The sequence below is a fragment of the Phocoena sinus genome, chromosome X (genome assembly GCF_008692025.1).
Source record: "Phocoena sinus isolate mPhoSin1 chromosome X, mPhoSin1.pri, whole genome shotgun sequence".
Classification (NCBI taxonomy): Eukaryota; Metazoa; Chordata; class Mammalia; order Artiodactyla; family Phocoenidae; genus Phocoena; species Phocoena sinus.
The window spans coordinates 50351387-50423475 of NC_045784.1; the positions used below are offsets into that span (position 1 = coordinate 50351387).

General features: G+C 40.4%; 2 protein-coding genes across 4 annotated transcripts; both read right to left on the reverse strand.

Annotated features, from left to right (window-relative positions):
- Positions 1-38565: 38565 nt before the first annotated feature.
- LOC116747593 (spindlin-2) lies at positions 38566-40493 on the reverse strand. Of its 3 annotated transcripts, none has more exons than XM_032619983.1 (2): positions 40109-40493; positions 38566-39514 (listed from the first exon to the last, which is right to left on the reverse strand). In XM_032619983.1, the coding sequence occupies exon 2, from the start codon at positions 39510-39512 to the stop codon at positions 38736-38738; it is 777 nt and encodes a 258-aa protein (XP_032475874.1). In that variant the 5' UTR covers positions 39513-39514; positions 40109-40493; the 3' UTR covers positions 38566-38735. The 3 variants fall into 3 exon arrangements, with proteins under 3 accessions (XP_032475874.1, XP_032475875.1, XP_032475873.1); XM_032619984.1 differs by having other exon boundaries at positions 40116-40435; XM_032619982.1 differs by having other exon boundaries at positions 40121-40422.
- A 9825-nt stretch (positions 40494-50318) lies between these two features.
- LOC116747658 (spindlin-2) lies at positions 50319-51183 on the reverse strand. The gene has a single exon (XM_032620117.1). It carries the CDS (start codon positions 51181-51183, stop codon positions 50407-50409), a length of 777 nt encoding a protein of 258 aa, XP_032476008.1. The 3' UTR covers positions 50319-50406.
- Between the last annotated feature and the right edge of the window lie 20906 nt (positions 51184-72089).

Below are 72089 nucleotides of genomic sequence, written 5' to 3' on the forward strand. Positions count from 1 at the left end.
GAGAATTTTAAATTTCATGTATTGTGTTGTTCATCATTGTTTGTTTGCTCTTTAGTTCTTCTAGGTCTTTGTTAAACGTTTCTTGTAGTTTCTCCATTCTATTTCCTAGATTTTGGATCATCTTTGCTCTCATTACTCTGAATTGTTTTTCAGGTAGACTGCTTATTTCTTTTGGTTTTTGTTTGTTTGTTTTTTGCTATCATGGGTTTTTACCTTGCTCCTTCATCTGCTGCATATTCCTCTATCCTCTCATTTTATTAACTTATTGTGTTTTGGAGTTCTGCTTTTTACAGGCTGCAGGTTTTAGTTCTCATTATTTTTGGTGTCTTCCCTCAGTTGATGAAGTTGATTCAGTGGTTTTTGTAGGCTTCCTGGTGGAAGGGACTGTTGCCTGTGTTCTGAAGTGTAGGGCTGTATCATGTCATTCTGATGGGTAGGGCCACTTTCAGTGGTGTATTTTGGGGTGTCTGTGAAGTTAGTATGATGTTAGGCAGCCTCTCTGCTTATGGTTGTGGCTGTATTCCTGTCTTGCTAGTTGGTTATCATGAGGCATCCAGCACTGGAGCTTGCTCGCCATTGGGTGAAGTTGGGTCTTAGTGTTGAAATGGAGATCTGTGGGAAAGCTCTCACTGATTGATATTACATGTGGCCAGGAGGTCTCTGGTGATCCCATGTCCTGCACTCGTCTGTCCCACGTCAGGAGTTCAGGCCTGACACCCAGCTGAAGCACCAAGACCCTGCTAGCCTCACGACTCACAAGAAAAGGAAGAAAACAATGAAAAACAAACAAACGAACAGATAGAACCCAAAAGCAAATGATAAAAGCAAAACTAAACAGACAGAATCACACAAAGAAGCATACACACACAATCTTAAAAAGAAAACAAACAAGAAAACAAAAGAAAACAAAAAGACACCAAAAAAATCAGTCAAAACCCTAGGACAAATGGTAAAAGCAAACCTAAACAGACAATATTACACAAAGAATCATACAAATACACACTCACAAAAAGAGAAAAAAGGAAGGAAAAAAAATTTAAATATAAAAAATTATAATATAAAAAATAAGAAATAAAAAATAAATAAAGAAGAGAGCAATCATCCAATAAACAAAGCCACCAATGATAAGAAACACTAAAAACTAAACTCATATATAAACATAGAAACCAGAAACAAGTCAGGCAGAGAAAGCAATCCCTAAGTCTACAGTGTTTCCAAAGTCCATGCCTCAATTTTGGGAACCATTGTTGTCTATTCAGCTATTCCACAGATGCAGGGTTCATCAAGTTGTTTGTGGGGATTTAATCCTGTGCTCCAGAGGCCACATGGAGAAATTTCCCTTTCTCTTCCATGTTTGCTTGGCTTCTAGGTTTTAGCTTTAGTTTTGGCCCCTCCTCTGCATGTATGCCGCCCTCAGGCATCTCGTCCCCACCCAGACAGGAAGGGGTTAAATCTGCAGCTGATTAGGGACCTCTTGCTCACTCAGGCTAGGGAGAGGGAGGGGTATGGTAGTCATAATTGGAATTCGGGGCAAGACTGTGGTGGCAGAGGCTTGTGTGACATTGCAACACCCTGAGGTGCGCTGTGTGTTCTCTTAGGGAAGTTGTTCCTGGATAGCGGGACCCTGTCTGTGGCATGCTTCACAGGCTCCCAGGGGGATGTGGGTAGTGACCTGTGCTTGCACACAGGATTCATGGTGGCAGCAGCGACTGTGTTAGCCTTTTGTGCCCATCTCAGGCTTCCAAGCTGATAGCTGTGGCTCATGCCCATCTTTGGAGCTTGCTTAGGTGGTGTCTAGATATATGTGGGCAAATAGAGCAGAAATCCCCTTTCATCATGCACCCTAAAACAATGGTCTTTTGCCTCCTTGGGTGGCTCAGACATTTTCTCTGACTCCCGCCTGGCTAGCTGTGACACACTAGTCCACTTCAGGCAGTTTTCACAGAGCCAACACCAGTCATCTCCCTGGGATCTGACCTCCGAAGCCCGAGCATCAGCTCTCAGCTCACACCCACCCCAGTGGTTGAGCAGACAAGTGTCTCAGGTTGGTAAGTTTTGGTCTGCACCAATCCTCTGTGTGAAGTCTCTCTGCTTTTCCATCTGCACACCTGTTGCTTCACTCTTCTCCATGGCTCCGAAGCATCCCCCCCCAGCCAGCAACCATCCCCACCAGTGAAGTGGCTCCCTAGTGTGTGGAAGCTTTTCCTCCTTCACAGCTCCCTCCCAGAGGTGCAGGTCCCGTCGCTATTCTTTTCTTTTTCTATGGTCTTTTTTCTTTTGCCCTACCCAAGTACGTGGGGATTTTCTTGCCTTTTGGGAAGTCTGAGGTCTTCTGCCAGCATTAAGTAGGTGTTCTGTACGAGTTGTTCTACATGTAGATGTATTTTTGATGTATTTGTGGGGAGGAAGATTATCTCCACATCTTATTCCCCCACCATCTTGAAGGTCTCTCCACTATAATTTTTAAAGAACTTGGATACTGTTTTCAATACTGGCTGTACCAATTTACAATGCCATCAACAGTGCTGAAGGATTTCCTTTTCTCTACATTCTCATCAGCATTTGTCATCTCTTACATTTGATGAAAGCCACTATAACTGGTCTCATTGTGGTTCTGATTTACATTTCTCTAATGATTAATATGATATGTAGCACCTTTTCATGTAACTCTTAGTCATTTGTATATCTTCTTTTCAAAATTGTCTATTCCGGTCCTATGTCATTTTTTAAGTGAATTTTTTTTTGCTATTAATCTATGACTTATTTATATAATTTGGGTTTTAACCCCTTATCAGATATAAAAATAATTTTTCCTATTAAATATATTATCTTTTTATTTTGTTGAATGTTTCTTCGGCTGTGAAGAATCATTTTAGTTTGATGCAGTCTCACTTATTAATGTTTTAGTTTGTTCCTTATGTGTTAGATCCAAAAATATTTTGCCAAAACCTATGTCAAGGTGATTTTTAACCTATGTTTTCTTCTAGGAATTTTATGGTTTCCATTCATACATTTAAGTCTTTAATCCATTTTGAGTTAATTTTTTTGTGTGGTGTAAGGTAGGGATCTAGCTTATTATTTTACATGCAAATATACAGTTTTCCCGGAAACATTTATTGACAAGACTATCTTTTCTCCATTGAGTATTCTTTGCTACTTTGTTAAAGATAAGTTGACAATATATGCTTGAGTTTATTTCTGGGATCTCCATTTTGTTCAATTGGTCTATGTGTCTGTTTTTATGCCAGTATCAAATTTATTTGATTACCATAGATTTATAATACAGCATGTAATCAGGAAGTGTGATGTCTCCTACTTTGTTCTTTCTCAGGAGTGCTTTGGCTGTCCAGGGTCTTTTTGGCTCCATATAAATTTTAGGATTTATTTTTACTTCTGTAAAAAATGCCATTGGAATCTTGGGGGACCTTGGTAGGGATTTCATTGAATCTAAAGACAGCTATGAGTAGTATGGACATTTTAACAATATTAATTCTTAATCCATGAACATGGGATACCATTCCATTTTTTGTATATTCTTTGTTTCCTTCATCAGTGTCTTGTGGTTTTCAGTGCAGAGATTTTTCATAACATTGGTTAAATTTATTGCTAAATATTTTATTGTTTTTCATGCAATTATAATTACAGCAATTTTCTTTATTTTCAGATAATTTGTTGTTAATCTATAGAAATGCACTGATTTTTTTATGTTAATTTTGTATACTGCAACTTTAATAAAGTTATTGATTAGACCTTACAGTTTTTGGTGGAATCTTCAGGATTATATATATATATATATATATATATATATATATATATGTATATGTATTATGTCATCTGCAAGTTGAGAAAATTTTACTTATTACCTTCCAATTCTGATGTGTTCTATTTCTTTTTCTTGCCTGATTGCTGTATCTAGGACTTCCAATATTGTGTTGAATAGGAGTGGTAAGAGTGAGTATACTTGTCTCTTTCCTGATCTTGGAGGAGAAACTTTCAAACTGTCCCTACTGAGTACGATGTTAGCTGAGAGCTTGTCATTTGTGATCTTTATTATGTTATGTTCCTTTGATAACTAATTTGTTAAGAGGTTTTTTTTTTTTTTTTTTTTTTTTTTTTTTTTGCAGTACGCGGGCCTCTCACTGTTGTGGCCTCTCCCGCTGCAGAGCACAGCCTCCAGACGCACAGGCTCAGCGGCCATGGCTCACGAGCTCAGCCGCTCCGCGGCATGTGGGATCCTCCCGGACCGGGGCACGAACCCGCGTCCCCTGCATCGGCAGGCGGACTCCCAACCACTGCGCCACCAGGGAAGCCCAAGAGGTTTTTTTAATCATGAAAGAATGCTGAAGTTTGTCAAATTTTTCATCTCTTGACATGATCATAAGATTTTTTCTTTTATTCTATCATGGATACGTATCACATTTGGAGGACCCTCAACATGGTGGAGGAGTAAGACGTGGAGATCACCTTCCTCCCCACAAAAGCATCAAAAATACATCTACATGTGGAACAACTCATACAAAATGCCTAATGAATGCTGGCAGAAGACCTCAGACTTCCCAAAAGGCAAGAAACTCCCCACATAACTGGGTAGGGTAAGAAAAAACAGAGACAAAGGAATAGAGATGGGACCTGCATCTCTGGGAAGGACCTGGAAAGGAGGAAATGTTTCCACACATTAGGAAGCCCCTTCACTGGTGGAGACTGTGGGTGGGAGGGGGGAAACTTCGGAGTCACAGAGGAGAGTGCAGCAACAGGGGTGCAGAGGGCAAAATGGAGAGATTCCCGCATAGAAGATCTGTGCCAACCAGCACTCACCAGCCTGAGAGGCCTTTTCTGCTCACCCACTGGGGCAGGTGGGGGCTGGGAGCTGAGGAGTTCAGATCCCTGGGACAGGACTGGGGTTGACTGTGTGAACACAGACTGAAAGGGGCTAGAGCACCACAGCTAACAGGGAGAGATTCCAGGAATAAGTCTGCAACTGACTAGGAGTCAAGAGACCATGGTTTCATGGTGCACGAGGAGAGGAAATTCAGAACACCACCTAAACAAGCTTTAGAGTCGGGCGTGAGCCACGGCTATCAGCACAGACACCAGAGACGGGCATGAAACACTAAGGCTGCTGCTGCCACCAAGAATCCTGTGTGCAAGCACAGGTCACTATCCACACCTCCCCTCCCAGGAGGCTGTGCAGCGCACCACTTCCAGGGTCCCTTGATCCAGGGACAATATCACAGGGAGAACACCTGGCAAACCTCGAGCTGTTGTAACATCACGTTGGCCTCTGCCACCGCAGGCTCGCCCTACATTGCATACCCCTCCTTCTGCACAATCTGAGTGAACCAGAGCTCACAGTCAGCTGCTCCTTTAACCCCCTCCTCTCTGGGAGAAGAACAGATGCCAGACGGTGACCTAAATGCAGAGGTAGGGCCAGATCCAAAGTAGAACACCAGAAGCTGCATGAACAAAGAAGAGAAAGGGAAATTTCTTCATACAGCCTCAGGAACAGAAGATTAAGTCTCCACAATCAACTTGATGTACCCTGCATCTGTGAAATGCCTGAATAGACAATGAATCATCCCAAAACTGAGACAGTGAACTTTGGGAGCAACTATAAACTTGGGGTTTGTTCTATGTGAATGACTAGTTTCTGATTTTTACCCATATCTTAGTATAGTTTTTAGCACTTGTTATTCATGATGGATTTGTTTATTGGTTTGGTTGCTGTCTTCCTTATTTTATTACTTTTTAAATTTTAATATTTTTTTAAAATTTATTTTAATAACAGTTTAATTAATTTTATTATTTTATTTTACTTTATTTATTTTACTTTATTGTTTTTCTCCCTTTTCTTCTGAGCTGTGTAGCTGAGAGGGTCTCAGTGCTCTGGTCAGCTGTCAATTCTGAGTCTCTGAGGTGGGAAAGCGGAGTTCAGGACATTGAACCACCAGAGACTTACCAGTCCCAGGTAATACCAATCAGCAAGAGCTGTCCCAGAGATCTCCCACTCAACGGTATGACTCAGCTCCACTCAACGACCAGCAAGCTCCAGTGCTAGAAACCCATGCCAAACAATTAACAAGACAAGGACACAACCCCAATGATTAGCAGAGAGCCTCCCTAAAATGATAATAAGTTCACAGACACCCCAAAACACACCACCGGATGTAGTCGTGCCTACTAGAAAGACAAGATACAGCCTCATCCACCAGAACACAGGCACAAGTCCCCACCACCAAGAAGCATAAACAACCGACTGAAAAAAACTTACCCACTGGGGGCAGATACCAAAACAACGGGAATTATGAACCTGCAGCCTGTGAAAAGGAGAACACAAACACTGTAAGATAAGCAAAAGGAGAAGACAGAGAAATATGCAGCAGGTGAAGAAGCAAGTAAAAACCCACCACACCAAACAAATGAAAAGGAAATAGGCAGTCTACCTGAAAAAGAATTCAGAGTAATGAGAGTAAAGGTGATTCAAAGCCTTGGAAATAGAATGGAGAAAATAAAAGAAATGTTTAACAAAGAATTAGAAGAACTAAAGAGCAAACAAATAATGATGAACAACAAAATAAATGAAATTAAAAATTTTCCAGAAGGAATCAATAGCAGGATAACTGAGGCAGAAGAACGGATAAATGATCTGGAAGATAAAATAATGGAAATAATAACTGCAGAGCTGAATAAAGAAAAAAGAATGAAAAGAATTAAGGACAGCCTCAGAGACCTCTGGGAAAACATTAAACATAACATTAGAATTATAGGGGCCCCAGAAGAAGAAGAGAAAAAGAAAGGGACTGTGAAAATATTTGAAGAGATTATAGTTGAAAACTTGCCTTATAAGGGAAAGGAAATAGTCAATCAAGTCCTGGAAGCACAGAGGCCCATACAGGATAAATCCAAGGATAAACACTCCAAAATGCATATTAATCAAACTAAAAAAAATTAAATACAAAGAAAAAATATAAAAAGCAGCAAGGGAAAATCAACACATAACATGAAAGGGAACCTCCATAAGGTTAACAGCTGATCTTTCAGCCTAAAATTTGAAAGCCAGAAGGGAGTGTCAGGACATATTTGAAGTGATGAAAGGGAAATACCTACAACCAAGATTACTCTACCCAGCAAGGATCTCATTCAGATTTGATGGAGAAATTAAAACAGTACAGACAAGCAACAGCTAAGAGAATTCATCACCAACAAACGAGCTTTAAAAGAAATGATAAAGGAACTTCTCTAGATAGGAAAAAGGAGAGAAGGAAAATACCTACAGTAACAAACCCAAAACAAGAAAATGGTAATAGGAACATACATATCGATCATTACCTTAAATGTAAATGGATTAAATGATCGAACAAAAAGACATAGACTGGCTGAATGCATACAAAACCAAGACCCCTATATATGCTGTCTACAAGAGACCCACTTCATATGTAGGGACATATACAGACTGAACCTGAGGGGATAGCAAAAGATTTCATGTAAATGGAAATCAAAAGAAAGCTGCAGTAGCAATTCTCATATCACACAAAATAGGCTTTATTTTCTTTTAATTTTTTTTACTTCTTTATTGTAGAATAATTGCTTTACATTGGTGTGTTACTTTCTGCATTATAACAAAGTGAATCAGCTATACATATACGTATGTCCCAATATCTCTTCGCTCTTGCATCTCCCTCCCTCCAACCCTCCTTATCCCACCCTTCCAGGTGGTCACAAAACACCGAGCTTATCACACAGTGCTATGTGGCTGCTTCCCACTAGCTATTGGTTTTATATTTGGTAGTATATATATATGTCCATGCCACTATCTCACTTTGTCCCAGCTTACCCTTCCCCCTCCCCGTGTCCTTAAGTCCATTCTCTAGTACGTCTGCATCTTTATCCCATCCAGCCCCTAGGTTCTTCATGGCTTTTTTTTTCTTACATTCCACATATATCTGTTACCATACAGTGTTTGTTTTTCTCTTTCTGACTTGCTTCACTCTGTATGACAGACTCTAGGTCCATACACCTCACTACAAATAACTCAATTTCATTTCATTTTATGGCTGAGTAATATTCCATTGTATATATGTGCCACATATTCTTTATCCATTCATCTGTTGATGGACACTTAGGAGGCTTCCGTGTCCTGGTTATTGTAAATAGAGCTGCAATGAACATTGTGCTACATGACTCTTTTTGAATTTTGGTTTTCTCAGGATACATGTCCAGTAGTGGGATTGCTGGGTCATATGGTAGTTCAATTTGCAGTTTTTTAAGGAACCTCCATATAGTTCTCCATAGTGGCTGTATCAATTTACATTCCCACCAACAGTGCGAGAGGATTCCTTTTGCTCCATACCCTCTCCAGCATTTATTGTTTGTAGTTTTTTGATAATAGCCATTCTGACTGGTGTGAGATGATATCTCATTGTAGATCTGATTTGCATTTCTCTAATAATTAATGATGCTGAGCATTCTTTCATGTGTTTGTTGGCAAACTGTATAACTACTTTGTAAAAATGTCTGTTTAGGTCTTCTGCCCATTTTGGGATTGGGTTGTTTGATTTTTCGATATTGAGCTGCATGAGCCGCTTGTAAATTTTGGAGATTAATGCTTTGTCAGTTGCTACACTGGCAAATATTTTCTCCCATTCTGAGGGTTCTATTTTCGTGTTGTTTATGGTTTCATTTGTTGTACAACAGCTTTTAAGTTTCATTAGGCCCCATTTGTTTATTTTTGTTTTTATTTCCATTTCCTTATAAGGTGGGTCAAAAAGGATCTTGATGTGATTTATTTCATAGAGTGTACTGACTATGTTTTACCCTAACAGTTTTATAGTGTCTGACCTTACATTTACGTCTTTAATCCATTTTGAGTTGATTTTGTGTATGGTGTTAGGGAGTGTTCTAATATCATTCTTTTACATGTAGCTCTCCAGTATTCCAGGCACCACTTATTGAAGAGGCTGTCTTTTCTACATTGCATATTCTTGCATCTGTTATCAAATATAAGGTGACCATATATGTGTGGGATTATCTCTGGGCTTTCTCTCCTGTTCCACTGATCTATATTTCTGTTTTTGACCCAGTACCATACTGTCTTGATTACTGTAGCTTTGTAGTATAATCTGAAGTCAGGGAGTCTGATTCCTCCAGCTCTGTTTTTCGTTCTCAAGATTGCTTTGGCTATTCGGGGTCTTTTTTGTTCCCATACAAACTGTGAAATTTTTTGTTCTAGTTCTGTGAAAAATGCCAGTGGTAGTTTGAAAGGGATTGCATTGAATCTGTAGATGGCTTTGGGTAGTAGAGTCGTTTTCACAATATTGATTCTTCCAATCCAAGAGCAAGGTATATCTCTCCATCTATTTGTTTCATCTTTAATTTCTTTCATCAGTGTATTATAATTTTCTGCATACAGGTCTTTTGTCTCCTTAGGTAGGTTTATTCCTAGATATTTTTGTTGCAGTGGTAAATGGGAGTGTTTTCTTGATTTCACTTTCAGATTTTTCATCATTAGTGTCTAGGAATGCCAGAGATTTCTGTGTATTAATTTTGTATCCTGCTACTTCACCAAATTCATTGATTAGCTCTAGTAGTTTTCTGGTAGTGCCTTTAGGATTCTCTATGTATAGTATCATGTCATCTGCAAACAGTGACAGCTTTACTTCTTCTTTTCTGATTTGGATTCCTTTTATTTCTTTTTCTTCTCTGATTGCTGTGGCTAAAACTTCCAAAACAATGTTGAATAATAGTGGTGAGAGTGGGCAACCTTGTCTTGTTCCTGATCTTAGTGGAAATGCTTTCAGTTTTTCACTATTGAGGATGATGTTGGCTGTGGGTTTGTCATATATGGCCTTCATTATGTTGAGGTAAGTTCACTCTTTGCCTACCTTCTGGAGGGTACAATATAGACTTTAATATAAAGACTATTACGAGAGACAAAGAAGGACACTACATCATGATCATGGGATCAATCTAAGAAGAAGATATAAAAATTGTAAATTTTTTGCACCCAACATAGGAGCCCCTCAATACATAAGGCAAATGCTAACCACCATAAAAGGGGAAATTGAAAGTAACACAATCATAGTAGGGGGCTATAACACCCCACTTTCACCAATGGACAGATCATCAAAAATGAAAGTAAGTAAGGAAACACAGGTTTTAAAAGACAACTTGGAGCAGAGAGACAATTGGCATTTATCAGACATTCCATCCAAAAACAAGAGAATACATTTTCTCTCAAGTGCTCATGCAATATTCTCCAGGATAAATCATATCTTGGGTCACAAATCAGGCCTTGGTAAATTTAAGAAAATTTCAATCTTATCAAATATCTTTTCTGTCAATAATGCTATGAGACTAGGTATCAATTAGAGGGAAAATGACTATAATAAATACAAACACATGGAGGCTAAACAATATGCTACTAAATAACCAAATGATCACTGAAGAAATCAACAGCAAAATCACAAAATGCCTAGAATCAAATGACAATGAAATAACGATGACCCAAATCCTGTGAGATGCAGCAAAAGCAGTTCTAAGAGGGAAGTTTATAGCAATAGAATACTACCTGAAGATAGAGGAACCATCTCAAATAAACAACCCACACTTACATCTAAAGCAATTAGGGAAAAAAGAACAAAAAACCCCAAAGTTAGCATGAGGAAAGAAATCATAAATATCATATGATAAATAAATGGAAAAGAAAATTATAGCAAAGATCAATAAAACTAAAAGCTGGTTCTTTGAGAAGATAACTAAAACTGATAAACCTTTTGCCAGAGTCATCAAGAATAGAAGGGAAAAGACTCAAATCAACAAAATTACAAATGATAAAGGAGAAGTAACAACTGACACTGCAGAAATACAGTGCGTCATGAGAGATTTTTCAAGGAACTCTATGACAATGAAATTGAAAACCTGGAAGTAACAGACACATTCATAGAAAAGCACAACCTTCCAAGACGGAAACAGAAAGAAATAGAAAATATAAATAGACAAATCACAAGCACTGAAATTAAAAAGCTTCCAACAAACAAAAGCTCAGGACCAGATCACTTTACAGGTGAATTCTATCAAATATTTAGAGAACAGCTAACATGCATCCTTCTCAAACTCTTCCAAAATAATGCAGAGGGAGGAACACTCCCAAAGTTATTCTACGAGGCCACCATCACCCTGATACCAAAACCAGACAAAGATGTCATAAAAAAAGAAAATTACAGGCCAGTATCCCTGATCAACATAGATGCAAAAATCCTCAACACAATACTAGGAAACAGAATCCAATAGCACATTAAAAGTATCATACACCATGATCAAGTGGGGTTTATCCCAGGAATGCAAGGATTCTTCAATATATGCAAATCAATCAATGTGATACACTATATTAACAAAGTGAAGGATAAAAACCATATGGTCATCTCAATAGATGCAGAAAAAAACTGTTGACAGAGTTCAGCACCCATTTTGGATAAAACCCTCCAGAAACTAGGCATACAGGGAACTTACCTCAACAAAATAAAGGCCATATATGACAAACCCACAGCCAACATCACTCTCAATGGTGAAAAACTGAAACTATTTGCACGAAGATCAGGAAGAAGGGAAGGTTGCCCACTCTCATCACTATTACTCAACATAGTTTTGGAATTTTTTGCCACAGCAATCAGAGAATAAAAAGGAATAAGAGGAGTCCAAATCGTAAAAGAAGCATGAAACTGTTACTGTTTGCAGATGACATGATATTATACGTAGAGCAACCTAAGGATGCTAGCAGAAAACTAGTAGAGCTCATCAATGAATTTGGTAAAGTAGTAGGATACAAAATTAATGCACAGAAATCTCTTGTATTCTTTTACAGTAATTATGAAAAATGTGAAAGAGACAATAAGGGAACACTCTGATTTACCATTGCAACAAAAAGAATGAAATACCTAGGAATACACATACCTAAGGAGTCAAAAGACCTGTATGCAGAAAAAATAAGACACTGATGAAAGAAATTAAAGATGATACAAATAGATGGAGTGATGTACCATGTTTTAGGGGTGGATGAATCAATATTTTGAAAATAACTGTAGTACCCAAAGCAATCTACACGTTCAGTGGAGTCCCTATCAAACTACCAATGGCTATTTTCACAGAACTAGAACAAAAAATTTCACAATTTGTATGGAAAAACAAAAGACCCTGAATAGCCAAAGTAATCTATAGAAAGGAAAACGGAGTTGGAGAAATCAGGCTCCCTGACTTCAGAGTATGCCACAAAGCTACAAAAATCAAGACAGTATGGGGCTTCCCTGATGGTGCAGTGGTTGAGAGTCCGCCTGCTGATGCAGGGGACACAGGTTCATGCCCCAGTCCGGGAAGATCCCACATGCCACGGAGCGGCTAGGCCCGTGAGCCATGGCTGCTGAGCCTGTGTGTCCGGAGCCTGTGCTCCACAAGGTGAGAGGCCACAACAGCAGTGAGAGGCCCGCGTACTACAAAAAAAAAAAAAGACAATATGGTACTGGCACAGAAAAAGAAATATAGATCAATGGAACAGGATAGAAAACCCAGCGATAAACCCACGAACATATGGTCAACTCATCTCTGAGAAAGTAGGCAAGGATACATATTGGAGAAATAACACTATCTTGAATAAGCGTTGTTGGGAAAACTGAACAGCTACATTTAAAAGAATGAAATTAGAACACTTCCTTACGCCATACACAAAAATAAATGCAAAATGGGTTAAAGATCTAAATGCAAGGCCAGACACTATCAAAGTCTTAGATTAAAAAATAGAACACTCTATGACATAAATCACAGCAAGATCTTTTTTAACCCACTTACTAGAGAAATGAAAATAAAAACAAAAATAAACAAAACAAATGGCAGCTAGTGAAACTTAAAAGCTTTTGCACAGCAAAGGAAACCATAAACAAAAGGAAAAGACAACCCTCAGAATGGGAGAAAGTATTTGCAAACGAAGGGACTGATAAAGGATTAATCTCCAAAACATACAAACAGCTCATGCAGCTCAATATCAAAAAACAAAAACCCAATCAAAAAATGGGCAAGAGACCTAAACAGACATTTCTCCAAGAAGATATACATATTGCTAACAAACACAGGAAAGGATGCTCAACATCACTAATAATTAGAGAAATGGAAATCAAAACTACAGTGAGGTATTACCTAACACCAGTCAGAATGGCCATCATCAAAAATTCTACAAACAATAAATGCTGGAGAGGGTGTGGAGAAAATGGAACCCTCTTGCACTGTTAGTGGGAATGTAAATTGATACAGCCAGTATGGAGAATAGAATGGATGTTCCTCAAAAAACTAAAAATAGAAGTACCATATCACTCAGCATTGCCACTTCTGGCCATATGCCCTGAGAAAACCATAATTCAAATAAAGACATGTATCACAATGTACATTTCATCACTATTTACTGTACTTAGGACATGAAAGCAAACTAAGTGTTGGTCGACAGATGAGTGGATCAAGAAGATGTTGCACACATATACAAGGGAATATTAGTCAGCCATAAAAAGAAACAAAATTGAGTTATTTGCAGTGATTTGGATGTCCCTAGGGTCTGTCATATAGAGTGATTTAGTCAGAAAGAGAAAAATAAAACACCGTATGCTCACATATATATATGGAATCTTAAAAAGAAGATGGTTCTGAGGAATCTTTGGCCAGGACAGGAATAAAGACACAGACGTAGAGAATGGACTTGAGGACATGGGGTTGGGGAATTGTAAGCTGGGACGAAGTGAGAGAGTGGCATAGACATATATACGCTATAAAATGTAAAATAGATAGCAAGTGGGAAGAAGCTATGTAGAATAAGGAGATCATCTCGGTGCTTTGTGACCACCTAGGGAGGTGGCATAAGGCTGGTGGAGGCAGACACAAGAGGGAGGATATATGGGTATATATGTATACACATAGCTGATTCACTTTGTTATACAGCAGCAACTAACACAACAATGTAAAGCAATTATACTCCAATAAAGTTGTTAAAAAACGTCATTGCATCCTGAGAATAAATCCCAGTTGATCACGGTGAATAGTTCTTCTAATATAAAGCTAAATTCAATTTGCTCATAATTTATTTAAAGTTTTGCATCTATATTCTTCTGGTATATTGGCCTGTACTTTTCCTTTCTTGTAATATCCTTTTCTGCTTTGATATGAGGGTAATACTGGCCTCATGAAATGAATTTGTGAGTGTTCCCTCTTTTGGATTTTTTGGAAGATTTTGAGAAGTATTGGCAATATCATTAAACATTTGGTAAAATTCACTAGTTTAGTCATCTTGCCCTGAATTATTTTTCATTGGAAGAATTATTTTTCATTGGAAGAATTTTTTTAAAGATTTTATTGGAGTATAATTGCTTTACAATGGTGTGTTAGTTTCTGCTTTATAACAAAGTGAATCAGTTATACATATATGTTCTCATATCTCTTACATCTCCCTCCCTCCCACCCTCCCTATCCCACCCCTCTAGGTGGTCACAAACCACCGAGCTGATCTCCCTGTGCTATGTGGCTGCTTCTCACTAGCTATCTATTGTACATTTGGTAGTGTATATATGTCCATGCCACTCTCTCACTTTGTCACAGCTCACCCTTCCCCCTCCCCATATCCTCAATTCCATGCTCTAGTAGGTTTGTGTCTTTATTCCTGTCTTACCCCTAGGTACTTCATGACCTTTTTAAAAAATCAATATATATATGTGTGTTAGCATACGTTATTTGTTTTTCTCTTTCTGACTTACTTCACTCTGTATGACAGACTGTAGTTCCATCCACCTCACTACAAATGACTCAATTTCGTTTATTTTTATGGCTAATATTCCATTGTATATAAGTGCCACATATTCTTTATCCATTCATCTGTTTATGGACACTTAGGTTGCTTCCATGTCCTGGTTATTGTAAATAGTGCTGCAATGAATATTTTGGTACATGACTGTTTTTGAATTATGTTTTTCTCAGGGTATATGCCCAATAGTTGGATTGCTGGGTCATATGGTAGTTCAATTTGTAGTTATTTAAGGAACCTCCATACTGTTCGCCACAGTGGCTGTATCAATTTACATTCCCACCAGCAGTGCAAGAGTGTCCCCTTCTCTCCACACCCTCTCCAGCATTTATTGTTTTTGGTTTTTTGATGATGGCCATTCTGACTGGTGTGAGATGAAATCTCATTGTTGTTTTGATTTGCATTTCTCTAATGATTAATGATGTTAAGCATTCTTTCATGTGTTTGTTGGCAATCTGTATATCTTCTTTGGAGAAATGTCTGTTTAGGTCTTCTGCCCATTTTTGAATTGGGTTGTTTGATTTTTTGATATTGAGCTGCATGAGCTGCTTGTAAATTTTGGGGATTAATCCTTTGTCAGTTGCTTCATTGGCAAATATTTTCACCCATCCTGAGGGTTGTCTTTTGGTCTTGTTTGTGGTTTCCTTTGTTGTGCAAAAGCTTTTAAGTTTCATTAGGTCACATTTGTTTACTTTGTTTTTATTTCCATTTCTCTAGGAAGTGGGTCAAAAGGATCTTGCTGTGATTTATGTCATAGAGTGTTCTGCCTATTTTTTCCTCAAAGAGTTTGATAGTGTCTGGCCTTACATTTAGGTCTTTAAACCATTTTCAGTTTATCTTTGTCTATGGTGTTAGGGAGTTTTCTAATTTCATACTTTTATGTGTACTGTCCAGTTTTCCCAGCACCACTTATTGAAGAGGCTCTCTTTTCTCCACTGTATATTCTTGCCTCCTTATCAAAGATAAGGTGACCATATGTGCTTGGGTTTATCTCTGGGCTTTCTACCCTGTTCCATACTGTCTTGATTACTGTTGCTTTGTAGTATAGTCTGAAATCTGGGAGACTGACTCCTCCAGCTCCACTTTTTGTTCTCAAGATTGCTTTAGCTATTTGGGGTCTTTTGCATTTGCATACATATTGTGAAAATTTTTGTTCTGGTTCTGTGAGAAAGGCCAGTGGTAGTTTGATAGGTATTGCACTGAATCTATAGATTGCTTTGGGAAGTAGAATCATTTTCACAATGTTGATGGCTCCAATTCAAGAACATGGTATATCTCTCCATCTGTTTGTATCATCTTTAATTTCTTTCATCAGTGTCTTATAATTTTCTGCATACAGGTCTTTTGTCTCCTTTGGTAGGGTTATTCCTAGATATTATATTCTTTTTGTTGTAATGGTAAATGGGAGTATTTTCGTGATTTCACTTTCAGAATTTTCATCATTAGTGTGTAGGAATGCTCGAGATTTCTGTGCATTAATTTTGTATTCTGCTACTTTTCCAAATTCATTGATTAACTGTAGTAGTTTTCTGGTAACATCTTCAGGATTCTCTGTGTATAGTATCATGTCATCTGCAAACAGTGACAGCTTTACTTCTTCTGTTGCCATTTGGATTCCTTTTATTTAATTTTCTTCTCTGATTGCTGTGGCTAAAACTCCCAAATCTGTGTTGAATAAGACTGGTGAGAGTGGTCAACCTTTTCTTGCTCCTGATCGTAGGGGAGATGTTTTCAGTTTTCCACCATTGAGGACGATATTGTCTGTGGGTTTGTCATATAAGGCCAGGATTATGTTGAGCAAATTTCCCTCTATGCCTACTTTCTGCAGGGTTTTTATCATAAAAGGGTGTTGAATTTTGTTGAAAGCTTTCTCTGTCTCGATTGAGATGATCATGTTTTTTCTCCTGCAATTTGTTAACATAGTGTATCACATTGATTGATTTGTGTATATTGAAGAATCCTTGCATTCCTGGGACAAACCCCACTTGATCATGGTGTATGATCCTTTAATGTGCTGTTGGATTCTGTTTGCTAGTATTTTGTTTCTAGGTATTTTTTGATTTCCTCTTTGATTTCTTCAGTGATTTCTTGGTTACTAAGTATTGTATTGTTTAGCCTCCATGTGCTTGTAGTTTTTACAGATTTTTTCTTTTCATTGATAGCTAGTATCATAGTGTTGTATTTGGAAAAGATACTTGTTATGATTTCTATTTTCTTAAATATACCAATGCTTTATTTGTGACCCAAGATATGATCTATCCTGGAGAATGTTCCATGAGCAATTGAGAAAAATGTGCATTCTGTTGTTTTGGAAGGAATGTGCTATAAACAGCAATTAAGTACCTCTTGTTTAATGTATCATTTAAATTTGTGTTTCCTTATTTATTTTCATTTTGGATGATCTGTCCATTGGTGAAAGTGCGGTGTTAAAGTCCCCTACTATGATTGTGTTACTGTCAATTTCCCCTTTTATGGCTGTTAGTATTTGCCTTATGTATTGAGGTGCTCCTATGTTGGGTGCATAAATATTTACAATTGTTATATCTTCTTCTTGGATTGATCCCTTGATATTATGTAGTGTCCTTCTTTGTCTCTTGTAATGGTCTTTATGTTAAAGTCTATTTTGTCTGATATGAGAAATGCTACTGCAGCTTTCTTTTGATTTCCATTTGCATGGAATATCTTTTTTCATCCCCTCACATTCAGTCTGTATGTGTCCCTAGGTCTGAAGTGGGTCTCTTGTAGAGAGCATATATTTGGGTCTTGTTTTTGTATCCATTCAGCCAGTCTCTGTCTTTTGGTTTGATCATTTAATCCAATTACATTTCAGGTAGTTATCAATATGTATGTTCCTACTTCCATTTTCTTAACTGTTTGGGATTTGTTATTGTAGGTCTTTTCCTTCTCTTGTGTTTCCTGCCTACAGAAGTTCCTTTAGCATTTGTTGTAAGGTTGGTTTGGTGGTGCTGAATTCTCTTAAATTTTTCTTGTCTGTAAAGGTGTTAATTTCTCCATCAAATCTTAATGAGATCCTTTCTGAGTAGAGTAATCTTGGTTGTAGGTTTTTCTCCTTCATCACTGTAAATATATCCTGCCACTTACTTCTGGCTTGCAGAGTTTCTGCTGAAATATCAGCCGTTAACCTTATGGGGATTCCCTTGTGTGTTATTTGTTGTTTTCCCCTTGCTGCCTTTAATATTTTTTCTTTGTATTTAATTTTTGATAGTTTGATTAATATGTGTCTTGTCGTGTTTCTCCTTGGATTTCACCTCTATGGGACTCTCTGTGCTTCCTGGTCTTAATTAAATATTTCCTTTCCCATATTAGGGAAATTTTCAACTCTAATCACTTCAAATACTTTCTCAGTCCCTTTCTTTTTCTCTTCTTCTTCTGTGACCCCTATAATTCGAATGTTGGTGCATTTAATGTTGTCCCAGAGGTCTCTGAGACTGTCCTCAGTTCTTTTCATTCTCTTTGCTTTATTCTGCTCTGCAGTAGTTATTTCCACTATTTTATCTTCCAGGTCACTTATCTTTTCTTCTGCCTCAGTTATTCTGCTATTGTTCGTTTGTAGAGAATTTTAAAATTCATTTATTGTGTTTTTCATCATTGTTTGTTTGCCCTTTAGTTCTTCTAGGTCCTTGTTAAAACGTTTGTTGTTTTTTCTCTATTGTATTTCCAAGATTTTGGATCATCTTTACTCTCATTATTCTGAATTCTTTTTCAGGTAGCCTGCCTATTTCCTCTTCATTTGTTAGGTCTGGTGGGTTTTTACCTTACTCCATCTGCTGTGTGTTTTTCTGTATTCTCATTTTGCTTAACTTACTGTGTTTGGGGTCTCCATTTTGCAGGCTGCAGGTTCATATTTCCCCTTGTTTTTGGTGTCTCTCCCGAGTGGCTAAGCTTTGTTCAGTGGGTTGCATCAGCTTCCTGTGGAGGGGACTAGTGCCTGTGTTCTGGTGGATGAGTCTGGGTCTTGTCTTTCTGCTGGGCAGGTACACGTCTGTTGGTGTGTTTTGGGGTGTCTCTAACCTTATTATGATTTTAGGCAGCCTCTCTGCTAATGGATGGGGTTGTGTTCCTGTCTTGCTTGTTTTTTGGCATGGGGTGTCCAGTACTGTAGCTTGCTGTTCATTGAGTCAAACTGGGTCTTGGCTTTGAGATGGAGATGTCTGGGAGAATTTTGCCATTTGATATTATGCGGAGCTGGGTGGTATCTTGTGGACCAGCGCCCTGAAGTTGTTTCTCCCACCTCAGAGGCACAGCCCTTGTGCCAGGCTGCAGCACCAAGGGCCTTTCATCCACATGGCTCAGAATAAAAGGGAGAAAAAATAGAAAGAAAGGAAAACAGAAGATAAAATAAAGTCATTAAAGTAAAAAATGAAAAATAATAATTAAGAAAAAAATTTAAACATAAAAATACAAGAACAAAAAGAAACAAACAAGCAGAAAATCGGGTGGACAGAACCCTAGGACAAGTGGTAAAAGCAAATCTATACAGACAAAAACACACACAGAAACATACACATACACAGTGACAAAAAAAGAAAAAGGGAACAAAAATATATATCTTTCTCCCAACGTCCACCTCCTCAATTTGGGATGATTCATTGCCTATTCAGGTGCACGGTACATCAAGTTGACTGTGGAGATTTAATCCGCTGCTCCTGAGGCTGCTGGGAGAAACTTCCCTTTCTCTTCTTTGTTCGCACAACTCGTGTGGTTCAGCTTTGGATTGGGACCCACCTCTGCATGTAGGTTACCTGAGGGCATCTGTTCTTCACTCAGACAGGACAGGGTTAAAGGAGCAGCTGATTCGGGGGCTCTGGCTCACTCAGACTGGGCGGAGGGAGGGGTACGGATGCAGGGAGAGCCTGTGGTGGCAGAGCCCAGCATGTCATCGTATCAGCCTAAGGTGCACCTTGTGTTCTCCCGGGGAATTTGTCCCTGGATCACGGGATCCTGGCAGAGGTAGTTTCACAGGCTCCCAGGAGGGGAGGTGTCGAGAGTGACCTGTGCTCACACTCAGGCTTCTCGGTGGTGGCAGTAGCAGCCTTAGCATCCCATGCCCGTCTCTGGTGTCCATGCTGAAAGCTGCTGCTCGCACCCGTCTCTGGAGCTACTTGAAGTGGTCCTCTGTATCCCCTCTCCTCGTGCACCAGGAAATAAAGAGCCAAGAAAAAGTCTCTTGCCTCTTTGGCAGCTCCAGACACTTTCCTGGACTCCCTTCTTGCTATCTGTGGCACATTAGTCCCTTCAGGCTGTGTTCACGTTGCCAACCCCAGTCGTCTCTCTGGGATCCCACCTCCGAAGCCCGAGCGTCATCTCTCAGCCCCTGCCCACCCTGTCTGGTGAGCAGACAAACTTCACGGGCTGGTGAGTGGTGGTCTGCACCATTCCTCAGTGCAGGAATCTCTCTGCTTTGCCCTCTGCACCCCTGTTGCTCTCCTCTCCTCCGGGGCTCTGAAGCTCCCCCACTCCGCCACCCACAGTCTCCACCCGTGAAGGGGCTTCCTAGTGTGTAGAATCCTTTCCTCCTTAACAGCTCCCTGCCAGTGGTGCAGGTCCTGTCTCTATTCTTTTGTCTCTGTTTATTCTTTTTTCTTTTGCCCTACCCAGGTACGTGGGGGAGTTTCTTGCCTTTGGGAGGTCTGAGTTTTTCTGCCAGTGTTCAGTAGGTGTTTTGTAGGAGCTGCTCCACATGTAGATGTATTCCTGATGTATTTGTGAGGAGGAAGGTGATCTCTGCATCTTACTCTTCCGCCATCTTGAAGCTCTTCCCATTGGAAGACTTTTGATTATTTGTTCAATTTCCTTAGTAATAATTGTTTTATTCAGATTTTTATTTCTTCCTGAGTGTGTCTTGGTAGATTGCTTGAAGATTGCTTGCAAGAATTTTTCCATTTCTTCTAGTTTGTTCAATTTGTTGTTGTAGTTGTTCATAGTAGCTTCCTTCAAATCTTGTATTTCTTGCTATTAGTTGTAATGTCTCCTCTTTCTTTTTTAATTTTGTTGTCTAGTGTCCTCTATATTTTTTCTTTTGTCAGTCTATCTAAAGTTTTGTCAATTTTGTTTAGCTTTTCAAAGAATCAACTTCTATTTTTGTTAATATTTTCTACTGTTTTTGTTTTCTCTTTTACTTATTTCTGCTCTGATATTTATTATTTTCTTCCTTCTGCTAACTAGGGGCTCAGTTTCCTCTTTTTCTAGTTCCTTGTGGCATAGATTTATGTTGTTTATATGAGATCTTTCTTGTTTCTTAATGTAGGCATTTATTGCTGTGAACTTCCCTCTTGAGCTGCTTTTGCTGCATCTCATAATTTTGAGTATGTTGTGTTTTAATTTTCCTTTGTCTCTAGATATTTTTAAATTTCCCCTTTAATTTATTCTTTGATTCACTGGTTGTTCAGGAGATTGTTGTTTAATTTGTATATATTTTTGTGTTTTTTGGTTTTCCTCATATTTGTGATTTCTAGTTTCATAATGTTGTGATCAGAGGAAATTCTTGGTATAATTTCAATCTTGTTGAACTTGCTAGACTTGTCTTGTGGTCTAATATGTGATTTACCCTAGAAAATGTTCCATGTGTGCTTGAGAAAAATGTCTATTCTGCTGTTGTTGGAATGAATGCTGTATATATGGCTATTGCTTCCAGTTGATCTATGGTTTTCTTCATATCCATTGTTTCCTTATTGATTTTCATTCTGGATGATTTATCCATTGTTGAGAGGAGGTATTAAATTCCTCAACTATTATTGTATAGCTTTTTATATCTCTTTTTATCCCTGTTAGATTTTGTTTTATATATTTATGTGCTCCAATGTTTGGTTCATAAATGCTAACAACTGTGATATCTTCTTGAAAGGCTGACACCCTTATTCTTGGAGAAGGTCATTAAGAGAACATGAGCATTGATTGACCCACAAGGTAGACTCAGATATCAGAGGCTCCTTACTCCAACTCTGTCATTTGAAATGTATATTCCACCCTCTGTTCTCACACTAGGAGGCATTTCAAAGATTCAGCCTTGAGAGAGTAATGTTTTGTTGAGGACATCTGGATTGTATATATGACTGAACCCTATTAAGATCTCTATATAAACTTTTAAGATTTTGGTGCACAGGTATGGAGATATACTAATCTTGCAGCCATGCAGGACAAGCCTCATATATAAGTTCACTTGTTATTAAATCTGCTACCTACCAATCTGGAGTGGTCTTCCTTTTTCTTCAGTCTCTCCTTGCCCTCTCTGTATAGGGGCCAGTTTTGAATTTTACCTGGGTAATTTCTGAGGATGTGAACCAACAATTGGTGAATGAGTCAGGAAACTGAAAATATGGGTTTTGGGAAAGAGGCATCTGTTGTGGAAATACCAAGTTGGTTATCAACCTCTATGTGGGGATGAATGACCTGCATTTTTGATGCTTGTGAATATGGGTAAGCCCCAAAATGTCAGTTTATTTAATGCATTATGGAACTGTGCATCACACACTGTGGCAAAGGAGGAAAGTGAATGGCTGCTGTAGTGGGCTGGCCTCCACTGTGGACAGTTTGGCTGGCCACTAATGCCCAACTAGATGCTGAGGCTCCAGTTAGAGAGTTGTAAGAAGAGTTGAGGATAGAGAAGGAGGTGTGGTTGTTCACTATTCTGCCAGATTCAAGGTGAGCCGACAAAGTGGGATAGCAACAAATTAAGTTGGAGACCTTAGCATGCTGTTTTGCAAAGCTAAGAGGGTGCAATCTGCTGTGGCTTAAGGTCTGAGTGCTCGTGAGAAAGCCTGATTGCGACACTAGGAGTCAGAGTCCCTGGGAAAGTGATGGGAGCAAACAGCAAGATGCTGTGGTGATTAATGGTGAAACGTATGAAATGCCTCATGCCATCAGATCCCTAATACAGAGGAAAGCAAAAGCACAACAACTCCAACCAGTAATGCAGCCCCCAATTCAAGAAACATTCATGATAAGAGAATATATGTACACTGAGCTTATTGATATAGCTGCTAATTTCCAAAAAAAGGCCAGGGATAATATCCAGGCATGGATAGTGAAGTATAGGGTATGGCAGGTGATGGCATTCCTCTCACTAGGCAGGAGGCAGAGAAAATGAACAACATTACCACCCACCCTGCCCACCACGCAGCACCTGTATGGCACTCAGGGAGTTCAAGGGACTCACTCCCTTATAGGTTGGATTATTGTAGCCTGCAGGGAAGCTTGGCCCAATGAGGGGAATCTTTTGGGCATGTGGGATCCTGAAAGTCTATAGAGGAGTTAAAACCAATTCTTAGGGAGTTGGAAATCAGATAGGCCATCTATGCCTCTGACTTTGAAGGTCCTTACTGAGCCATATTCACTGCAGAAATGAAAGCCAAGATACTCCAGTCCTTCTCCAATACCTGGTATGGTATACTGATATCCAGGCTGAGCCCAGTCATAGGACAAAACATTTATGATTCGGGGCAGTCCACTGTTGATCTAAGGGACAATGAAAAATCCCAGGAATGCGTAGGGCATGTGGGAGAGATCTGGTACAGAAATGGAACTCATTAAGCTGATATAACAATATAAAAATTAGCTGTTAAGGATCTGGTAAGAATAACCTGCAAGCAAATGTGGTTTGACATAATTGCAATTAGGATCCCACCTGAAAAGATAGGTTGGCAACCCAACACTGTATTGCCCAGCCTGCAAAGCATTAAAACCTGAACAACAGTTCAGACCTGCCCCACCTGCCCCTACCATCCCTATTATCCCACCTGCTCCAGCAGAGGCCTCAGGAATACAGTCTTATGTGTGGTAAGTGCCTCCCACACACAAGGTATAGGATGCAGGCCAATACTGTCTCCAAGTGAGGGCTGTTGGGGGCAACTGGAGGCCCATGTTGAGCCCACTATTGATTGTGCGCCAAAAAACAAACACAAGGTGACAGATTTGGGTGATACTGGGGCCAAATATACTCTGATATGTGGTAATCCTCAGAAGAAGTTTTGTGGCCCCCTCAACACCACTGAGTGTTAAGGAGGGCAAATGGTTGTAGTCAGGGAGGTACCTCTGATACTGAGAACTGAGCATTCTCCCGTATGAGAATATAAGGTTTTTATCTTTCTTATACCAGAGAACATACTGATATTCTACATGGTCAAACTCTGTAAATCTTTATCAGTGAATTCTGCCTCCAATTAACAGTAATCAAACCAGTGCTGAGGGGGAAATATCAACCGGGAACCAGAGAAGAGTGGTAACTGTCAAACAATAAAAATTCCCCGGGGGGCATAAAGAAATAGAAGAAATTATCGAAGGACTGCACTGAGTGAGTATTGTACACGCTGTCCATAGTGCTTTCAACAGCCAGATATATTTGTTTTTTTTAAAAAAAGGGCCAGATGGCTCATGGAAGATGACCATGGACTACTGAGAAATGAACAAGGTGGCTGTGCCCAACATTGCCACTATTTTAGATACGTTGGCTATGGTTCTATGAGTGTACCATGCTCTACTGGACTTCGCAAATGCTTTTATTCAGTATACCCCTGGCTGCTGAGTCACAAGATCAATTTGTCTTCACATGGGAGAGACAACAATGGACCTTTCAAGAGATGGTAGCCCAAGATTTTTCCCTGTTCTCCTTCCCCACATCTGTAAAATGGGATTATTACATTGATAATATAACATTAACATGTGAAGAATTGCATCTGCTGCAAGACACTCTGCAGACTTCGCTGGAACATCTGCAAGCAAGAAGATAGACAGTGAACCTGCAGAAAATTTAAGGCCCAGGCTCCACCATAAAGTTTCAGGGAGCTGTATGGTCAGATAAGATGTGTATTATCTGAGAAGCTGTGATTGACAAGTTGAAAACTTTTCCAATCCCTAAGAATGTGAATGAGGTGCAAGCTTTTGTAGGGATTTAGGGGTTTTGGAGGACTTTTATTCCTCACCTGGCACACTGCCTCTGTCTTTTATACCTCCTGGTAAAGAAAGAGTATGTGTAGAACATGTGTGGGACTGGAGATCAGAGCAGCAAGCCACCTTTGAGAAGGCACAAATACTAGTGAAGCAGATTAAAGCTCTGGGCATCTCCCAAGTAGGGTTAGTGTTTGAATTAGCTGTATCTGTGACTCTGGAAGTCATGGGTTAGTCACTGCAGCAGAGACAACAGAAGGAGAGAGTACCCCTAAGATTTTGGCCCCAGCTCTCAAAGGGGGAAGAAACTTGATATATGCACATATAGCAACAGCTCCTAGCAGTGTATGTAGCTCTCCTCCAGGTACAACCTCTCATAAAGGAACAGCAAATATGCCTTGGTTTTTGTGAACACTGTGTCTGACCTAACCCAAGTTTTCCCCTCTCACCATGCAAACCAGGCTGACATTAGGGAATTAGAGAAGCTGAGTACCATGTAAAGATACCCTCACTGACCCTCAGGGTCACATTTCAAAGGTCATGATGTGCAAGACTGAGCAAAAGAGCATGACATTGAATGGAGGTTTCATACCCCCTGTAACCTGCAAGCAGCAGGGTTAGTAGAAAGGAAGAATGAAATTAAAGTAGCAGATTAAATTTCTAACAGGAAATACAACCTTGGCCGGGTAGATTAAAGTACTATCCCAAGCTTTAACACATTAGAGTGATCAAATAGTAGGGCCTATTGCCCCATATGCCAGACTGGGAACCCCTGCTCAGATGCCCAATACTGTAAAGGTATTGAAATCACAGGAGATAGCTATTGCCCCAACACTTACCATGGGTCAAATGTGCTATGCTGCTAAGAACACCAAGCCCCATCATGCCTGGGAAAGTTGTTATCTACTGGAATTCACAATAGGATGTTCCATCAGGGTGGGTAAATTTATGTGACCCCCACGTGAGGAGAAACTACTCAATCTGCACTGGGATCTCTTTGTCCTGCTGCAAGCTGGACATGTTGAAATGCACTATGCCTATAATGGAACATGGACCATTGAAAGAGGGGAGAAGGTGACAGTCCTGGTCTGGCACATCCCATGCCCCAGTCATGTCTTCACACCTCACAGTGCTGGATCCCTTGGCCAACATGCATGGTATGCATAACCAGGTCAAATTCCTAAAGTTTCAGCCACATTAACATCAAGGATTAGGCTACAAATACATAGTCTTTCCTTGGTATCTGCAGGGGAATTTGTTCCAGGACCCCAGGGAATACCTAACTCCACAAATGCTCAAGCACCTTATATAAAATGTTGTAGTAAGTCAGCCCTTTGCATTTGAGGATGTAGAATCCATGAATATGGAGGGCTGACTATAACTTTTAACAGAAGGGGAAGAACTTTCCATACAATATATGCCTTTTCAACCTTACAGTTCTGCTGCTTCTGTGGTTTCCAGTCACAGGATGGACACATGAAGAGAAAATACCTTCCTACAGTGGGCCCACTCATATGCTCAGCAAAGGAATTGATCCACTATTGGGTATGCAGGAAGCCACCCGTCTCCAAGCCATCAGGATAGCCATGTGGGGTATCAGCATTCCAGGGAAGGAATTGGAAGGCACTAAAGGAGTGCATTAAGAACGAACAAGCTAGGACTTGTACTCTCTCTTTATTTTTTTAACATCTTTATGGAGTATAATTGCTTTACAATGTTGTGTTAGTTTCTGCTGTATAACAAACTGAATCAGCTATATGCATACATATATCTCCATAACTTCTCCCTCTTTCATCTCCCTCCCACCCTCCTTATCCCACCCCTCTAGGTGGTCACAAAGCACTGAGCTGATCTCCCTGTGTTATGCAGCTACTTCCCACTAACTATTTTACATTTGGTAGTGTGTATATGTCAGTGACACTCTCTCACTTCATCCCAGCTTACACTTTCCCCCCACCATGTCTTCAAGTCCATTCTCTATGTCTGCGCCTTTATTCCTGTCCTCCCCTCAGGTTCTTCAGAACATTTATTTTGGATTCCATATATATGTGTTAGCATACAGTATTTGTTTTTCTCTTTCTGACTTACTTCACTCTGTATGACAGTCTCTATGTCCATCCACCTCACTACAAAGAACTCAATTTTGTTTCTTTTTATGGGTGACTAATATTCCATCTAATATATGTGCCACATCTTCTTTATCCATTCATCTGTCATTGGACCTTAGGTTGTTTCCATGTCCTGGCTATTGAAAATAGTGCTGCAATGAGCATTGTGGTACATGACTCTTTTTGAATTATGGTTTTCTCAGGGTATATGCCCAGTAGTGGGATTGCTGGGTCATATGGTAGTTCTATTTTTAGTATTTTAAGGAAACTCCATACTGTTCTCCATAGTGGCTGTATCAATTTACATTCCCACCAACAGTGCAAAAGTGTTTCCTTTTCTCCACACCCTCTCCAGCATTTATTGTTTGTAGATTTTTGGATGATGGCCATTCTGACTGGTGTTATGTGATACCTCATTGTAGGTTTGATTTACATTTCTCTAATGATTAGTGATGTTGAGCATCCTTTCATGTGTTTGTTGGCAATCTATATATCTTCTTTGAAGAAATGTCTGTTTAGGTCTTCTGCCCATTTTTTGATTGGGTTGTTTGTTTTTTTAATATTGAGCTGCATGAGCTGCTTGTATATTTTGGAGATTAATGCTTTGTCAGTTGCTTCATTTGCAAATATTTTCTCCCATTCTGAGGGCTGTCTTTTCATCCTTTTATGGTTCCCTTTGCTGTGCAAAAGCTTTTCTGAGTGTTCTCAGAGTGTTCTGCCTATGTTTTCCTCTAAGAGATACTGTTTGTTTCTATCTTTCAAACTAGAGTTGTAAATGAAGTACGGACCACCATTACCATATTAGATAATCTAACTTTTACTCTATATTTACGATTACCATTAATTTTTTCACTACTTTATTATGTCTGTGTGATGTTAATAAATGCTCTTTTACTTACACTCAAAGGAATCCCTTTAGCATTTCTTGTAAGGCAGGTCTTGTGGTGATGAAATCCCTCAGCTTTTGTTTGTTTGGGAATGTCATTATCTCGCATTCATTTCTGAAGAACTTCTTGCCTGGTAAAGAATTCTTTGTTGATAGTTTTTCTTTTAATATTTGAATATGTCATCCCATTCTCTCCTGACCTTAAAAGTTTCTGCTACGAAATCCACCCACAGTCTTTGGGGGAGTTCCCTTATGTATAACTTACCTCTTTTCTCTTCTTCCAAAAAAATTCTTTGTCTTCAGTTTTAACAATTTAATTATCATATGTCTCAGTGTAGCTCTATTCAAGTTCAACCTATTTGGGGCCTTTTCGGCCTCATAAATCTGGATGTCCATTTCTCTCCCCAGGTTTAGAAAGCTTTAGCCATTATCCTTTTTAATAGCCTTTTTCTCCCTTCATTTTTCTCTTTTCCTTGTGGAATTCCCATAATGTGGACATTGTTTCTTTTGTCTGTGTCCCATAAGTCACATCAGATTTCTTCACTTTTATATTCTTTTTTCATTTTGCTCTTCTGACTGAATAATTTCAAAAGTTCTGCCTTTTAGGTCACTGATTCTTTGTTTTGCATGTTCAAGTCTGCTTTTGAAGATCTCTATTGAATTCCTCATATCTGTCATTTATTTTTGAGCTCTAGGTTTTCTGTTTTATTAGTAGTGTCTATTTCTTTGTTGAACTCATTTTGTTCAAACATTGTTTTCTTAATTTCATTTATTTGTGTATTTTTGTAGTTCATTAAACTTCTTCATGAGATTTATTCTGAATTTTTTTACTTGATAGTTCATAAATCTCCATTTCTTGGAAATAAAAACAAAAATATACAAATGAGACCTAATGAAACTTAAAAGCTTTTGCACAGCAAAGGAAACCATAAACAAGATGCAAAGACAACCCTCAGAATGGGAGAACATATTTGCAAATGAAGCAACTGACAAAGGATTAATCTCCAAAATATACAAGCAGCTCATGCAGCTCAGTATCAAAAAAACAAACAACCCAATCAAAAATGCACAGAAGACCTAAATAGACATTTCTCTAAAGAAGATATACAGATTGCCAACAAACATATGAAAAAATGTTCAACATCATGAATCATTAGAGAAATACAAATCAAAGCTACAATGGGGTATCACCTCACACCAGTCAGAATGGCCATCATCAAAAATCTACAAACAGTAAATACTGGAGAGGGTGTGGAGAAAAGGGAACCTTCTTTCACTGTTGGTGGGAATGTAAATTGATACACCTACTATGGAAAACAGTATGGAGTTTCCTTAAAATACTAAAAATAGAACTACCATATGACCCAGCAATCCCACTACTGGGCATATACCCTGAGAAAACCATAATTCAAAAAGAATCATGTACCACAACACTCATTGCAGTACTATTTACAATAGTCAGGACATGGAAGCAACCTAAGGTCCAACGACAGATGAATGGATAAAGAAGATATGACATATATATATATATATATATATATATATATATATACACAATGGAATATTAGTCACCCATTAAAAGAAACGAAAGTGAGTTATTTGCAGTGAGGTAGATGGACCTAGAGTCTGTCATACAGAGTGAAGTAAGTCAAAAAGAGAAAAACTAATACTGTATGCTAACACATATATATGGAATCTAAAAAAAAAGTTATGAAAAACCTAGGGGCAGGAAAAGAATAAAGATACAGATGTAGAGAATGGACTTGAGGACACAGGGAGGGGGAAATGTAAGCTGGGATGAAATGAGAGAGTAGCATTGACATACATCTAGTATGTAGAATAGTAGCATACATTTGGTAGTATTTACTACTAAATGTAAAATGGATGACTAGTGGGAAGCAGTTGCACAGCAGAGGGAGATCAGCTTTGTGACCACCTAGAGGGGTGGATAGGGAGGGTGGGAGGGAGACGTAAGAGGGAGGGGATATGGGGATATATGTATAAGTATAGCTGATTCACTTTGTTATACAGCAGAAACTAAGACAACATTGTAAAGCAATTATACTCCAATAAAGATGTTTTTTAAAAGTCTCCATTTCTTTAAGTCAGTTACTGGAGATTTATTAGTTTTCTTTGGTGTTGTCATGTTTTTCTGATTGTTTGTGATCCTTGATTCCTTTTGTTGGTATCTGTGTGTTTGAGTTAGCAGTCTCCTCTTTTAGGTTTTATAGGTTCTCTTTGAAAGAGACAGTTCTCCTGTCAGTTCAGTTTGGGTTTCTGTATATATATCTGTGGTAATGACCTTGGGCAGGTGGGGCTTGCTACCAAGATCTGTTTTTGGGTGAGACCACTGCCAAGCTCTGACGTCAAGAGACGGTGATGCTGATTGAGAAAAGTTGTATATGAACTCTGGCTTGATTCCCTGTCTAGGCAAGGCTGTAGGCTGGGCTCTGCAGTTGCCTGGGTTCTCTGCTCAGGCTTCCTAGATCAACAGGACTGAGTACTATACTCAGTAGTAGGTGGGGTTATGAAGTAGTTTCCCTGCCTGCTGTGGCAACTGAACAGGCTCCAGGTTCTGCATGGCTCATTGTTTGGGAACCTGAATTAGGCAAGACTGTGCACTGAATTCCCAGGCCAGACATGGCCACCAGTTTTGCTCTGAAGTTGGGGAAAATCACAGGCTGTGGTCTCTGTTCAACTGCAACCAAAAGCAGGGCTGTTGGATGGGCTAGAGAGCTTCCTGTGTGCTCTGTTATGTTCCCTTGCTGGGAAGACTGAATGCTGTATTCAACAGTGGGTGGGGCTATGAATTTGTTTTCCTGCCTGGGCAGAGTGGGAGAACTAGCTCCAAAGCCAGGAAGACTGTTTGTGGTCTTGACTCTAGCTGACCCATGCCCCAATTCCCTGGCTGAACTGAGACACTGACTGTTCTCTGTGGATGATCAGCTCTGCCTGCTGTGTTCTCTGATCAAGCGTTGCTGGGCTACCCAGCATTCCAGGTGTTCTGGCCAGGCTTTCTTGTTGGGTGGGGCTGGGAGTTACATTCAGCAGCATGTGGGGCTATGAATTAGCTCCTCTGCCAGATGGTGCAGGGAAGCTGGCTCCAAGAAGCCTCCCAGGTGCTCCCACTTATTCTTCCTGGTCAGGGAATGGCCAGGAGCTACACTCAATCATGGGCTGGGCTATGACTATCTCCCTACCTGGGCAGACGGCGGGCAGAGCTCCAGATCCTGCAAGGCTCTTTGTTTGAGAGCTTCAATCAAGCAGTCCTGCACCCAGCCAAGTTCCCTGGTCAGACTGCACTACAGTGTTTTCTGCAGATGAGAAAAGCTGCTTGTCGGGACGATTACATGGGTGCTATGGGAGGAACTCAGTCTGCCAAGACCCATGTGCTGGTTGTTGCAAGCCCCCCTCCTTCTCCATCACAACTAGATTCTCAGTGTCCAAGCCACACACATTCCTCCACAATCCCTGTGAGGCAAGACCAGAGTGGGGACAACCAAGAAGCAACTCATAACGCTGGGACCTGGATGCCTAACCTGGGTTGTCTTTCTCTGCGGAGGAACTGTAGTCTTGGGGAGATCTCTCAGTGTGGTGCAGTGCCAGCCTGGGGGACTGGCAATGCAGTCAGCATGTACCCACTCTTAATCTTCTAGTGTGGACTGTTTTGATCTCTGTGGTACAGGAGGGGTTCTTCAGTTTCATCCCATGTTCTATTATTTTCTCAGTGGTGTTTTGTCCATGACTAGTTGTTCTTCTTGTGAGTGGGAGTGAAGTTAGGACAATCGGTCACCATCTTGGTAATATCACTCCTCTGATTCCATGGTTTGAAGCCTCATAGAGGCGTGTATTTAGTCTGAAAGTCTGTAACTTTCCATGTGAGAGACCAAACAACTAGGCTATTGTCAAAATGTTGAGTCATTAAAAATAGGACAAACTTCATCTAGGGGAGTATTACAAAGACCTGTGAAAATGCCCTTGAGTCTGGACACTGAGGAGTGTGACCACCATCTGCTTTCAATTCTGCTGAGCTGGTAGTGAGATTGAACATATGTAGCAGCATAGCAGACACCCAACAGGTTTCAGCTTATCCAAACCATCAGTGAACCAGGCCTAGGGATTTAGTTGAACCTCTAAATGAATAAAGGCCTCAGCCAGCAGTTTTACTTCAGGTGGCAGAGTGGTTGATAGAGTTTCCCTGAAGGTGTAATAACCACTTCTTCACGTAAAGTCCATATGCCGTCAGGGTGAGGCAAGGTAAAGGGAACAAGAGGCTAGAGAGACACAAGGCCTCCATGGTTTAGTTGTTCAGTTTTGAAAATAGATGCTTTTCAATAGGGATATATCTAACATACATATATAACATACATATCAAGGAGAAGATGAGTCCAAAGTCCCAAGGCACATCTTCAGGCAGAGAATGTTCCCCTTTGCCAGAGACTCCAGTTGGAAAATCATCAGTTACAGAGCATTAAATCTCAAATTGGTCAGTATGAATATAGGGCCCTAAAGATATAAAGCATGACACAGCTTGCTGGACAGTTTCCATAGCAGAATGTTGTTTTGGGCCCCACTCAAAAGATGCTAATTTATGGGTTAGCTAATATAAAGGACAAAGCAGAATGCCCAATCACAAACTGTTTCCAATATCCGAGAGATCCAGCTTGGTGACAGACCTCCTTTTTAGTGGTGGGGGGCTGAATAGACAACAAATTTTCCTTGACTGCCTAAGGACTCAGTATCGGGAATCTGTCTGCAAAGTCCTAAGAAACATTACTAGGCAAGCAGCCAACTGAATTTTGTTGAAGATTTTCAGCCACTCTTCCTAGGAAATTTATCATAATACCACAACCAACACAAAACTGAAGCTTCTGAAGGTCAGCCATCAGGACATCATGTATATAGGTGAAAACTTTACAAATCAGAGTCTATAAGCACTTACACTAATTTCTGACCTATCTGATTTTCACAAATGGCAATGAAGTTTAGGTAACCCAGAGGAATACTACAAAACATATATGAGATGCCCTGTCACATAAATGTGAACAGATCTTGATCCTCAGGTGCCAGTAGTATGGGAAAGAAGGTTCTGCCAATGTTCAAAATAGTGTGTGTAATGGATTCAGTTAGAGTCACATTGTATGCAATTGCTGAGACTATAGAAGAAACAATTGAATTTATTTGACAATAATCCACTATAAGCCTCCAGCTCTTCTTAAACTTTTACACTGGGCATACATGGCTGTTCTGTAGAGGTCCTGCATTTCTTTCTTCCCCTGCTTCCTTTAAGTATTTAATCAGGGCTGTAAATATCTTTATTCTTCCTGGGATTCTATACTCTTTGTGTGAAACCACCCAGGATGATCCAGAGCGGCTGGTGGCAGAGCAGTTCATGTTTCCCACTTAATACTTCCCTACATGTGGCTGAGTTTCATCTAGCACTTATGGGACAGGAAAATACAAACATCTTTTCCTACTATATGTTTAGATGTGGAGGTAACACCGAGATTGCAAAAAATTGGCCCCAAATATTTCATTCATAAGGTCATATTCAAGTTTTTCCTATTCTTTTTTTTTTCTTTTTTTTTTTTTTTTTTTTTTTTTTGCAGTATGCAGGCCTCTCCTGTTGCAGAGCACAGGCTCTGGACGTGCAGGCTCAGCGGCCATGGCTCACGGGCCCAGCCGCTCCACGGCATGTAGGGATCTTCCCGGACCGGGGCACGAACCCGTGTCCCCTGCATTGGCAGGCGGACTCTCAACCACTGTGCCACCAGGGAAGCCCAAGTTTTTCCTATTCTAAAGCTGGCCAACACCTACGTCCCAAATCTGGATGCTGTTCCCCTCCACGGGTCCTGTAGAATAGTGACTTGGGCATCCATATCTAACAGAGCCATAAAAGTTTGATTCTCTCCCCTCACCAAAATTCTCCAGCCTACTCAGATGAATGCATTTGGCATCTGATCTCCACTGGGGACAGAGAGGACTCATTGTCATCTCTAATTATTTTTCTACTTATAGCAGCTGTGGTTGAGTAGCCCAGCTGTTTACATTCTTCATTTACAATCATTATCTGTCCAGTGCTCTCATCTCCCAAGCCAGCTACCAAAAGTTCTAAGGGTTCTCGTTTGTGCCTGGGGTGCTTGTGATTTCCTTCCTTTAACCTGGGTCATTGTGTGTTTCTGTCACTATTATCTGAAAGGATACAAAAACTTCTGCTTACCTAGGATCAATCTTAGTACTATTTGTTACAATGTAGTGGGCCTGAGGTTAATAACCAGATTGAGGAGCAAGTTGTCTCACCAGGAGTTGAATTATCAAGAAATAATGCATGATTCCAGCTTGTCTTTGAAGCTACCTCCTGGTATTCATCCTGCAACAATTTCCTCAATTCCTCCTTGTTAACAGTTTATTATTCACAGTAACAGCCATAGTCAGACTGATAAGCAGTTTTACTGAATCCCTGAGTCCCACTTAACACAGGGTGATAGGAAGTGGGCATGGGACACATGTATACACAGTAGATTGCATTAGAGGAAAGGAAACTAGTTTAATTAACTTAATCTTTTATAATGGGCAGTGAACATGCCTTCCTCTTCCTAAATTTATTATATTGCAGTAAGCATTCCTGCTCATTGCTACAGAGGGAACCACTATCCCATCTCACAAAGATGTTTGTTATTCCAACATCCTTCAAAGGAATGTGGCAAACCAAAACCATTCATTACCTTGCTTGCAAAATGTACAGAGATCCATACAATACTGTCCTCCAACAATGTATAACAGTAAAATTGTTGGAAATATGCCATCTTCAAACTCACTAGGTAATGGCAAACTTATCTCCAACTGAACTCCCACCAACAGTGGATGGGATCTCCCACTTTTCATCTGGATGACAACAAATATTTTTGAACTTCAACATGCTGTTCATCTGATGCATATAAAAGCGTATGTGATTTCAATTTCCATTTTTCTGATTCCTAGTGAGACATAAAGCCAAGATATATTTACTAAGCAACTACCACATGCTAGATATTATTTTAAGTATCTGTGATACCTCAGTGAAAAAAAAAAGGAAGGAAAATCAAATACTTATGGACCTTATATTCTGTCAAGGAGAAAAAACGTTATTAACTAAATAAACTATATAGCATGTTAGAAGATATGTGGATGGAAAGGATAGAGAAAGGTAATGGGGAGCAGATTAAGATAATGCAGGTTTACTGACCATATGATCTCCTATTTTGGAAATGTCTGTTCATAATTTTTGCTAAGTTCTCTATGGGCTGCTTGTTTTATTCTTATTGAAAATATTTTTATTTATTTCTTGTATTTTCACTATCCAAGTTAGTAGCCTAATCTTATTTTGTCCCACTTTGTATAGCATGATTTTTTCAAATTAGGGGATTCATATTTTAATATAATAATATTTATCAAAATCTGTCAATTTTTTAGTTTTAAAATAAATTTTCACCAATTCCATTGGAAAAAATACATTCTCTTCCATTTTATTTTAAAATTTTGTAAATGCTATTTCCTAAATTGAATATTAACATTTAATCATTTGGAATTCATTTTGTATGCAAGGTATGATGAAGGGATTGGGGTGTATTTACTAGCATATGGAAAATAGATTAATACTGCATGGTTTATTGAATAAAATGTCTTTTCTCATTCATCTGAAATGTCACCTCTATTATGATTTCAGTTTCTTATATTCAAATCTCTTTCTAGGTCTCTCCTCTGTTTCACTGAAATATTTGATGTTCCTTTCTCCCTCCTTGTACCCCATTACAGATTATATTCCAGAGTCACCAATGATCCTGTTAAAATATGAGACAAATCATGCTGTGCTTCTGCTGAAAATACACGAATGGCTCCCCATCACACACAGTGTAAAAGTCAAATTCCATTCTAGGCCCTCTGAGTCTCCAAGCTATCAGCTTCTCCCAGATCCCCATCACTTCTCTGAACTCACTTCCTGAAATTCTCTACCTTGCTCACTCAGCTCCAAGCTATATGCTTCTTCCAGATCCACATCACCTCTCTGAACTCACTTTCTGATATTCTCTACCTTGCTCATTTGCTCACTCAGCTCCAGCCATGCTGGTATCCTCAGTGTTCCTTGAAATGCCAGGCCTACTTCTGCCTTGGGACCTCAGCACTTGCTGTCTCACTATTGGGAATGCTCCTTCCGCAGACAGCCACAGGGCCACTTCTCTCATTGCCTTCAGGTCTTTACGCAATAACCAGGCTCTCTGTGAGGCCCTCAGTTCAGCCTCCTCCCTGGAATTTAAGTCCCCCTGTTCTTTGCTTTATTTTTTCCTTCTTAACACTTATCACTTTGAAAATACTTTATATTTTACTTATTGTCTCTTGGCTACTGTCTATCTCCCACACTAATATGAAAGTTCCATGAAGATAAGATTATTTATTGCTTTTGCTTATAAACATATCATAAGGACCTGTGTCTAGAAGACTGCCTGGCAGAGAGACCACCTGAACTAAGTATTGGTGAGATGAAGATAGAGCAAATAAATTAAAAATGAAATGGGGTTAAAGTAAGCCAAATGGGGGCTAGGCAGGTTTCCCTGGGTCTAGCCCCAAAACTACCAATGCAAGTGCCTCCAGGAGACAACTGGGCATTTTATTAGAGCGAAGAAGGCCAACTTGGGGTGTGGCCCCATTGAGAGAGCATTCTGAGTCTAAAATGGCTGAGCCCTTCCTCAGAGCCAGCTGCTTGTATCCTTGTTGGAATGTGGGCCCTAATCCTTGGTCTATTGTTTTTGTTTTTGTTTTTTCAGGTAAGCCAGAAATGTGGATTTTTGAAATGTGAAATCCCCCAAATGTCTAAGTAGCTAATTTTAAAATGGAGAATGATAAAACATGACGATCAAGCAAAATATGAGAGTGGGCTGAAATTGGCCCATGAGTGGCCTGCAGGTGTTTGCTAGACTGAATTATGTGCTGTATGAAAGAAAACTTATCCCTGTTCTGGTGAGGTGGGCTTGCCTTGTGTAATTCTCGAGGCAAACAGTTTCAGGCTGTGTTGGGTGGAGAGAATGAACTGGAATTACCAACTTCTTTCAACTCCTGGAAACTCCCTCCCTCTCCCTCTCCCTGCTATGCCTGGAGTTAAGGAAACCTGGGCAGTGGGGAGTCACCAGAACTGTTTCTTTGAGGGTAGGGGTATATTTCAGTGAAGTGTGGAGTGGGAAAACCAGAGAGAGGGTTTTGAAGGAAACTTCCACAGCTGGACCGGGGAAAGGAAAGAAGGAGAGAAGGACAAAGACTCATGTGTTGGGACATTGTATCTCTGAGGGAATTTATTGGGGGTTACAATACCCTCTCCCCACCAACCACCTATGTGGTACCATACAGTCGAAGGACTTAGTTATACAAAGTCACAACTCCCCGCCCAACTGCGCATGCCATCTATCTCACCTGGAAATAGAGCTGCACAAATTTCCATCACAGCTCCCCGTGTGCGTGAAGTGGGCAAGACAGGTCAGGAGGTACCTGTGAAAGGCCAGTAGCCACTGGCTTTGTCGGGATATAGCCAGAATGGGGCTTCTAGAGGCAGCAGACCTCCATCTGGTGAAGCACTGGGTGGAGCCACCTGTGGTTTCAGGCAACTGCTGAAAGAAGCATGGACAGTCAAGTATTCCCCACACCCAGGAAAGAAACATTAAGCTCAGTCCTCCAATGCCCCTCCTCTGTAAGGAGGCCAGGTATAATCCAGGAGGAGGAAGAACAGCGAGGAGAGTGCTGTACCTGGGTTTAGCAAGTTTCCATTTTTCTGGATAAAATGCTTTCCAAATGCAAGGTGGCACATCTCTTGAGTTCTGAGCACCCCACTGACCTGTTCCCCACAAAAATCGTTTATTCAGTGTAGGCGAAGGGAACCAAGACCTTCAGGTCTGAGATTTACTGCTCTTGGGTCCTCTGGAAAATATGAGGAAGCTGCCCACAAGCCCCTGCTTATGGAGTGCCATGTTAGTGTGTTTAGGCTGAGGGTTTGGGTTCTGCTCAGCAGGTGTGGCATGAACTCCCTGATATTATAAAAGGCTTTTAGGTATAAACTCGGCTCCTGCTTAACTCTTGAGACATTCCTGTCAAAATGTCCTTCTAGGGAAGCTCCAATCCACCTGGTTTCTTTGACGGTTGCCACCTTCTTTGGGCACAGAGCTAGGGAGGGCAATTTGGATACTGCCAGAAGTCCTATTTTTCCTTGGGTCTTCCCATCTCTCATGGACCCCACTCCCCATATCTTGTTGTCTGTATTCTCACTCCCTCTGTCAGTCTTTCATCTTAGAATTCCTCTTTCCTCGATGTCCATCCCCTTCTGGCCCCTCACTCATGCATAGACCTCCATTTGAGTATCCTTTTAGCCTCTCTCCAGATCTCTGCCAACTTCATCTTTCTCTCCCTTGCTCTGGATCTCTTCTAAATGTCCTTGTGTCCCTCTCTACTCAATTTATTCTGTTTCCCTCTAAGCCTCAAGATCTCACTCTCCCTCTGTTATTCTTCACCCCCTCCCAGTTGTGTGCCTCCCCCTCTTAGGTCATCCCCCCCCCCTAGGGAGCCTCTCCATTTTTGACCCCTCCCCACCTCCTGCTAAGCAGCCACCTCCCCTTCTCCCTTCCCCCACAGCTCATCTCTAGTTCCTTCCCCTCCCCCCTCCCTAGACCAGACCAGCTAAGTCCTATTCCATTTTTAGATGACTGATTATGATACTAGCTGAACTTTATTCACAGCCTGAATTTACAGCTGTTCCTTCCTTTCATGCCCTAGCCACCAAACACACCCAATCGTTTCAACATGACAAATTCCTTACACACAGCATGTCATGGCCACATAAATTTGTATTTTTCAGGACAAAACAACAGTTATGCTGGCAAAGATGTCGGATTAACAGGGACCCTAAAGCTTTCAATACACTGAAAAGTAACATTATTTTGCATGTCTACAAAGTACACATTTGTTTTCACAAATGTGGCAAAGTTTACCCTAACAGTTAGGACTTTTTCACCAAATCATAGACATAGATATGGAAATCATCATCAAACTTGATGAAATACACAGAGGGTTTGGCTTCCACTTGGTGAATGACCATGCCGATCCGTTTGGAGCCATCTTCTTTGGTATATTCCACATGTTTACCTATCAGGCCATCTACAACTCCTCCTGGCTCCCTCTCTGCTGGAGGAGACTCACTGGACTCTGGCATGATACGGAGGTCTCCTTCTTTATAATCATCTAGAAGCTGGTACATGTACAAGACAGGATCTTTCTCATAGGTAATATAAAACCAGGCTTTCATGATAGGTGCTTGGGCCAAGACCATTCCTCTCCATTCATCCTTAGAACCATGCTCACCCTCAAACATATGTTCCACAGCTTTACCAATTATGGTATTTGCAAGGTTTGCATCACTGACTTGAGATGATGCCACCCTGTCGGAAAGAATTTTAAGAGACAAAACTCTTTCATCTCTGTGAAGTTCCAGTCCATAGACACAGTCAATTCCATCATATTTCACCAGATAAAGAGAAGGATTTATAGGCACCTGATCCAGAACGGTTCCTTTCCACTGGGTGATGGGCTCATCGCCTTCCTTCCATCCGTGTGAAATCCTGCAGCCCACGATGTTCCTGCGGGGCTGGGACGAAGGTCTGCCTCTCTGTTTCTTTTGGGAGGCTTTTCTCTTTGTCATGTTTGCAGACCCAGTGGCCCGTCCTGCAACTGCCCTGGTTTGTTGCCCTTCGGCCTCCTGCGAGTTGGGGGTTTTCATGTCTGCAAGGAGGAGGAGAGAAGAGAAGAGAGGAACATTCAAAATGCCATAAGGTGAAGTTCTCCAGACAGCGTCGTCTCCATGTACCCTGCGCCAGCGCCTAAAATTTCCCCATGAGCCTGGCAGCAATGCTGGAAATCCTGGCTGTGTGCCTGAAAGTGCTCTCCCTTCTAGGTTCCTTGAGGTTGCGGGAGAAGGCGGCAGCGGCAGTGGTGCTGCCTGGGGTTAGGAACTCTGCAGGAGGGGGCGGGCTACCTCCTTGTTCAGAGACCCCAGCCTCCGTCACCCGCCACTGGTGCCCACTCTCAATCCCCTGCAAAACCCCTGTCCCTCCACCACCCTGACCCGCATGCACTGTCCTCCTGCTCTGAGCACCCCAGTCTGCTACCCACACGCCCCCGTCCACCCCCACTCTCTTTCTTGGCCCCCAGCGCCCTCGCCTCTCCGTGCTCACCTTCAATGTCTTGCCTGATTCCTTACGCTATTCCCCTTTCCTACTGCCCATTGCACTCCCCCTTCCCACCCCGGCGCCCGCCTCCACCCCTTATCTCCTGCAGGAGTCCATCCCATCCCCCCTTCTCCATCCCAGCGCCCACCAATGGCCTTGCCTTGCCTGGCGTCCACCGCCCCGGATTTCGGGCTTCACGTGTGCAAATCGGACACCTCGCAGCTTCCTTTGCGGTGAGCCTGCGTCCAAGAAGGATCCGCAGGCGAGGAGCCGGGTGTTTGCAAGAGCTGGAAGGGGAGGATCCTTAGGAGACAAGCGTGTTTAGGAGGGCGGCGGAGCAGGCGAGTAGGATGGCGGCCGTGTCTTCTGCACTCTGCTCTCGGGCCCTCCGCCTCCCCCTTGGTGGTGGCAGCCCCTCTGCCACATGGGGCTCCCACCAGCCGCTACTGGTGCAGTAGTCTCCTCCCTCTTTCCGTAGCGCAGCTTCCTGCCAGGAGAGAGGCCTCCCCTTCCTGCCAAACACTGCCTGCCCCACCGCAACTCTCAAGCCCACCAGTGCTTTGAGCATGGGTGGTGCTCCTCGTTTCCCGATCCCGCCCCCTTCCCAAATCTGGAGCAGCTGGGCTTACAATCCTCCACCCTTTTGCCCCCTCCTCTCTCCCCCCTCCCTTTCAGGGCCCTTTGGCTCCTGTGCTCACCTCCACCTCCACCCTGTCAGTGCCCCTGCTCCATCTGCTTTCCACCTCCCAGGAATGTGTTTCTTTCTTTTTCCCAGTGCCCTTATGTATTTATTCTTTATACATAAATATGCCTTTCCTGTCATTTACAGGAATTTGTGGTAGGAAGGGAGAAATGTGCTCAGTCTGCCATCTTGACCCAATCTCTGTGTAATCTTTCCTTACTGGTCATTACTGGACTTTACTTCTTAAGGATTTCCCCCCTTTTCTTCTTCTTTTACTTTTACTCTATCGCAAATGAATTCCTTCCACAATGTTAACACTGTGTAAATTTCGGAAAATTGATAGGAAGAAAACAATCAACTGCAATTCTAGCTCCCATTCCCTAGGGCTCCCAGCAAAATATTAATACTCGTTATTTGTCTTGCCATTTTCTAGGCTCTTACAAAACTGGGATCATTTTGCATAGGCAAGTTAATGCCCTGATTTTTTCCATATAGAGTATGCATCTTCTAAGGATATTAAACATTTTGAAAACTATTATTTCTCTTATTCGTTCATCAAATATTTATTTATTTACAGGGACCACAATTTAACTTTTCTGCCATTATTGAACATTGGGATTATGTTTCCACCATAACTGGTAATTAGATCTACTTATCAGAAAAGATAGCTTCAGGAAAAAAATAAGTTTATAAGAAACAATTAGGTAAAATGATGGTTTTATAATTTGTTGCAGAAGTATTCTTTAAGGAAGGAATCGAGGAAAATTTTACACTGAATTTATTCTAATATCAACAGATCTATTAAAATGCAAAATGCAGCAAAATAATACAGAAGAAAAAGCAACTGAACAAACCAAAACCCAGTGAACAACCTGAATGTTTAATAGTTACATATAGTATCTGAATCAGATGATGGGTTAAATGTTAACAGAGCAGCTAAGATTAAAACAATAAAATAATTACTAAAAGGGAGAGAAGATCAATAAAAAATTTTGATTCAATGATCAAAGTATAAAAATGTTAATATCGAGTGTGAAAAAAGAATTTCACATCTAGAGCTGATGCAAATAAAAGTTCATACAATTTTTTATGGATAGCAAATTACAGGTATGCTTTAGTTCGTGGGAGAGTTTAGTTATGGCTAACTTTTATCCCTAGGATTTTACCCTTGGAGTCCCAAGCAAAAGTGAAGGAGTTTTACCAGGGCTCTGGACTCCAATTTCTGTATCCTTAGCTTCAACAAGAAGTCATAACCTCTCCTGTTCTAAGCCTTTCAGCAGTTCCCTCTAAAGTGGTTACATTTCCTCAAGGGAAAAACATCCACCAAATTCACTGTCTTTTGGACATGTTCTCTCATATATCTTGGCTTGGTAATTATTTCCTATCTTCTTAGTTTTCAGATACCTTTGAGTTTATTGTTTTAACTTCATCCAGCTTTGATTGTTTAATTAATGAGAAAGATTTTTGAACTGCTTAGTCTATCACTAAAATCCAAAAATCTATATTTATTAAAAAATATGTGTTCAACTATTTGTAATAGCTCCAAACTGGAAATCACCGAAATTTCCATCAACAGTGGACTGCATGTGTTGTAGTATATTCATTCATACAATGGAATATCATACAGGATTGAGAATGAGCAAACTACAACTACATGCAACAACTTGAATGAATCTCACAAATATGTTGAAAAAAAAGAAGACAACAAAAGGCCACACATTTTCTTTCCAATTTATTCAAATTTCAAAAATTGTAAATAGTCTATGGCCTTAAAATTTTTTAAAGCAGTTATTATTGCAAAGATATTTTCCAAATAGATAGTGGCAATTCACATTTCATCGGTAATTGATGAAAGAACACAATGGAGACATTTTTGAGCATGTGTAAATGGCAAGAATTGTTCATATGGTTGATGGGCAGCAAAATGTATTGAATTGGAGCATCACGTGGTATTGCAGCCTAGCATTCAATCACACCTCTTCTGATAATAGTGTGCCCATTTTCCTCTTGGGAACAACCTAAGTCTGCCCTTTCAGAGAACTGAAATACTGTCAGAGTGATTGTTTTAAGACTAGGCACCCCACCTAGTCAGAGCCAATGAGGCACAATGATATTTTGTACAAACTCCTGGGTATGAAGTAAGTGATCTTGTCCACTGGACATGAGTTAAGCTGAGAGGATAAGAAGATCAAGCTGCTCTATTCACCTTATCATCATCTGGAGACAGAGGACAAAGCAGCACAGAGAAGAGATCACAGCCAAGGTAAGCAAAAGAGGGAGACTGTTGTCCTAGTGACACATTCTGTACCTGTAGGTGGTCATGGCCACTGACTTCTCAATATTCATCCCACTCTAAAAGGTTACTCTAAGCTAATTGTGATAATGTTATTCCCCCTGCAAGTGATTGGCTTAGCATTTGGCATATGATCTAATCTTGGCCAATTAAGTATGATGATATATGTTGGGGTACTTCTGAAAGAAACTTATTCTTAAGGGAAACAGAAAATGATGTTTCCTTTTCTTCTTTAGGGTGATGCTATTTCTGTATATGACCCTTGGAATCTGTGTAACCAGCCTGAGGGCAAAACCAGCACATTGAATATGGCAGAGGAGGAAATGAGAATACTCTGAGCCCTTTGATCATTTCATTTAGCTGCTGATCATACCATTCCTGGAGTCCTAGTTGTGACTCCAAGTTATGAGATAAGAAATTTCTTTATAGGTACAGCAGTTTGAGTCTGAGTTTTCTAATACTTGAAATGGAAGGTATCTGAAATGGCAAAGAGTCTGTTTAATAAATGTATGTGCATCTGTGCTTTATACATAAAAATACACACATACATAAAAAATAGCAAGGCTTATGTAGGGTTAAGATTAAATGAAATTTGAAGATAGAAGTTAAATTTAAAATTCACAAACTGTTAACATGTAACTTAACTGTATTTGTTGAGTGACTTTTAATAGAATTTATTTACTTATATAAATTATAATGTATAAAATCTATGAATTGCAACTTAGCAATTTATATACATATCAGTGTAATCAAAATTTTTAAATAATTCAAAACCTATTTTTCTAGCCAAAACAAAACAATTGAAAATTTTAATTTCTTAAAAGTTATTTTCAGTGAATTCAACTTTTAACTTTTGCTTGATATGAGAAAATAAGTTTTAACTAGCTGCTAGATATTCATTCATATATCACTGACATTTTTTCATCATTTTTTTCTTTTCATCATTTGACATAATAAATGATGTGCTAAATAACTTTTGTAGAATTAAATAAGTACTATTTTTATTTAATTCTCAAAGCCCAAGTCATATACAAGGACATAGAGGACAAAATATAAAGGCCTTCAATGGCAGCCAATAGGCACACATAGCTCACTTCTCAAGATATGACTTCAGGAATGAGCAATGAATTGAAAGCCCTCCAATCACAGCCATTATTTTTGCTAGGATTTTGTAACACTGATCTTGCATATATTTTGTATATTTCTATGTACTCAATGTCAATGTTGCTCATGCTATGTCTAAGAAAACCCAGTGAGAGTAATTAAATTCTAAGGAATAAGATTTTGAGCTTTGGAAGACCACAAACCATTCTAATAGCTAAGATTTTTTTCACCCCCCCATACCAAGGATCAATTTTCTCCCCTTTGGGGGCAATGTCTTCCGGGCTGAGAATGCATGATCTAGGGCTTGCAGGGTAATGCAAGAAGATCGGGTTGTATATCAACTGCAATAGGAAGCCTTTGGAGAGTTTTAAGCAAGAAGGTGATATAATCTCATTTATATTTTAAAAGATCACTCCAGCTATTATGTGGAGATTTGAAAGGACAGCAAGGAAATCTTCATTCCCAACACCCAATTTAATCAACTTAAGGCCTTATCTTCTATTCTAAATCCTTTAGTTACTGAGATAACACATTTCTCTCCCCAGCTGCCAAAGCATCATGTCATGTGCTTACTGCTTTTGTTTTCAGTTATTTCTTCATCATTGGCCCTTGGGGATTTGTTTCACAACCTTTAAAGTCCAGCTATATATTTAAAAGGAGACCTGTCATATTTTTAAAAATAAATTTATTTATTTTATTTATTTATTTTTGGCTGTGTTGGGTCTTCGTTGATGCACATGGGCTTTCTCTAGTTGTGGTGAGCGGGGGCTACTCTTCATTGCGGTACGCAGGCTTCTCATTGCGGTGGCTTCTCTTGTTGCAGAGCATGGGCTCTAGGCACACGGGCTTCAGTAGTTGTGGCTCGAGGGCTCTAGAGCACAGGCTCAGTAGTTGTGGCGCACGGGGCTTAGTTGCTCCGCGGCATGTGGGACCTTCCCGGATCAGGGCTCGAACCCGTGTCCTGTGCATTGGCAGGCGGATTCTTAACCACTGCGCCACCAGGGAAGCCCGATCTGTCATATTTTATCCAACATTTTAAAGTGATTTAGCAAAAGAGTTTTCCTCTACCTACATTTTACTCTTTTTTTAAGCCAGTGAGTTTATTAGCCACTCTTTTGGTCAACTAGTGGTGTACTTCTCTTCCTTCATGATGGATACAAGAAGATTATAGGGGAGCCAGAGGAGTCATGCCCACTTCGTGAGGGCCCTCCTTCAATATCTACTGTTTTTTTCTTTAAGGAGTGAACTAGGCAGTTCATGGCTTATTTCAGAATCCTCTCAAATTGATTTGAGGGGATATGGGGATATATGTATATGTATAGCTGATTCACTTTTTGATACAGCAGAAACTAACAAACCATTGTAAAGCAATTATATTCCAATAAAGATGTCGAAAAAAATGACATTAAAGCCACACTGAAAATATTAATCCTTTAAACTATCACCCATTGCAAATTGTGCCCAGGTATGTTGTACAACATATTAACTGCACAATGTAAGAAACAGTGGGTGAAATGGGTGAAAGGGGTCAAAAGGTACAAACTTCCAGCTATAAAATAAATGTCATATAGACATAATGTACAGCAAGGTGACTATAATTAATAATACTGTGTTGCATATTGAAAGCTGCTAAGAGAGTAGAGCTTAAAAATTCTCATCACAAGAAAAAAATAGTAACTATGAATGGTGATGGATATTAACTAGACTACTAAAATCATTTTGTAATATATACAAAATCAAATCATTATATTGCGCACTTGAAACTAAATAATGTTATATGCCAATTATATGCTTCAATAAAATGAAATATTTTTTGAAAATAAAATAAAAATTATTTTTGAAAAAGAGATTTCATTTTGTTTCTTCTACCAAGTACTATGTATAGTGGTTGTCAACTAGGACCCTCATTCCCCTGGCTTCATATCTCCCAGTGACTTCTTTAACTGGTGAGATTAAGAGGTTGGACATGTCAGAAAACTTTTGTGTTGTTTTTTGTATTTATCTCTTTTAGGCACAATCTAATTTATTTAAAACATAGAGAAAACTTTGTGGGCCAGTGGCACCTGTAGTTATATCCAGCTTTGCCTGTGACGGGATGAAGTATGAGGAAATACTTGTGTCCTGAGAGCTAAGTATGTCCTCCAAGCCATCTTTTATCAATTATAAAGGAGATATTTTGACCTCTATTTGTGTCATTATTTTGCCTGTCTCTCAAATGCTTACAAACTTGCATGGAGAAAAAGGCTTTAATTATTGGTCCTTTGGAACCTCAACCAAAAAATTATGATGAGCTGTGGCACAATTTCATTCTGGAAGGGAAGGAACAACCATTATAGGTATGCCATGACCTGACCTTACTTCTTCAAGATAAATACAGGACCTGGGTCATTAGGGGATGTATTGTCATCTCTAAGACATGAAAGGAAACTTTTGCCATTCCAAAGCGGCACTTTGTAGTTGTCTCCTGGGGGAAAGGGTTGGGAGAATCTGACAATATTCCTTTAAATGTAATACATGCCCAAACCAAGACTGATTGTGTGATCCCATAACTGATAATTAATCACTAATATCATACCTACCTCCATTTTAATTCAGAAAAGACAATATCATTTGGGCTTGGGCAAGGGGGATGGAATGTGATCTAGGCAATGCACTTAAAACAATTCTACATTAGTATATGCATCTATACAAATAAGAAAGTTTAAGACCTGCCCAAAACCAGCCTCCTTTTAAATAGCTAATTATGTTAAATTCTGTACTAACTGATTTAAACCCATGATAAACTCTGTTTGGGGTACCTGCTGCTGTTATCATGATAGCAACTTTTACTTCTTACCTGTTTCCAATAGAAGGAGAAGGGAACATTCCAAGGAGGTGAAGCAACAGTAGGAATGTATACAGGTTTTCTTGGTCAGTTTCTCAATCTCACTTCATCAGAATTATACACTCAGTCTAAGGAAGGAAGAGCCCAAATGCTTCATCTGTATTTTCATTTGGGAAATTGTGTGTCTCAAGGATATTAGCAAGCCTAGCATTGTAACTGACACCTCTCTTCCACCAAATATCTTGTCTAAGGACAAATCAGGCAAGATACACTGCAAAATATAGACAGAATTAGACCAATTTCATATTGCACTCACTGCTGCCAGAGTGGTTTAAACCATCATATCTGTTACCTGGATTATTGGAATAGTCCCAAATTGATCTCCTGTTTTCCATCTTTGTACCCCATTACAGACTATACTCCAGAGTCTCCAGTGATCCTGTTAAAATATGAGACAAATCATGTTGTGGTTATGCTGAAAATACTCGAATGGCTCCTCACCACACACAGTGTAAAAGTCAAATTCCATTCTAGGCCCTCCGAGGCTCCAAGCTATATGCTTCTCCCAGATCCACATCACCTCTCTGAACTCACTTCCTGATATTCTCTACCTTGCTCACTCAGCTCCAGCCATGCTGGTATCCTCAGTGTTCCTTGAACATGCCAGGCCTACTCCTGCCTTGGGACCTCAGCACTTGCTGTCCCGCTACCTGGAATGCCCTGTCCCCAGACAGCCAAAGGGCCAGTTCTCTCATTGCCTTCAGATATTTACACAAAAACCAGGCTCTCAGTGAGGCCCTCTGTTCAGCCTCCTCCCTGGAATTTAAGTCTCCCTGTTCTTTGCTTTATTTTTTCCTTCTTAACTCTCATCACTTTGAAAATACTTTATATTTTACTTATTGTCTCTAGGCTACTGTCTGTCTCCCACACTAATATGAAAGTTCCATGAAGATAAGATTATTTATCTGTTTATAACCATATCATAAGGACCTGCGTCTAGAAGACTGCCTGGCAGAGAGACCACCTGAAGTAAATATTGGTGAGATGAAAATAGAGCAAACAAATTAAAAAGCAAGTTGGGTTAAAGTAAGCCAAAGAGGGGCTAGGCAGTTTTCCCTGGGTCTAGCCCCAAAACTACCAATGCAAGTGCCTCCAGGAGACAACTGGGCATTTTATTAGAGCGAAGCAGGCCAACTGGGGGTGTGGCCCCATTGAGAGAGCATTCTGAGTCTAAAATGGCTGAGCCCTTCCTCAGAGCCAGCTGCTTGTATCCTTGTTGGAATGTGGGCCCTAATCCTTGGTCTATTGTTTTTGTTTTTATTTTTTCAGGTAAGCCAGAAATGTGGATTTTTGAAATGTGAAATCCCCCAAATGTCTAAGTAGCTAATTTTAAAATGGAGAATGATAAAACATAACGATCAAGCAAAATATGACAGCGGGCTGAAATTGGCCCATGAGTGGCCTGCAGGTGTTTGCTAGACTGAATTATGTGCTGTATAAAAGAAAACTTATCCCTGTTCTGGTGAGGTGGGCTTGCCTTGTGTAATTCTTGAGGCAAACAACTTCAGGCCATGTTAGGTGGAGAGAATGAACTGGAATTACCAATTTCTTTCAACTCCTGGAAGTTCCCTGCCTCCCTCTCTCCCTGCTATGCCTGGAGTTAAGGAAACCTGGGCAGTGGGGAGTCACCAGAACTGTTTCTGTGAGGGTAGGGGTATATTTCAGTGAAGTGTGGAGTGGGGAAACCAGAGAGAGGGTTTTGAAGGAAACTTCCACAGCTGGACCGGGGAAAGGAAAGAAGGAGAGAAGGACAAAGACCCATGTGTTGGGACATTGTATCTCTGAGGAAACTTAATGGGGGTTACCACACCCTCTCCCCACCAACCACCTATGTGGTACCATACAGTCGAAGGACTTAGTTATACAAAGTCACAACTCCCCACCCAACTGCTCATGCCATCTATCTCACCTGGAAATAGAGCTGCACAAATTTCCATCACAGCTCCCCATGTGCGTGAAGTGGGCAAGACTGGTCTGGAGGTACCTGTGAAAGGTCAATAGCCACTGGCTTTGTCGGGATATAGCCAGAATGGGGCTTCTGGAGGCAGCAGACCTCCATCTGGTGAAGCACTGGGTGGAGCCACCTGTGGTTTCAGGCAACTGCTGAAAGAAGCATGGACAGTCAAGTATTCCCCACACCCAGGAGAGAAACATTAAGCTCAGTCCTCCAATGCCCCTCCTCTGTAAGGAGGCCAGGTATAATCCAGGAGGAGGAAGAACAGCGAGGAGAGTGCTGTACCTGGGTTTAGCAAGTTTCCATTTTTCTGGATAAAATGCTTTCCAAATGCAAGGTGGCACATCTCTTGAGTTCTGAGCACCCCACTGACCTGTTCCCCACAAAAATCGTTTATTCAGTGTAGGCGAAGGGAACCAAGACCTTCAGGTCTGAGATTTACTGCTCTTGGGTCCTCTGGAAAATACGAGGAAGCTGCCCACAAGCCCCTGCTTATGGAGTGCCATGTTAGTGTGTTTAGGCTGAGGGTTTGGGTTCTGCTCAGCAGGTGTGGCATGAACTCCCTGATATTATAAAAGGCTTTTAGGTATAAACTTGGCTCCTGCTTAACTCTTGAGACATTCCTGTCAAAATGTCCTTCTAGGGAAGCTCCAATCCACCTGGTTTCTTTGACGGTTGCCACCTTCTTTGGGCACAGAGCTAGGGAGGGCAATTTGGATACTGCCAGAAGTCCTATTTTTCCTTGGGTCTTCCCATCTCTCATGGACCCCACTCCCCATATCTTGTTGTCTGTATTCTCACTCCCTCTGTCAGTCTTTCATCTTAGAATTCCTCTTTCCTCGATGTCCATCCCCTTCTGGCCCCTCACTCATGCATAGACCTCCATTTGAGTATCCTTTTAGCCTCTCTCCAGATCTCTGCCAACTTCATCTTTCTCTCCCTTGCTCTGGATCTCTTCTAAATGTCCTTGTGTCCCTCTCTACTCAATTTATTCTGTTTCCCTCTAAGCCTCAAGATCTCACTCTCCCTCTGTTATTCTTCACCCCCTCCCAGTTGTGTGCCTCCCCCTCTTAGGTCATCCCCCCCCCCCTAGGGAGCCTCTCCATTTTTGACCCCTCCCCACCTCCTGCTAAGCAGCCACCTCCCCTTCTCCCTTCCCCCACAGCTCATCTCTAGTTCCTTCCCCTCCCCCCTCCCTAGACCAGACCAGCTAAGTCCTATTCCATTTTTAGATGACTGATTATGATACTAGCTGAACTTTATTCACAGCCTGAATTTACAGCTGTTCCTTCCTTTCATGCCCTAGCCACCAAACACACCCAATCGTTTCAACATGACAAATTCCTTACACACAGCATGTCATGGCCACATAAATTTGTATTTTTCAGGACAAAACAACAGTTATGCTGGCAAAGATGTCGGATTAACAGGGACCCTAAAGCTTTCAATACACTGAAAAGTAACATTATTTTGCATGTCTACAAAGTACACATTTGTTTTCACAAATGTGGCAAAGTTTACCCTAACAGTTAGGACTTTTTCACCAAATCATAGACATAGATATGGAAATCATCATCAAACTTGATGAAATACACAGAGGGTTTGGCTTCCACTTGGTGAATGACCATGCCGATCCGTTTGGAGCCATCTTCTTTGGTATATTCCACATGTTTACCTATCAGGCCATCTACAACTCCTCCTGGCTCCCTCTCTGCTGGAGGAGACTCACTGGACTCTGGCATGATACGGAGGTCTCCTTCTTTATAATCATCTAGAAGCTGGTACATGTACAAGACAGGATCTTTCTCATAGGTAATATAAAACCAGGCTTTCATGATAGGTGCTTGGGCCAAGACCATTCCTCTCCATTCATCCTTAGAACCATGCTCACCCTCAAACATATGTTCCACAGCTTTACCAATTATGGTATTTGCAAGGTTTGCATCACTGACTTGAGATGATGCCACCCTGTCGGAAAGAATTTTAAGAGACAAAACTCTTTCATCTCTGTGAAGTTCCAGTCCATAGACACAGTCAATTCCATCATATTTCACCAGATAAAGAGAAGGATTTATAGGCACCTGATCCAGAACGGTTCCTTTCCACTGGGTGATGGGCTCATCGCCTTCCTTCCATCCGTGTGAAATCCTGCAGCCCACGATGTTCCTGCGGGGCTGGGACGAAGGTCTGCCTCTCTGTTTCTTTTGGGAGGCTTTTCTCTTTGTCATGTTTGCAGACCCAGTGGCCCGTCCTGCAACTGCCCTGGTTTGTTGCCCTTCGGCCTCCTGCGAGTTGGGGGTTTTCATGTCTGCAAGGAGGAGGAGAGAAGAGAAGAGAGGAACATTCAAAATGCCATAAGGTGAAGTTCTCCAGACAGCGTCGTCTCCATGTACCCTGCGCCAGCGCCTAAAATTTCCCCATGAGCCTGGCAGCAATGCTGGAAATCCTGGCTGTGTGCCTGAAAGTGCTCTCCCTTCTAGGTTCCTTGAGGTTGCGGGAGAAGGCGGCAGCGGCAGTGGTGCTGCCTGGGGTTAGGAACTCTGCAGGAGGGGGCGGGCTACCTCCTTGTTCAGAGACCCCAGCCTCCGTCACCCGCCACTGGTGCCCACTCTCAATCCCCTGCAAAACCCCTGTCCCTCCACCACCCTGACCCGCATGCACTGTCCTCCTGCTCTGAGCACCCCAGTCTGCTACCCACACGCCCCCGTCCACCCCCACTCTCTTTCTTGGCCCCCAGCGCCCTCGCCTCTCCGTGCTCACCTTCAATGTCTTGCCTGATTCCTTACGCTATTCCCCTTTCCTACTGCCCATTGCACTCCCCCTTCCCACCCCGGCGCCCGCCTCCACCCCTTATCTCCTGCAGGAGTCCATCCCATCCCCCTTCTCCATCCCAGCGCCCACCAATGGCCTTGCCTTGCCTGGCGTCCACCGCCCCGGATTTCGGGCTTCACGTGTGCAAATCGGACACCTCGCAGCTTCCTTTGCGGTGAGCCTGCGTCCAAGAAGGATCCGCAGGCTCCCGAGGAGCCGGGTGTTTGCAAGAGCTGGAAGGGGAGGATCCTTAGGCGGCGAGCGTGTTTAGTAGGGCGGGGGCGGGGTGGTAGGCGAGGAGGATGGCGATGGGCGGTGTCTTCAGTGCTGGGCCCAAGGGCCCTCTGCCTCCTTGTTTGTGGTGGTTGCCTCTCTGGCACATGGGTCTCCCACCAGCCGCTACTGGTGCAGTAGTCTCCTCCCTCTTTCTGCATAGGACTAGGCTCTTAGTTTCCTGTTAGTGAAGAGGCCTCCCCTTCCTCCTAAACCCTATGCTGCCAGCCTCCATTGCCCTGGAGCCACTCCCAGGCCGCTCCTCTCCTTTCCAAAATTTAGATCTCTGGAAACTCTAGGAGGTCTTTTCCTCTGCAGGTACTTCCCACCTCCACCCTCTCAGGCTCTCTAGCTCCACCCCTCAGCTGCCCTGCTTGGGTGCCTCTTAATTTTTCACAGGTTCTTCATATTTTTTGCACACACAAGTTCACACAAAACATATATGGATACAGAAATCCTTTATATTCATACACAAATATATTTATGTGCATACATATTTTTCTGTATATTTCTGATATTCATATTCACTGATATATAATCCTAAATACTCACCTCTTCACAATCACATAACACACAGGCATATTTTTTGGTATACGACTACACAGAAATACATATAATAAGAATTTCTCCAATGCATGTGTAGGCTCTTTTAGATTTGGAGACTTAGCTTGGAGAAATAGTGAGTTATTTTAAGCTTAAAGAGTTTTTTTTTGTGTGTGACTCCAATTTGTAACAAATGTTATCTAGTTTTTCATAAAGTGACATTTATTTTGTATCTTGTTTGTATCCTTTTTGTTACTTATAGTTTTTTTCCACCATATCGCATAATTCTTTAAAATATCACTATTATGGTGTTATATCAGTAGGAAAGCAATCTCAAACTGATTTAAAATAACAGTAATTTATTGGGTAATTATTTGAATAATCTTATAGGTGTCAGATTGGGCTTAATCTAAGTGCTCACTGTTATGGGCTGAATCATTTCCCCTGCAAATTCGTATGTAGAAGTCTTAGCCCCCAATACCTCAGAATGTGAATGTATTTGGGCGTAGTGTCTTTAAAGTGGTATTTATAGTGAAATGGGGTTGCATGGGTAGGCTTTAATGTAATATAACTTGTGTCCTTATAAGAAGAGGTGATCAGAATGCAGACATACCTGGAAGAACAACCATGTGAAAATAGAGAAGATGGCTATCTGGAACGCCAAGGAAAGTGGCCTCAGAAAAGAGTCAACCCTGCCAACACCTTGATCTTGGATTCATAGCCTGCAGAACTGGGAGAAAATAAATTTGTTTTGTTTAAGCCACTGAATCTGTGGTACTTTTTTATGACAGCCCTAATAAATGAATGTATTCAATGCTGTCACCAAAAACCTACTTTTGTTCCATCTTCTATTTTCTCTGTGTTGTCAGTTTCATTCTGACGCTTATGTTACAATATGGCTGTCAGCAACTTTGGGAGTTATATGCTCCCTTATTCATATCCAGTGACAAAGAAAGCCTTTTTAGAGCAACTTTTGATCAAAATTTTGCTTTACTTTGATTGGGAACTTCATAGGTCATTTGCCTGTCCTTATACTATGACCAAAGACAATGCTGTGTCCACTTATTTTAGTTTCACTTTATATACTTATTTCAGAAACAATTACATTAACAAAGTGAATCTGTTTGAATAATTGGCTCATGCTAATCAAGTGCCGCTCCCGAAGTTGGGGTTGGGGTCAATCCCACAAAAATTGCATAGGTCCTATACAATGAAGGAGGATTGAAATAGATACTGGAGTAATCAATAATGTCCCCAGAAATTCGACATTATTACTTTGAAAGACAATCTAAACATTTTTATTATTCTAAAATTTGTGTTTCTCTGATACTACTCTTAGATCTATACAACTGCCAAGTAATTGCAGATTTGTTCATATTTCTTTGATGAGGTAGTAATAATTTATCCCCTTTCAAAAATGTTATTCCTAAATTTTTGCAACTTGTTGGTATATTTACATCATCCCCTGTTGTTGAGTTTCGTTTATTGAAAATCTTTCACGGAGAATCAAACCAGCCTCTTTTACAGTTATCCTTTCATATTCATGGTTTTGAATTATCTGACCCCATAAGGGTAACCAGTAGGGTAAGACTAGTATGTTAAATGTTCCAAGGCATCAAAGTTCACTCTGTACTTAGAAACCAACACAAATATCCTCTCCTGAAAACACAGCTTTCTGATTTCCTTTTGTTGAGGGTCACCGTCTTCAAGGGAATCTGGAATAACTAACAAGTCCTAACCGACCTACCTTCTTGGGAATTAAAGTTGATGCAGGAAGAACTTGATAATAGTCCCACTAAGTATCTACAGGAAGGACTTTGGTGTTGTCCTAGAAAGTATTTCTCCAGTGCCACTACAGCTAGAAACTATGTAGTGTGCAGGAATGGTCCCTTAAATACCACTGAGGTATTACATTTCCCAACAGTTTTCACTTATCCCACCTTGTGCTTTATCCAAAGTACAAAGCTTTTAAGGCCAAATATATTTCTTATATGCTCTTTTCTTTCGTCTTGACCTTATCTATTCATTTCTCAAACTGACTCCCACATCTTGCCAGTTGCCTTTGAGATCCCATTGACCACAACTTTCAGGTTTCTTGTCCTCCTTTAAAACAGTTATTACACCTCAGATTCACCCAGAAAATCTCAAAACTGACTGCACTTTCTTCATTTTCCATGTTAACTTGACCATACATCTATTAACAAATTCTGGTTAAATTCCTTGAGCTGAACATTTATAATTGGATTGCATGGAGCTGTGGTACAAACTCAATCTCGAAGAAAGCAAGGACCATTCCACATCTAAGGTTTTTGGTCACTGGCCTAGCACTCTACTTTATTTTTTTTTTGTGGTACGCGGGCCTCTCACTGTTGTGGTCTCTCCCGTTGAGGAGCACAGGCTCTGGACGCGCAGGCTCAGCGGCCATGGCTCATGGACCCAGCTACTGCGTGGCATGTGGGATCTTCCCGGACTGGGGCACGAACCTGTGTCCCCTGCATCAGCAGGCGGACTCTCAACCACTGCACCACCAGGAAAGCCAGCACTCACTTTTAAAACACAAGATTTTAGGCAGCACAGTTACAGTGATGTTTAAGAAAGGGGGAAAGTTATTGATGCCCCCAACTTCCATTTCCTCGTCATATCATACTGAGTTCCTCACTTTCCTTGATTTCCTGCACTGGGGAATAATGGCAACTTCTCACTATGACTGACACCCAGTAGAGTTGTCCATCTAAAGACTAACTTGAGCTGGGATTACTGGCCTGGCTGTGATAATTGAGCAGTCCATTCAGAAGTCCCATTGAAAGAATGTGTAGCCACTTTATGTGAGTTTGTGGACTTTCTCATCAGGGTTCAGTTTCTTACAAAGCTACTTCTCACGATGAAGCTATGACAGGAAAGTACTATCCAAGACAGTATCAATGTTCTTTTTATTTATACATGTGGCCGACACTACATAGACTTCTAATACTCCAGCTTTTTGTTGGGGTGAATGACTCAATGGCTAAAAGTTACAGAAGAGGGGGACATTCTAGGGCTATTCTTTACATATATCTCTAGTTTAAGGTGTGAAGAAATGGTTGAGTGTTTTTGATGATAATTCTTTAACTCTGATGCATGAAAAACACAGGGCTGATTGACTCCATTATTCTAGATGTATATATATATATTACCTCTTCTTAGATCCTAACTCACATTGACTCATCCCACTGTGGCTTGGGAAATGGGTTGTGCTATGTACTGAATTGTGTCCCCCCCACCAAATTTATACATTGAGGCCCTAACTCCTGATGTGATGATATTTGGAGATGGGACCTCTAGGAGATGATATGGGTTAGATAAGGTTACGTGGGTGGGACCTTCATGATAGGATTAGCAAACTTATAAGAAGAGGAAGAGACACTAATGCTCTGTCTATACAATGTAAGGACACAGCAAGAAGGTGTTCTTCGGCAAGCACCTTGATCTTGGATTTCCAGTCTCTAAAATTGTGAGAAGTAAATTTTTGTTGTTTAAGCCACCCACTCTATGGTATTTTGTTATGGCAGCCCAAGCAGACTAATACATGTTGTGACCTTGGCAATGAGCCTTGAGCAATTTTCCCTCCAGGTCAACACCTACCCCTTTCCTACACATGTACATCTGCCCTGGATCTTACTCTCTTTCAAACAACAAATTTATTTAAATCCTGCACTAACTGTTATAACTCCTTGTGAAACTCACAGTTGTACTTAAGTCCCACTGTTGGAAGTACTGGGGGTGGGGGGGTCTCAGTGTATTAAAACCCTTTTCCCCCTCAGTTGTCGGCTATTCCTTGACTTCTATGGCAACAACACAATTGTCTTTGATTTCTGTCTTCTGAGCAGATAAGAGCTTTAGCGCAAACAGAACCTAAGCATTACAGTTCATCCTAATGAGTATAAATAATTCAGTATACCATGTGCAAGAGTTGGGATGGTGAGCTTTGTGTAACCACACCCCAATTTTTGGGACACTTCAGTTGAATTCAGGACTTCAGAACTTCTGGATTCTGCAGAAGGAAGAAAAGGCGTTTCTATGGGTTATTGTATAGAGGTAGGGGCATTCACCTACTTTGGGAGCTTTGGCCCAGTGAAATCAATTTCTCAAGAAACAAACTCAGAAGTATTTGGCAACAGGTCAGAGTGGACCTCCTGTATTTGTACCCATAGACTCTGAAGGGCTTCTGGGGAGATTAAGATCAATAGACAGCATCACAGTCTCAGCCAGAGGAGGATCCCCACAGGCCTTGGACCCATAGGTCCATTTCAATAGGTTTTGCCTGTGATGTCAGAGACTCTACAGGAAAATGATGGTAGCATATCAACTCAACTGATAGGGGTGCCATTGACTCTAGTCTTCCTACAAGTATTGTTAGCAGCAAGTATGTGAAAGTGATTGTGGTCTATACAGATAGAATTTCAAAGAAATAAAAAGGTTTCTTATTCTTCCTTGGTATTCTAAAGCCATTGGAAAATCCCTTTAAGGGTTACTTTGGCCCTAGATAAGATCTTTGTAATTTCCTCCAGTGCTTATATTCTAAGAGGTCATTTTATTTCATCTGTTAATTATAAAGCAAATTGTTTAAAATGATAAGTTAAATTGTGAATTGACAAGTATTCAAGGGTAATGAGTTTAAACGGTTATTAGAAAAGATTTCATTGAGCTAATGTGACAATAACTGCATATATTGGGATTTCTAATTAAAATATGTTCTTATACAATAATTGCCTACATTGTGATCCTTGTTAAAATAACTGTAAAAATAATCATAAAATAAGAAATAATTGCCTAAAGTAGTTTAAATTGCTTTTTGAAGTACATTCAAAATATTTATAAATGACTGGCTCCCCTTGGAGCTGCACTATAGAATCCTTCCCTAAGTGATAATAGTTAATGCCCTAGTCCTAGACTCCAGATTGTACAGCCTAAGCCTTCCTAGAACTCAAACTTTAATGTGTCTATGAATGGTCTAGGGGTATTATTAAAATGAAGATTCTGATTAAGTACGTCTGAAGTAGGGCCTGAGATTCTGCATTTCTAACAAGTTCCCAGGTGATGCCCATGCTGCTGGTACATGGACTACACTTTGAGAAGCAAGGGGTAAAATTTCCATTAAGTAACTTCTTGGCCAAACAAAACTGGGGTAGAATGCCTCCTAAGGAGTCTCAGTTAATGAGGCTTTTCTTTTCTCAGTAAGAAACGAAGATAGGGGGGGACCTTGAAGATGGCGGAAGAGTAAGACGCGGAGATCGCCTTCCTCCCCACGGATACACCAGAAATACATCCACACGTGGAACAACTCCTACAGAACTCCTACTGAAGGCTGGCAGAAGACCTCAGACCTCCCAAAAGGCAAGAAACTCCCCACGTAACTGGGTAGGGCAAAAGAAAAAACAGAGACAAAAGAATAAGGACGGCACCTGCACCAGTGGGAGGGAGCTGTGAAGGAGGAAAAGTTTCCACACACTAGGAAGCCCCTCCGCGGGCGGAGACTGCGGGAGGCAGAGGGGGGAGTTTCGGGACCGCGGAGTAGTGCACAGCGACGGGTGCGGAGGGCAAAGCGGGGAGATTCCTGCACAGACGATCCGTGCCGACCAGCACTCACCAACCCGAGAGGCTTGCTGCTCACCCACCGGGGCGGGCGGGGCTGCGAGCTGAGGCTCGGGTTTTGGTTTTGGACGGAGCTCAGGGAGAGGACTGGGGTTGGCGGCTTGAACATAGCCTGAAGGGGTTAGTGCACCACGACTAGCCGGGAGGGAGTTCGGGGAAAAGCCTGCACCGGCCGAAGAGGCAAGAGACTTTTTCTTCCCTCTTTGTCTCCTGGTGCGCGAGGAGAGGGGTTTAAGAGCGCTGCTTAAAGGAACTCCAGAGACGGGCGCGAGCCGCGGCTAAAAGCGCGAACCCCAGAGACGGGCGCGAGCCGCGGCTGAGGGCGCGAGCCCCCGAGACGGGCACGAGCCGCGGCTGAAAGCGCAAACCCCAGAGACGGGCGCGAGCCGCGGCTAAAACCGCGGACCCCAGAGACGGGCGGGAGACGCTAAGGCTGCTGCTGCCGCCACCAAGGGGCCTGTGTGCGAGCACAGGTCACTCTCCACACCCCTCTTCCGCGGAGCCTGTGCAGCCCGCCACTGCCAGGTTCCCGGGATCCAGGGACAACTTCCCCGGGACAGCGCACGGCGGGCCTCAGGCTGGTGCAACGTCACGCCGGCTGCCTCTGCCGCCGCAGGCCGGCCCCGCACGCAGTGCCCCTCCTTCCCCCATCCCCCAACCCCCGGCCTGAGTGAGCCGGAGGCCCCGAATCAGCGGCTCCTTTAACCCCGTCCTGTCTGAGCGAAAAAACAGACGCCCTCCAGCGACCTACACGCAGAGGCAGGGCCAAATCCAAAGCTGAGCTCCTGTGAGCTGTGAAAACAAAGAAGAGAAAGGGAAATCTCTCCCAGCAGCCACAGAAGCAGCGGATTAAAGCTCCACAATCAACTTGATATACCCTGCATCTGTGGAATACCTGAATAGACAAGGAATGATCCCAAATTGAAGAGGTGGAATTTAGGAGCGAAATCTATGATTTTTTTCCCTTTTCCTCTTTTTGTGAAGGTGTACGTGTATGCTCCTGTGTGACATCTAGTCTGTATACTCTAGCTTCCACCATTTGTCCTAGGGCTCTATCCGTCCATGACTTTTTTTTAAAAATTCTTTTTCTTAATAATTAAGTTTAATTGTAATAACTTTATTATACTTTACCTTCGTTCTTTCTTTCTTTCCTTCCTTCCCTCCCTCCTTTAGACAACGAATCACCCCAAATTGAGGAGGTGGTCTCAGGGAGCAGGATTTATGATTTTTCCCCCTTTACCTCTTTTTGTGAAGGTGTATGTGTATGCTTCTGTGTAAGATTTTCTCTGTATAGCTTTGCTTCCAACATTTGTCCTAAGGTTCTATCCGTCCCTTTTTTTTTTTCTAAATATTTTTTAATTCAATAACTATATTATACTTTATTTTATTTTTACTGTATCATCTTTCTTTCTGTCTTTTTTTCCTTCTTTCCCTCCTTCCTTCCTTCCTCCCTCCCTCCCTCCCTCCCTCCTTTCTTTCCTTCTTTGCTTCTTTCTTCCTTCCTTCCTTTCCTCCTTTCCTTCTTTCTTTCCTCATACTTCTACTAATTCTCTCTACTTTTTCTCCCTTTTATTCTGAGCCGTGTGGATGAAAGGCTCTTGGTGCTCCAGCCAGGAGTCAGGGCTCTGCCTCTGAGGTAGGAGAGCCAACTTCAGGTCACTGGTCAACAAGAGACCTCCCAGCTCCACATAATATTAAACAGCGGAAATCTCCCAGAGACCTCCATCTTAACACCAGCACCCAGCTTCACTCAACGACCAGCAAGCCACAGTGCTGGACAACCTATGCCAAACAACTAGCAAAACAGGAACACAACCCCACCCATTAGCAGAGAGGCTGCCTAAAATCATAATAAGGCCACAGACACCCCAAAACACACCACCAGACGTGAACCTGCCCACTAGAGAGACAAGATCCAGCCTCATCCAGCACAACACAGGCACTAGTCCCCTCCACCAGGAAGCCTACACAACCCACTGAAACAACCTTAGCCACTGGAGACAGACATCAAAAACAACGGGAACTACGAACCTGCAGCCTGCAAAAAGGAGACCCCAAACACAGTAAGATAAGCAAAATGAGAAGACAGAAAAACACACAGCAGATGAAGGAGCAAGATAAAAACCCACCAGACCTAACAAATGAAGAGAAAATAGGCAATCTACCTGAAAAAGAATTCAGAATAATGATAGTAAGGATGATGCGAAATCTTGGAAGTACAATGGACAAAATGCAAGAAACAGTTAACAAGGACCTACAAGAACTAAAGATGAAACAAGCAACGATGAACAATGCAATAAATGAAATTAAAATCACTCTAGATAGGATCAATAGCAGAATAACTGAGGCAGAAGAACGGATAAGTGACCTGGAAGATAAAGTAGTGGAAATAACTACTGCAGAGCAGAATAAAGAAAAAAGAATGAAAAGAACTGAGGACAGTCTCAGAGACCTCTGGGACAACATGAAACGCACCAACATTCGAATTATAGGGGTTCCAGAAGAAGAAGAAAGAAAGAAAGGGACTGAGAAAATATTTGAAGAGATTACAGTTGAAAACTTCCCTAATATGGGAAAGGAAATAGTTAATCAAGTCCAGGAAGCACAGAGGGTCCCATACAGGATAAATACAAGGAGAAACACGCCAAGACACATATTAATCAAACTGTCAAAAATTAAATACAAAGAAAGCATATTAAAAGCAGCAAGGGAAAAACAACAAATAACACACAAGGGAATCCCCATAAGGTTAACAGCGGATCTCTCAGCAGAAACCCTACAAGCCAGAAGGGAGTGGCAGGACATACTGAAAGTGATGAAGGAGAATAGCCTGAAACCAAGACTACTCTACCCAGCAAGGATCTCATTCACATTTGATGGAGAAATTAAAACCTTTACAGACAAGCAAAAGCTGAGAGAGTTCAGCACCACCAAACCAGCTTTACAACAAATGCTAAAGGAACTTCTCTAGACACGAAACACAAGAGAAGGAAATGACCTATAGTAGCGAACCCAAAACAATATATAAAATGGAAATAGGAACATACATATCAATAATTACCTTAAATGTAAATGGACTAAATGCTCCCACCAAAAGACACAGATTGGCTGAATGGATACAAAAAAAAGACCCTTATATATGCTGTCTACAAGAGACCCACCTCAGAACTAGAGACACATACAGACTGAAAGTAAGGGGATGGAAAAAGATATTCCATGCAAATGGAAACCAAAAGAAAGCTGGAGTAGCAATTCTCATATCAGACAAAATAGACTTTAAAATAAGGACTATTAAAAGGGACAAAGAAGGACACTACATAATGATCAAGGGATCGATCCAAGAAGAAGATATAACAATTGTAAATATTTATGCACCCAACATAGGAGCACCTCAATACATAAGGCAAATACTAACAACCATAAAAGGGGAGATCAACAGTAACACATTCATAGTAGGGGACTTTAACACCCCACTTTCACCCATGGACAGATCATCCAAAATGAAAATAAATAAGGAAACACAAGCTTTAAATGATACATTAAACAAGATGGACTTAATTGATATTTATAGGACACTCCATCCAAAAACAACAGAATACACATTTTTCTCAAGTGCTCGTGGAACATTCTCCAGGATAGATCATATCTTGGGTCACAAATCAAGCCTTGGTAAATTTAAGAAAACTGAAATTGTATCAAGTATCTTTTCCGACCACAATGCCATGAGACTAGATATCAATTACAGGAAAAGATCTGTAAAAAATACAAACACATGGAGGCTAAACAATACACTACTTAATAATGAAGTGATCACTGAAGAAATCAAAGAGGAAATAAAAAAATACCTAGAAACAAATGACAATGGAGACACAACGACCCAAAACCTATGGGATGCAGCAAAAGCAGTTCTAAGGGGGAAGTTTATAGCAATACAAGCCCACCTTAAGAAGCAGGAAACATCTCGAATAAACAACCTAACCTTGCACCTCAAGCAATTAGAGAAAGAAGAACAAAAAAACCCCAAAGCTAGCAGAAGGAAAGAAATCATAAAAATCAGATCAGAAATAAATGAAAAAGAAATGAAGGAAACAATAGCAAAGATCAATAAAACTAAAAGCTGGTTCTTTGAGAAGATAAACAAAATAGATAAACCACTAGCCAGACTCATCAAGAAAAAAACGGAGAAGACTCAAATCAATAGAATTAGAAATGAAAAAGGAGAAGTAACAACTGACACTGCAGAAATAAAAAAAATCATGAGAGATTACTACAAGCAACTCTATGCCAATAAAATGGACAATCTGGAAGAAATGGACAAATTCTTAGAAATGCACAACCTGCCAAGACTGAATCAGGAAGAAATAGAAAATATGAACAGACCAATCACAAGCACTGAAAGTGAAACTGTGATTAAAAACCTTCCAACAAACAAAAGCCCAGGACCAGATGGCTTCACAGGTGAATTCTATCAAACGTTTAGAGAAGAGCTAACACCTATCCTTCTCAAACTCTTCCAAAATATAGCAGAGGGAGGAACACTCCCAAATTCCTTCTACGAAGCCACCATCACCTTGATACCAAAACCAGACAAGGATGTCACAAAGAAAGAAAACTACAGGCCAATATCACTGATGAACATAGATGCAAAAATCCTCAACAAAATACTAGCAAACAGAATCCAACAGCACATTAAAAGGATCATACACCATGATCAAGTGGGGTTTATTCCAGGAATGCAAGGATTCTTCAATATACGCAAATCTATCAATGTGATAAACTATATTAACAAATTGAAGGAGAAAAACCATATGATCATCTCAATAGATGCAGAGAAAGCTTTCGACAAAATTCAACACCCATTTATGATAAAAACCCTCCAGAAAGTAGGCATAGAGGGAACTTTCCTCAACATAATAAAAGCCATATATGACAAGCCCACAGCAAACATCATCCTCAATGGTGAAAAACTGAAAGCATTTCCACTAAGATCAGGAACAAGACAAGGTTGCCCACTCTCACCACTCTTATTCAACATAGTTTTGGAAGTTTTAGCCACAGCAATCAGAGAAGAAAAGGAAATAAAAGGAATCCAAATCGGAAAAGAAGAAGTAAAGCTGTCACTGTTTGCAGATGACATGATACTATACATAGAGAATCCTAAAGATGCTACCAGAAAACTACTAGAGCTAATCAATGAATTTGGTAAAGTAGCAGGATACAAAATTAATGCACAGAAATCTCTGGCATTCCTATATACTAATGATGAAAAATCTGAAAGTGAAATCAAGAAAACACTCCCATTTACCATTGCAACAAAAAGAATAAAATATCTAGGAATAAACCTACCTAAGGATACGAAAGACCTGTATGCAGAAAATTATAAGACACTGATGAAAGAAATTAAAGATGATACAAATAGATGGAGAGATATACCATGTTCTTGGATGGGAAGAATCAACATTGTGAAAATGACTCTACTACCCAAAGCAATCTACAGATTCAATGCAATCCCTATCAAACTACCACTGGCATTTTTCACAGAACTAGAACAAAAAATTTCGCAATTTGTATGGAAACACAAAAGACCCCGAATAGCCAAAGCAATCTTGAGAACGAAAAAAGGAGCTGGAGGAATAAGGCTCCCTGACTTCAGACTATATTACAAAGCAACAGTAATCAAGACAGTATGGTACTGGCACAAACACAGAAAGATAGATCAGTGGAACAGGATAGAAAGCCCAGAGATAAACCCACGCACATATGGACACCTTATCTTTGATAAAGGAGGCAGGAATGTACAGTGGAGAAAGGACAGCCTCTTCAATAAATGGTGCTGGGAAAACTGGACAGGTACATGTAAAAGTATGAGATTAGATCACTCCCTAACACCATACACAAAAATAAGCTCAAAATGGATTAAAGACCTAAATGTAAGGCCAGAAACTATCAAACTCTTAGAAGAAAACATAGGAAGAACACTCTATGACATAAATCACAGCAAGATCCTTTCTGACCCACCTCCTAGAGTAATGGAAATAAAAACAAAAATAAACAAATGGGACCTAATGAAACTTCAAAGCTTTTGCACAGCAAAGGAAACCATAACCAAGACCAAAAGACAACCCTCAGAATGGGAGAAAACATTTGCAAATGAAGCAACTGACAAAGGATTAATCTCCAAAATTTACAAGCAGCTCATGCAGCTCAATAACAAAAATACAAACAACCCCATCCAAAAATGGGCAGAAGACCTAAATAGACATTTCTCCAAAGAAGATATACAGAATGCCAACAAACACATGAAAGAATGCTCAACATCATTAATCATTAGAGAAATGCAAATCAAAACTACAATGAGATATCATCTCACACCAGTCAGAATGGCCATCATCAAAAAATCAAGAAACAATAAATGCTGGAGAGGGTGTGGAGAAAAGGGGACACTCTTGCACTGCTGGTGGGAATGTGAATTGGTTCAGCCACTGTGGAGAACAGTATGGAGGTTCCTTAAAAAACTACAAATAGAATTACCATATGACCCAGCAATCCCACTACTTGGCATATACCCTGAGAAAACCAAAATTCAAAGAGATTCATGTACCAAAATGTTCATTGCAGCTCTATTTACAATAGCCAGGACATGGAAACAACCTAAGCGCCCATCATCGGATGAATGGATAAAGAAGATGTGGCACATATACACAATGGAATATTACTCAGCCTTAAAAAAAATGAAATTGAGCTATTTGTAATGAGATGGATAGACCTAGAATCTGTCATACAGAGTGAAGTAAGTCAGAAAGAAAAAGACAAATACCGTATGCTAACACATATATATGGAATTTAAGGGAAAAAAAATGTCATGAAGAACCTAGGGGTAAGATAGGAATAAAGACGCAGACCTACTGGAGAACAGACTTAAGGATATGGGGAGGGGGAAGGGTGAGTTTTGACAGGGCGAGAGAGAGTCATGGACATATACACACTAACAAACGTAGTAAGGTAGATAGCTGGGCGGAAGCAGCCGCAAGGCACAGGGATATTAGCTCGGTGCTTTGTGACAGCCTGGAAGGGTGGGATGGGGAGAGTGGGAGGGAGGGAGGCGCAAGAGGGAAGACATATGGGAACATATGTATATGTATAGCTGATTCACTTTGTTGTAAATCAGAAACTAACACACCATTGTAAAGCAATTATACCCCAATAAAGATGTTTAAAAAAAAAAAAAAAAAGAAACGAAGATAGTTCTGGGAACTATAAAAAACTAGAAGAGCTTATTACCTGTGATTTTCTAATGACTGTACCAACATCTAGGATACTAATACGCTTTATTTTATAAAACTCAACATATTATTTGAGGACATAAGTTGTAGGTGTGGTAGATATCTACAAATGAAATTCACTAAGCTTGAATATATTGCTTCAAAAATTTTGTCTCATGTGTCCACAAGGAGTATTCTGAAATACTAATGTACCCACTCACAACTTTTAGGGTGATATGTAAATGTTTTCATTACAAATGTATGTAATTGCAAAGGATATAACTTCCTTTGTACTGTTACTGCTGAAATTTTTAAATGAGATTGTTACATTGCTCTTTTAAGTGGATCCAATGAAATAAAATACTATAACTATTTGACATCTGCCGTCATCCATTTTTTTAAAATGCACATATTTTAATATTGGAAATTTAAAATAATTTTTTGAACTTGAATAGAAATTTTATATTTTACATATAAATTTATATATTTATAAATTTATATATTTATAAATTTATATGTATATATCCTATATTCATCACAAAATTTTATCCTAATATATATTTTCATGCATAAACATTTTTACACTCTGGTATTGCTTTGCAATAGAAACATATATACATGTTGAAATTAAAAGTTTTTAAAATTCCCCAGTGATCAAAAGAGACTGAGTTAAATTTTTCTTCCAGATTGAATTATTAAAATTATTATTAGTGTACAAATGCTTACAATAGCATAAATGTATAATAAATATACATCATTAAAGAAAAAGATAAACATTTAGTGGAAAAGCATCTCCAATGCAGTCTGTGCTTATTTTTCCACACGCAATTAGTTTGTATGCTCATTAGTGAATATTATTTATTTCTAGAATGAGACAAAATTCAGAACCAATACTAGATCTATTTTTCATTTGTATAAATCTAAGTGCAGGGAATACTTCTTTACATAAACACGTAGATGGGAGCGAAAGGAATTTTGATATAACAATACCACTCAATACTCTAAATTCTAAGCTACATGACAAAAAAACACAGTAATGATTCATAAAAATTACTTTTTAAAAAATATATCAGTGGGACAACTTAAGGGCTTCCTTTGATGTGGTTGAAAGCAGTTAATTGTAAACCACCTGACTTGCAAAAGTATTTGTTATACACTCATTAGAGTCAGTCACAGTCTCAACAAATAAAGTATTTTTAAAAATAACCTCTATTATTTTAGAATAGTTTTAGATTTAAAGAAAATTCTAAAGATCATACAGAGAGCTTCCATGCACCGCATACCCAATTTCCCCTATAGTTAGCATTTTATATCAGTATATCACATTTGTCACAATTAACAAACTAATATTGATACATTATTACTGACCAAATCTATACTTTATTCAAATTTTCTCAGTTTTGTTTTTCTTTCTTTCTTTTTTTTTTTCGGTACACGGGCCTCTCACCGTTGTGGCCTCTCCTATTATGGAGCACAGGCTCCGGATGCGCAGGCTCAGCGGCCATGGTTCACGGGCCCAGCCGCTCCATGGCATGTGGAATCTTCCCAGACAGGGACACGAACCCATGTCCCTTACATCGGCAGGCGGACGCTCAACCACTGCGCCACCAGGGAAGCCCCAAATTTTCTCAGTTTTTACTTAATGTCCTTTCTCTGTTTCCGAATTCCATCCAGGATGCCACAATATATTTACTTGCCTTATACTCCTCTTAGTTGTGACAGTTTCTTAGGCTTTCTTTCCTTGTATGACCTTGAAACCTTTGAAGAGTACTTGTCAACTATATTGTAGAATGCCTCACAATAGTGGTTTGTCGAGCTTTTTTCTCATAATAGTTCTGGGGTTATGGGTTTTTGGTAGCAAGAATTTAAGGTAAATTTCTATTCTAATTACATCATATCACAGGCAGATACTATCAATAGGAGATATCACTGCTGATGTTAACCGTGATTACCTGACTGAACTAGTGTTTGTCCGAATTCTCAATGGTGAAGTTAGACATTTTCTCTCCTTAAACTTCAGAAGGAAGTCACTGTCGACAGCCCACACTTAAGGAATGGAACTTATGCTCCACCTCCTTGATCTATATACATTTTTTGGTTTATTGAGCTACATACATTGTTTGAGTTCTTCTGAATGGAAAATTTATTTATTTTAGTGTAGATCAATGGATATTTATTTTATACTTTGGGCTATAAAATATACTATTTTAATTATTTTATTGCTCTAATAGTTCTAGTTTTGGCCATCAATAATTTTTTTGGCGGGGGGCTTCCCTGGTGGTGCAGTGGTTGAGAGGCTGCCTGCCGATGCAGGGGACACAGGTTTGTGCCCCGGTCTGGGAAGATCCCACATGCAGTGGAGCGGCTGGGCCCATGAGCCATGGCAGTTGAGCCTGTGCGTCCGGAGCCTGTGCTCTGCAACAGGAGAGGCCACAACAGTGAGAGGCCCGCGTACCGCAAAAAAATAAATAAATAAAAAGATTTTTTTTGTTTTTCTTAGAATTTCTATTCCATTTTATTTATTTGTAACATCTTTAGTGGAGTATAATTGATCTACAATGGTGTTAGTTTCTGCTTTATAACAAAGTGCAGCAGTTATACATGCACATATGTCCCCATATCTCTTCCCTCTTGAGTCTCCCTCCCACCCTCCGTATTCCAACCTTCAAGGGGGTCACAAAGATGGAGCTGATCTCCCTGTGCTATGCAGCTGCTTCCCACTAGCTATTTTACATTTGTTAGTATATGTAAGTCCATGCCCCTCTCTCACTTTGTCCCAGCTTACCCTTCCCCCTCCCCATGTCCTCAAGTCCATTCTCTACCTCTGCGTCTTTATTCTTGTCCTGCCCCTCGGTTCTTCAGAACCATTTTGTTGTTGTTGTTGTTTAGATTCCATATATATGTGTTAGCATACAGTATTTATTTTTCTCTTTAGGACTTACTTCACTCTGTATGACAGTCTCTAGATTCATCTACCTCACAAAAAATACCTCAATTTCATTTCCTTTTATGGCTGAGAAATATTCCATTGTATATATGTGCCACATCTTCTTTATCCATTCATCTGTTGATGAACAGTTAGGTTGCTTCCATGTCCTGGCTATTGTAAATAGAGCTGCAATGAACATTGTGTTACATGACTCTTTTTGAACTATCGTTTTCTCAGGGAATATGTCCAGTAGTGGGATTGCTGGGTCGGATGGTAGTTCTATTTTTAGTTTTTTAAGGAATCTCCATACTGTTCTCCATAGTGGCTGTATGAATTTACATTCCCACCAACAGTGAAAGAGGGTTCCCTTTTCTCCACACCCTCTCCAGCACTGATTGTTTGTAGATATTTTGATGGTGGCCATTCTGACTGGTGTGAGGTGATAACTCATTGTAGTTTTGACTTGCATTTCTCTAATGATTAGTGATGTTGAGCATCCTTTCATGTGTTTGTTGGCAATCTGTATATATTCTTTGGAGAAATGTCTGTTTAGGTCTTCTGCCCATTTTTGGAATGGGTTGTTTGCTTTTTTTTTTTTTTTTTTTTTTTTTTTTTTTTTTTTTTTTTTTGCGGTATACGGGCCTCTCACTGTTGTGGCCTCTCCCGTTGCAGGGCACAGGCTCCGGCTCAGTGGCCATGGCTCACAGGCCCAGCCACTCCGCGGCATGTGGGATCTTCCCGGACCGGGGCACGAACCCGTGTCCCCTGCATCGGCAGGCGGACTTTCAACCACTGCGCCACCAGGGAAGCCCTGCTTTTTTGATATTGAGCTGCACGAGCTGCTTGTAAACCTTGGAGATTAATCCTTTGTCAGTTGCTTCATTTGCAAATATTTTCTCCCATTCTGAGGGTTGTCTTTTCCTCTTGTTTATGGTTTCCTTTGCTGTGCAAAAGCTTTTAAGTTTCATTAGGCCTCATTTGTTTATTTTTGTTCTTATTTCCATTTCTCTAGGAGGTGGGTCAAAAAGGATCTTGCTGTGATTTATGTAATACAGTGTTCTGCCTGTGTTTTCCTGTAAGAGTTTTATGGTGTCTGGCCTTACATTGAGGTCTTTAATCAATTTTGAGTGTATTTTTGTGTATGGTGTTAGGTAGTGTTCTAATATCATTCTTTTACATGTAGCTGTCCAGTTTCCCAGCACCACTTATTGAAGAGGCTGTCTTTTCTCCATTGTATATTCTTGCCTCCTTTATCAAAAATAAGGCCATATGTGTGTGTGTTTATCTCTGTTCTTTCTATCCTGTTTGATTGATCTGTATTTCTATTTTTTTTGCCAGTACCATACCCTCTTGATTACTGCAGTTTTTGTAGTATAGTCTGAAATCTGGCAGCCTGATTCCTCCAGCTCCATTTTTCTTTCTCAAGATTGCTTTGGGTATTCGGTGTCTTTTGTTTTTCCATACAAATTGTGATATTTTTTGTTCTAGTTCTGTGAAAAATGCCACTGGTAGTTTTTTAGGGATTGCGTTGAATCTGTAGATTGCTTTGGGTAGTATAGTCATTTTCACAATGTTGATTCTTCCAATCCAAGAGAAAAGTATATCTCTCTATCTGTTTGTATCATCTTTAATTTCTTTCATCAGTGTCATAGTTTTCTGCATACAAGTCTTTTGTGTCCTTGGGCAGGTTTATTCCTAGGTATTTCTTTCTTTTTGTTGCAATGGTAAATGGGAGTGTTTCCTTAATTTCTCTTTCAGATTTTTCATCATTAGTGTATAGGAATGCAAGAGATTTCTGTGCCTTAATTTTGTATCCTGCTAATTTACCAAATTCATTGATTAGCTCTAATATTTTTCTGGTAATATCTTTTGGATTCTCTAGGTATAATGTCATGTCATCTGCAAACAGTGACAGCTTTACTTCTTTACAATTTGGATTCCTTTTATTTATTTTTCTTCTTTGATTGCTGTGGCAAAAACTTACCAAACGGTGTTGAATAATAGTGGTGAGAGTGGGCATCCTTGTCCTGTTCCTGATTTTTGAGGATATATTTTCCGTTTTTTAGCATTGGGAATGATGTTGGCTGTGGGTTTGTCATATATGGTCTTTATTATGTTGAGGTAAATTCCCTCTATGCCTACTTCTGGAGAGTTTTTATCATGAATTGGTGTTGAATTTTATCAAAAGCTTTTCCTGCATCTATTGAGATTATCATTTTTTTTTTTTCATGGCACACGGGCCTCTCACTTTTGTGGCCTCTCCCGTTGCAGAGCACAGGCTCTGGACACACAGGCTCAGTGGCCATGGCTCATGGGCCCAGCCACTCTGCAGCATGTGGGATCTTCCCGGGCTTGGGCCTGTACCTGCATCCTCTGCATCAGCAGGCAGACTCTCAACGACTGCGCCACCTATGAAGCCCTATCATATGGTTTTTATCATTCATTTTGTTAATATGGTTTATCACAATGACTGATTTGCACATATTGAAAAATACTTGCATTCCTGGGATAAACCCCACTTCATTATATTGTATCATCATTTAACGTGCCGTTGGATTCTGTTTGGTAGTATTTTTTTGAGGATTTTTGCATGTATGTTCATCAGTGATATTGATCTGTAGTTTTCTTTTTCTGTGACATCTTTGTCTCATTTTGGTATCTGTGTGTTGGTGGCCTTGTAGAATGAGTTTGGGACTGACCCTCCCTCTGCTATATTTTGGAAGAATATGAGAAGAATAGATGTTAGCTCTTCTCTAAATGTTTGATAGAGATAGCCTGTGAAGTGATCTAGTCCTGGGATTCTGTTTGTTGGAAGATTTTTAATCCCAGTTTCAATTTTAGTGCTTGTGATTGGTGTGTTCTTATTTTCTATTTCTTCTGTGTTTAGTCTTGGAAGGTTGTGCTTTTCTAATAATTTGTTCATTTCTTCTCATGCTCAACAACACTTATTGGCATAGTGTTGCTTGTTGTAATCTCTCATGATCCTCTGTATTTCTGAAGTGTCAGTTGTTACTTCTCCTTTTTCATTTCTAATTCTATTGATTTGAGTCTTCAATTTTTTTAATGAGTTTGGTTAATGGTTTTTCTTTCTTTTTATCTTCTCAAAGAACCAGCTTTTAGTATTTTTACTGTTTGCTATTGTTTACTTCAATTCTTTTTCATTTATGTCTGATCTGATCTTTTTGATTTCTTTCTTTCTCATAACTTTTGTTCTTATTTCTCTAATTGCTTTAGGTATAATGTTAGGTTGGTTATTTGATTTTCTTCTTGTTTCTTGATGTAGGATTTTATTGCTATAAACTTCCCTTTTAGAACTGCTTTTCCTACATCCCATATGTTTTTGGTCAACGTGTTTTCAGTGTCATTTCTTTCTAAGTATTTTTACATTTCCTGTTTCTTTTTTTCATTATCTCTTGTTTATCTAATAGCATATTGCTTACCCTCCATGTGTTTGTATTTTTTACACATTTTTCCTATAATTGATATCTAGTCTCACAGCATTGTGGTCAGAAAGATACTTGATATGATTTCAATTTTCTTAAGTTTACCAAGGCTTGATTTGTGACCCAGAATATGATCTCTCCAAGAGAATGTCCCATAAGCACTTGAGAAGAGAATGTATTCTGTTGTTTTGGATGGAATGTCCTGTAAATATCAATTAAATACATCTTGTTTAATGTGTCATTTAAAGCTTGTCTTTCCTTATTTATTTTCCCTTGAATGATCTGTCCATTGGTGAAAGTGGGGTGTTATAGTCCCCTAC

What these genes read in the sequence shown, in the direction of transcription:
- LOC116747593 (XM_032619983.1), bottom strand. Translation starts at nt 39,512, where the DNA reads ATGAAAACCCCCAACTCGCAGGAGGCCGAAGGGCAACAAACCAGGGCA.
- LOC116747658 (XM_032620117.1), bottom strand. Translation starts at nt 51,183, where the DNA reads ATGAAAACCCCCAACTCGCAGGAGGCCGAAGGGCAACAAACCAGGGCA.